Below are 58,203 nucleotides of genomic sequence, written 5' to 3' on the forward strand. Positions count from 1 at the left end.
ATTTTTATAAAAAAATTTATGTTTTTTAAATTAATTTAAAAAAAAAAGATTATAAAAATTGAACTTACTCCGAAAGTTCGCCTAGATGTTGGAGATTTTTAGAGATGTTTACGTTTTCTAAAACCCCTAAAATCCGAAATCCTTTAAATCCAAACCCCAAAATCCAAACCCTTATATCAAAACCCCAAACCTTCAAAACCTCTACTCAAACCCTTACTCAAAACCTTCTTAAAATCCTAAGGATACGTATGAGAATCCCATTTGAAATTATTTGTTCCCGAATGCTACCTATATGATGGGGTATTTAGAAAACTTTATTTCATTAAGTTTTTCATACGAGTTCTTAATTTACTTTAATAATGAGATTAACTACAAAGGTATAATAATGAAATGGGATCTTAAATATAAACAATCACACATAAACTCTGTCTAAATGTTAGAGAGTCGGGATAATTTCATTATATTCAAGAATCTTACTATAAATTTATATTTCATCACTTTGCATATATACATTATCATGTTATTTGTATTGTATTTCTCTGTCTTTAATTTTCATTTGTTGCCTACAATACCATCATTTATTTTCTCATATAAAATTTTTCAAAATATATATTTTTGATATTATAAAATAAAATAAAAATAACATTTTGAAAGAAATAATTCTTGATACTCTGCCTAGATGTTGAAGAGTCATCAATAATTTTTTTATAAAGAGTGTTATTTCATTTTAAGGATTATTGTGTTAAATCTTAAGCGAAAAGAGTTATTTTAAATTTTACCTAGATGTTGAAAGATTTTAAAATAATTCTTTAACTTAAAGATTTTTTCAATATTTCTAAACAAAAATTTTAGCAAAAATATTTTTTAAAACGAAAGAAATTAATATTAAATTTCAAGTCAAAACCATTTTTATCCAACACCGAAAATAACACATAATTAAATGGTACCAATTTATGGGCGTTGTGGGGGTGTTAATCTTTCTCCACATGTAACCGACTTTCGGACTCAACCTGAATTTTTTAGACCAAAATTTATCTTTTTAATAAACTTTAAACCCGTTTTTATAATTTTATTAAAATGATAAACTTTTGAGTAGTCAATCACATTCTAACAAAGATTGATAACGACTTTCTTTTATTTTTTTCAATTTTAAAACACTTTTTACTTCTGACAATCTCAAAACCGTTACAATAATATTATTATTTCTTTTTCATGTTTTCATCAATCCTGTAGCCAATTTTTTCTTTCCAAAAGCTGAAGCTGTACATAAGTAAATTGTTTTCCCTACCCTAATCTCAGAAAAACCCTAATCGATCAAATTACCTCTCTTCTAATCTTTTCAGCCTTTCTCACTTTGAATCTCACGGTCCAAATTTAGGCTTTCTTTAGTTGGGAAAAAAAAAAAGGAAAGATAAAAAAATTATTAATCAATAATTAAGTTATAAAAAAATAAAATTATTATAAATTTTAACCATTAAATTAACATTTCATCATCATATCTTTTCACTTAAACATTAGATTAATTAATTTTTTATACTCTCCTCTTTCTGCCTTTTTCACCAAATAAAATCTTAGAGATTTAAATATTTCTTAGATTTTTTTTAAACCTATTTCAACATGTCAAACAGCAAAAGGGTTTTATTTTTTGTTTCAGTGAAAAGGGTTTTTTTTTTTTTAATCTTAGATTTTTTGTTTTTATCGGGTGTCACGTCAATTTTTTTCAACTAGTCATTCTTTGACGTGTTATATAAAATGTGGCAAAAATTACACGTGGCAACACATGTCATTATCCATGTGGCTTTCATATTTGGGTGTCATAAAACTGTTAATCACGTGAGATCACATGACTGATTTTCGTTAAAATATGAGAAAATTGACAGAAAATAAAAAAAAAATTGGAGGGCTAAATTGACACAAATAAAAAAGTAGAGATCAAAATGACACATTTTGAATAGTCTGAAGGCCAATTTTATTGTTATGCTTATCATTTCCGATCCTAAATCACATGTACCCAAAAAAATTGCACTCTTTTGGGTATTTATCATTCTATTTTATTCATATAAACCCACCCCATAATTGGCTTTCACCAGTCTATGCATTTATATTCTAACAAAAGCTGCAATTAATTCACAATTTTCATAATTTTTTTTTATTTTTTAAGCATAAAAATAAATAATACTAGGCTAGATGAGAAAAGTAATATTTATAGAACAATTTTCATTGATGGTGGAAAGGCTTTTTCCGTTAAATATGGTGCTTATTTTTTAAGAAATTAAGAACAATAAAAAAAAAAAAAAAGATCAACCAAGTCATAACATTCTTATAGCAATAATCTAATATCTAATTGATTGAAACATCCATCCGGCACCCTGTATTAATTTAAAAATTAAGCAGTCACTTTATATTTGTAGCGTTTTATTTTATATTAAAAAATTTATTATAAATTTAAATTATCTTTTGTGCATCACATGGGGCTTAAATCTAGTTATATGTACCAATCAAAGAACTTTTAATATAATCAAATACTCATGGCTATTGATGATGATTAGTAAAGATGGTGAGCATTTGTAGGGTCATACATATTAGAATTTTTTTTTTTAATAAAAGAGTCAAAAACATTAGCCATAATTAGAAAATAAATTGCAAGTTTTAGAGATTAGACTTCAATCTTATGATAATTCGGTCTAAAAAAATTTTGGTAAATCATTTAGATTAGGTACAAAGTTTTGAATCCTAAATTTTAATCGTTCTCTATCAAAGAAAAAAATAACTCTTAAGTTAATTAAGTCCAGCATATCAATGATTGTGTAAAAATGTTTAAGGATTGGGCATCCAAAATTGAGGGTTTATCCAATATTTGAAAGGGTAATTGAATAAAGATATTAAGCACATTAAATGGGTTTGCAAAAAAAATTGAGGTAGTTTAAAAAAAAAATAGACCCTTGACTCCAATATTTAAGGTTTAAACTCATAATCATATAATATATTATTTTATGTTTATATATATATATATATATATATATATATATATATATTGAGGAGAGATTCATTAAAACTGAAATAAATATTATACTTTTTTATCTTTAGATTAAAATAGCTAGGGGTAAGTTTTTTGTATTTAATTTTGATTAAATGATTTAAAAAAAATGTAATACTTACACCGATATAAATGAATCTCCATTTATCATATAATTTAATTATATAAAAAAAATATTTTAATGTAAACATTAAAAAATATGTTAAGTTACTCATGTTTAAATTTTAATAAAAAATACAATAATATTTTAATATTTTTAATATCATATAATTTTAATATTTTATATTTTTATATTTAAAAAATAATATCTGATGAATTGTGTGAACTTCGATAAAATTTGTTTGTATAATAAAATCAAGCTTGTGCAAGTATACATCTCACTTATTCATTGTAAAAAAATGTATTTTTTAAATTAAAATTACATTAATATCATGTTTACACCTCATTCAAACTTAATTCAATCTGATTCTTTAATACCTCTATGATAATGAAACCTTATTCTAATTTTTTGGGATAATTACTTGGCATAAAGTTTTTGTGAAGCTTATGTCTTAAAGGAAGTTGTTAGCAAAATTATTTTAAAATTAACTAAGCCTATGTGGCATTAACCGACTTCACCTGCAAAAAATTAAATTTTCTTCTAATTTGATTTTTCAATATTTCATCTTCATCCCCCACCCTATTTCTTGCTTCTTTTTCGCCCTTTCTCCTCTTTCCCTTCCTTACCTCTGGACCACAAGCCCAATTGACATCTCTAGTTCATGTTGAATAAGTTGATAGCCAAATCCAAACTTCGGGAAATTTTTGGAGCTAAAAAGAGAAAAGAGAAAAACGTCAATTGAGGAAAGAAATAAGGAAAATAAATGCCAAGAAAAAGATTGAGATTGGAAAGCAAAGTTGTCACACGTTGTGACTGCCTTTGATATCGGGTATTCAAGCATTTGAAAATTGACTAATTGTAACCCACACAATTTTGCTTAAAACAATAAATGAGTAATGCAATCTATAAATTGTTGATATGGACTATTCATATGCATCACCGTTGGCTACAAATGACCTCTTTAAGAGGGAAGCAAATAGTAGAAAATAAGAAATTTTGGATAATTTAATATGTTTATTTATGACCAACAAATTGTTGGTTTAATCAGTTAAGATCGTTCTCTTCAATAATAAAATCTTAGATTCAAGTTCTGTCGGTGATTATTTGTTGAGATCATTTCGAATGCACAATCTGCAGTTACTTGTCTTACGTTATTAAGTACGGTATATCTTACCCTAATATGAGAGATTGAACAATCTATCCACTCTTCATTTTTTTTTACAAAAAAAAATGTAAATTCATGTGATTGATTTCAATCAATTGCATGCACATAAATATTTTTCTACCAATAAGCCAAGTGCTAATTAATTATAAATTATCATGTACTTTTTTATATATAAAAAAAATAGCAATTTGAGATAAAAAAAATAATTATAGTTATTGATATTTAAGTTTTTAATTTATTAAATATTATCATTTAAAAGTAACTTAATAAATTTATTTATTATTTGTTTCCAAAAGGAGATCCTAATTGCTAAATATTCAAAGCTCATTTTTAAAGTTTTCAAATTCAAATTACAATAATGTATGGAACGCGATTAATTATGAGATGGGATAATAAAATTTTTTTTTTATTAAGTAGTTTAATATAATATGTATAGAAAAAAATCTACTCATTATTTTTTGTAAAATTACAAGTATAAAAAAATTGTAATCATTATCAACTATTGCAATATTCGTCTAAGAAATCATTACCATATTCAATATAATTAGATAAATTTAATATAAAATAAAATAAATTCACATATAGAATTTCTAACTATTAAGCTAGGACATCAAAGTTTTAGGATCTTTTCCTTTCCATTAAGCTAATATCTCATTAGCATCAACTCATATTACTTTGATAAGAAAATAAAAAAAAAAAAAATCTAGTTATGATTCAAACTTATTGAAGTATATTATGCTATATAATTGTTATAATAAAAATATTTATTCATCAATTCACTTTGTATTATTCAATTGTTTTCATATAAATTATTTTAAATGGGTCAATTCTTGTAGATTCACATATATTTAATTTTCACCTAACATGTATATGTACCATTATCATTGGTGCTCTAGTACATGTTTTCATAGTAATTATGAATCCCAAAGAGATTACAATATGTTGTGCTATTTATTAAGTGCCCATAGTTGCATGCACTTGGGGATGGTTCATTACTTATCTACCACATTGTCATCATAATTGCAAAAGTTTTTCTTTATTAAGCATTTTAGACTAAAAGTATTTTTTCTTTTTTGTATTTTTTTATTCTCAAAAAGTAAATTTTGAATGTAATGTACTTGTAAAATATAATCTGATATACATAACCTATGGATTCATAAAAATTTTGATTTAGCTTCAATCAAATTTACTTTGCGAGGAAAATATGACAAAAAGGGTAGGAAAGTAAATGAAAATGGACTTTGATTCCAAACAAAATTATATTTAATTATTTATGTTTAAAATGGATAAAAAAAATAAACAAACAAACAACTTTGATTTGCATGAATGTCTTATATTGTGTACATGAAACGTGCGTTAAAATAAGAATATTTGAACATAATTGTTTGAATTTAAAATTTAAATCAATTAGTTTATATAATAATTATTAAAAAATAATATCAAATAAATTTAAATTTTAATAATTTATAAAAATTTTTCTATTCTTACTATAAAAATAATAATTGTAAAAAAAAAAAAAAACCTGTAGGGACTTGTTTGCATTTTTCTTGAGCATGATGATGATGCATGTAATGATATAAATGAATTATTCATTGAACAAATGTCACCACTGTTGTATGATTAAGAATAAAATTACTAATTAACTTAGTGTAATTTGATGTTCTTTGATTTTTAATGTTGAAATGTACACTAATTGAAAGGAGAGGAAACAGTAGTCATGTAATGGAAAGAAAGAAAAAAACGTTTGAAGATTTGAAAACAGACAAAAGACAAGGGTTTAAAGAAAGTAAGATACCCGTTGGATTTCCAAGATACTACTACTAATTTATACTATCAATCTTTTCTCCCAAAATTACACTCTTGTCCTTTTCCTTTCCCACATTTTTATTATTAATGGAGTCTACTCAACTATTCCATTTTGCAGCTTTAATTCAAACTTTTGAACTCTCTTTCTCTCTCTCTCTCTGGACCTCTATTGCTCCTAACAATTTTCTGGGTTATTTTATTTTTCTCTCTTCTCTCTCTGGTTCAAGTGCTTTTTTTTTTTTTTTTCTTTTTCTAGTTCTTCATTACCTTGCATTTCAGTTTTGAGTACTGAAGGGTTTCTCATGGCTAAGATTTCCTCATTTCTTTTGTAAGGTAAGATATTAACCTTCTTTTCTCTTTCTTTCTTTTCCTTTTTATAAGTAAAAAGGTTTGGTGCTTTGATCCAGTTTTGAAGCATGCATGGTTTAGTTCAATAGTGTAACATTTCTTCAGTTTGGTTGTCAAGAAAACACAAAGTAGAGAGAGGTCCATTGTCCTAGAAAGTTGAGACCCAAAATTTCTTTCCTTTCTGATTGTTTTCTTAGCTATCCAAACATGCAACAGCCTGTAAAAAAAGGGTTGAGGCTGCATTTTGATTAAATTTTTTTTTTGTTTTAAAAGATCTGATCCATGACCAAGTTGTTCTACTAGCCAAGCATTGATGGCTTCTCCTGTAAAATGGTTTGAAGTTATTTCGTTCCATTTTTGTTGAGATTGATGATTATTTATTGTGAAATGCAGTTTCTCAAACTGACTCTTTTCTGATATTGTTGAGTAAATTGTTCAACATTGATCTGCTTTTAAAATTTTCTAATTCGCAGTGAACAACTACTAACTTTGTCTGAGTGTCTGCACTATAAGCCAAAAATTTTCATATTTTATTGGCATTAACTTCACCTTACCATCACTCTCGTGGTGGCGCGTGAATTGATTTTGACTCCAAAATCCTGACTTCTTTCTCAGGCCAGGCATGTCTGGCTCCCTTTTGTCTCATCCTTTAATCATAAACAACAATTTAGCTTTGTCAAATTACAAAAATGCCCTTTGGATAGATAGTGAGAAAAGAAGGGAAAAGCACTTTTGCACTGTCCAAGAAAGCAAGGGAAACAGCAAAGAACTCCTAATGAGTTAGGACATAGGGGATTGGAAAAGTGAAAACAATATTTGGATTCTTTCATTTAGAGTTTATGCTTTTTGTTTGATAGTTGCTGATCTGTGATTTGGTTTGACTGTTGGAGGACTTTCTACATTTATCTGTGGAAATAATATGCAAAAATTTTATAGCTTCGATTTTTACATGGTGGCCGTTTGATGTTTGAATCCATGACCAAACTTTTTATCAGTACTGAAATTAATATTAGAATTGGCAACTAAAATTTCTAAGACACCCTTATCTCACTTTATAAAAAAATAGAGGCAATGATTTCCATCATGAAGAGAAGTAAGAAGATGATATCACTTGTTATGTCATTATTCATTAGTGTACAAAATTAACTCTGCTAAAATCTTTTTACCCCAGATATCAAAGTCAAAAGCCAGACACTTGGCTTCAATAATTGAGAAAGTTTATGGTAAACCCGCTCTCATTACATGGTGTGTACACCATAGTGGACTGCAGGTGCTCTCTTTGTAGATATGTGGGCCAACTGAGGACTTTTCTGAAAAAGAAAAAAAAAACGTTTGCTCTAAAACTGCAGATTTATAAGTGATTCAATAACCTACTTCTCTTGTACTTAAAGAAGATGTTTTAAAGATTCATCGGAGATTTTGGTTGCTAGGATTGAATTTGCATTGATCTGTGTTAAGTAGGGAGCCTTGGATATGTTAATTTTGTGTTTCATATTTTCTACTGATTGACCATTTGGTGGGAGGAATTCTTTAGATGGTATCCCTCTTACCATTCCTTATTAGAGTTGGTAGATATTGTGTATTTTGAAGATGTATATTTCGCATCGTGTCGTTGTTGTATTGCATGCAAGTTCTTGTTTAAAATCTTGCTGTTTTTCAGCTTTGAGTCATCCTGTAACCAATGTGTGCATTCCTGAAACCATGCAAGATGCTATGGCATTCGTTTTTTTTAATTCTGTCTGAAGAGTTTGTGAAGCATAATGCTACAAATGAGATAACAAAGGTTCTTTCAGTTTTTCATGAAGTAAAATTTTTACTTTTGCCAGGAAATAGATTTTGTGTCTTATGGCATTGAACTTATTTGGTTTGGTCACTGTCATAATTGGATCTAAGGTAAAAGATATACATCTTCAAGAGTGATGAAACTTGATACAATTTACCTTTTCTCTTACCCTCTGAATTTTATAATTATATTTATTGTCTATTTACATCTGCCATTCTTACTTTTTTCCTTGATGCGCCTAAAACTTTGCAGGTTACAAGCTTTTGACTACCTAGTTCCTTTTTAATTACAAACTCTTCAACATTTAAGTGCCAAAAATGCCTAGATCAAGGTGAGAATCTAATCTGCCTTACACTAATAAATATATTTCTTCTTTATGTTTAATACTTGGAGATTAATCTTTTGTTAGTTCGCTTTCAAATGTGGTTTTCACATTTTTGAGATTCTGTAACTTTGCATCAGTTAAAACTAGTATGTTGGTGGTTTCTAATACTCTTTTGTGAAATATAAATATGCATGTGTAATCATCCTGTATTTCTAAATAATGATTTGCAGTCATGCAAAAGACAAGATCAGCTTGTGTTACATGTTTACCTGTTCTTCTGCCTGAAGTGATGTTTCTCTTTTAAGTTGAGATTTCATTAACTTTTACATAATTTGTTTATGTAACTTTCATGTTTTTCTTTGTATGAGTAGGGGCTCAGAAATGCCACAAAGGCAATCTCCTCGAGGCACACATCAGGTTAGGTCATCAAGTTCTGATTCTGATCCTATGCATCATCGACCAATTAGTAGCCCCAAGCTTGGAGATCGTCGTTCCCCAAGAGGTGCACCACAATCAGATCCACTGAATCAGAAGAAACTTGGCACTCGTATTGCAGATTTAGAATCTCAACTAGGGCAAGCACAAGAGGAGCTGAAGATTCTGAAAGACCAGTTGGCTTCAGCAGAAGCTGCAAAGAAAGAAGCTCAAGAAGAACTGGAAAAGAAGACCAAGAAGCCAAAAGCTGCAGAACCTGCTGAATTTCATCAAAAGATTTCTCCAAAAAGAACTCATGATTCTAAGAAAACAGACAGCAGCCTCGGAGATGAAGTTTCTGAAGATAGTCAGCAAGAAACTGATGTTTTTGAAGTCCCAGTGGAAAAAGTAGCAGTTGAGCCTAAGGTGGAAGTCGATGAAGTCAATCAAGTAGAAGAAGAAACCAAAGCAATAGAGATATCAACTGAACCACCAGCAGTATCGGAGACAGAGAAACCATCTTTCCATGACTTGGCTTTGAAAAATGATGAGATAAATATGCTAAAATCCAAGCTAGAAGAGAAAGAAAAGGAGCTTGGGGTGTTTACTCAAGAAAATGAGGAACTCAAAAAGCAGCTGAATGAAGTGACCTCAAGTATTTCAATTACTAAAGCCAAGGAAGAGGAAATGACCTTGAGGTTGAGACAAGTAGGAGAGGAGCTGGAAGCAAGTAAAACAAATGCAGCACAACTGAAGGAAAAGCTCCAATCTGTGGAAGGGCAAAAGGAAGCATTGGAAGCAGAGATGAAGAAACTAAGGGTACAGACAGAACAATGGAGAAAGGCAGCAGATGCTGCAGCTGCTATTCTTTCTGGGGGTGTAGAAATGAATGGGAGGATTTCAAACAGGTGTAGCTCTATGGATAAGCATTTTGGTGGAGTGTTTGAACCAGCAGCTGCTGGTTATGCAGGTTATGTTGGATCACCTGGCTTGGGTGACGATGATGATGGTTTTGGAAGTGGAAAGCGAAAGGGCTCCGGAATTAAAATGTTCGGAGATCTGTGGAAAAAGAAGAGCCAGAAATAAAACAATCTCTGAAATATGTGTAGGTGTATTTTACCTGTTCATGTATAATGGTTGTGAAATGGTTGCTCACCATTTCCCTCTTTGTTGGCCATGTGTCTCAGCAGTTTGGCCACCATCTCATCCTCACTAGTTAGTATGCTTTGCTATGAAATGTTAAAACCATTAAGGGTGATCTTAATATGGTGTAGTGTTGTTTATGGGTTAGGTCTGGGGACATCTGTGATAGAAGGGGCATTTCTTAATGCCGTGTGTAAGAAACCCAAGGTTCGATCGTTGATATGTTTTATTCCTTTAAAATTTGGTCGTCTTCTATTGTTTTGCAGAATTTGTTTTGAGCCGAGGAAAGGTTCCATAAGAAATTAAAGTCATCTGATATCAGTAGGCAACTAGCAACTGAAGATAAACCTAGTAATTTTAAACACAAAAAAAAAAAAAAACCTCGAATATGATGTAATTTAAAACTTTTACAAAAATTACAAAAATTTATATTTTACGTATTGACATATGATAATTTTTGTATTTTAGTATTTTATAAATGTTAAATATGAAATAAAAATATATGAATTAAAGAACTGACAAGTTGAAGGTACCATTTAGGTTTCTATGCATCTTCCATTTTGGTTAAGAATAAAAGTCATTCAATTATGTTGACAATATCCATAAATACATAACCAAGAACAAAATTAGTTAGCTCTAATCTATGCTCAGTTCATCAACAGTAAAATGCTGTAATAGCATATAAACATCAAAGCCTTACCAGTAAGGAAGATACTACTTTTATGAAGCAGGCTTTCGCTACCTGTTACTTGATACATACAAAGAAATACACATACATAGCTAGAATGTAAAGTCTAGTTGCTTTTGTCAGAGAACATGATAATGTTAATGGTAAGCAGAAACTACTACAAAAATGAACTTGGAACTAAAGCAAATGCAACAACCAACATACACATTTATGTAACATTAAAAGAAATTATACATTCTATCAAGATCCTGAAAAGAACTTGTTAAAACCAGCCTAGATTGCCAGTTTTTATTACCGTCACTTGCATACAAACCTGAGTCATACAGCTGCAGACCAAAAGTAGTGGCTGTAAAACCATAGCTAACATATTCAATGATCATGTATGAGTTTAACCAAAGCAGAGCTAATGCAGCAACAAAATAGATTATTGGCATTTGCTTGAAAGATCAGCTCAGACAAGTTTAAGTGAACAAAGGAAATATGTGGAGGCAAAAAGCAGCCATAATCACCATGCCCAACCAAAAACATCATACAGAAAGGTAACAAAACATGAGATCTCCAACCTGATGGAAAAATCTTGTGGATTTTGCAAAACTACATTGTAATATTCATTTGAAAACAATTCAGTTAATGGCTAACAAAAAATACATTCTCCAGATTAGTTACCAATAGAAACCACTGGTATAAAATATAATTCACTAATACTTCTAAACCTAAACAAAAATTCAGTAAAGTACAGTAACAGGCCAGTATAGTACTCTGATAACAATGTGAAATTAACAATTCAGAAAGCATTGAGGCAATTCATATTGGGTGGGGAATCCACAAGATTATCAATAACCAAACATAAAGCAACTACAAGCATAAGATATAAAACTAAAAACAATAGATAATCAAACCATAATTACCGTTTGAAAATAACATGCTACTCAGAAATAGCAAATTCCTGAGTGCAAGAGATTGCTATAATCTAAGTTACCAAAAGTCACAGTCATAGAAACATTAAAGACACCTAATAACATAAAGTTCTCTAAAAATGAAAATATTCTAGACCAGCTATGCATCTTCAGACTTGTAAAAGTCCAGTATCAACTTGGCCTGTTCCTTCAGCAACTCATTCCGCTTCAAAAACAGCTCCAACTCAGCGATCTGTAATTTCCTCCACTTCTCCTCCAAAGCTTCCCTCTTTTCTCCCCCAATCATATCCAGTCCATGCTTTATAACTTCCTCTTCCAACCCACCTACACCAATCATCTTATCAAACAAGTTACCCAAACTCTTAGACTGCTTCTTATCAACCTCCATTGTCTCCCTATCATCCACTTTCTTATCAAAAAGCGACTCTGCATTTAATTCAACCAAAGTCTTGCTATTTTCCTTCTCTTTCCCATTCGACTTAGCAGCAGAAGACTCAGCATTTCCAGTAATTCCTTCTCTACCCCAAATCGTTTTGGACAATTCAAAAATTTTCTGTTCATGGGGTTTAGAAAAAATCCGGTCCTTACCATTTTTACCTTTCCCAGCATTATTTTCAAATTTTTTCCTTAACCTCCTAACCTTATACATCAACTGAGCTTTTGAAACATCAGTATGAATTGATTTCTTAACAAAATCATGGAATGCATTGGCATTAGCAAAAGGGTCAACCCCTTTTTTCGCCAAGTAATCTAACATACCTTTCAACACAGCAATTTCATCATCTTCACTGAACAGCCGCTGGAAAAGCTGTTTCTTTGCATCTTCTCCAGTCTTGTTCACCTCCTCAACAGCAGTAGCAGAACCGGTCCCTTCTTCGTCGCTGGTTTTTTTCTTGGGTCGTTTCACTTCTTTGGGTTCTTGCTCGGACTCACTAGGCCGCTTGGCTGAAGAAGCCTTAACGGGAGAAGCCGAGAGTTTTGATCTGGGTTTCTTAATCTTTGAAGTTTCCTCCATGGGTTTTGTAGCAATAGGCTTCACATTCAGAGTTGGGTTTTTGATGGTTTGTGGGGTTTGGGTTTCTTCTTCTTCAGAGGAAGTCTCTTCTTCTTCCTCCGATGATGACGATGAAGAAGAAGAAGCAGCAGCTGGAGGGTCTTCAATCGGGATTTTTGAGCGCTTTCGAGCCATGGATTTGAAAAAGAGGGAGGGAATTTTTTTAGTATGAGAGAAAGAGGTGAAAACTGAACAAGTTTTCAAGTATTATCAAACAAACTGCAAAGAAAATTGAATGAATGCTTCGAAATTAGTAAAGCGAAAACAGCCTGGATGTGATGTGAAGTACAGCAACCAATTGTAAGCCCATTGAGCATTACCTTTTTGTGACCTAACTCTGCTCAGGATATTCAACGCTCAACAGTTTGTGTATGTATTTCTTGGTTTAAATTTTAAAAAAGTCGGATTTGAATTTTTTTTTTTCTGGTGTTGCATAGAGCTATAAAAGAATTTATATATTTTTTTATAAAATTATTGAAAAAATTGATTTGGATTATTTGAAATTGAATTTTTTTACCATAGTCATCATTAAAGTAAATTATATATTTTTGTGAACAAAAAATTTTACTCACAAAAATAAATTGTTGATGCAAGGATTAATGGATTATGGTCTTCGGCCGATATTATTGAAAGATTATTCGTTTTGGAGGCTTGAAGATATGTCTTTATGGTTTTGTTCTTCAAGAAAAAATGCTTCCGTAGAAAAATGATAGCCCGTTGCTTAAAAGCCGCACGGTTTAATAATTTTATTTTTTTGAAAAAAAAAAAGTCTTGATAAGGGAAGAATAGATAAAAATGAGAAAAAATAAAAAAAATCGATTTCAAATTTTAATATTAAATTTAGATTTATTTTTTAGTTAATTTGAATTAAATTTGAATATTAAATATATATTAAGTTTATATTGAATTTTAAATTTGAAAGTAAAAAATTAAAAAAATAAATTGAAATAATTATATATTTATTAATTTTTATATATTTTATTAATTTTTATAAAATTATTTTATATTAAAATTTATTTAAATATGTTAAATTTTTTATTAAAATAATATAAAAATTAATAAATTAATAAATTAATAAATTAAATTAAATTGAATCGGTAAAATTTAATTTAATTTATTTTAAATTAAATTATATGAAAAATTAATTCAAATTTAAATTAAAATTTAAAAATTTATAATATTATATAATATTTTTAAAAAAATCGAATATATCCAAATTAAATGAATAAGCTTTAACTTATAAACAATATCTCGTGAGGTTGCAATTCAAAATGAATTAACAAAACTATTTAACTTTGGGCCTAAGAAGTTAGAGAAGTTAAATGGGCTTCAAAATTCATTCCACAACCCAACAAGACTAGAAAGCATAATTTCAAAGGCCATCATCCCCTTTTGGGCAATCCATTTTCAAGGAAGTTATGGTTCATGATTTCATCCCATTCAATTCAATTCAATTGGTGGCCGAATTTTTAATAAAACATATGTTCATTTGGATTCAACTTTGTTTACAATTTTGCCAAGGTAACTAAGTTAAACTTTAAAACCTATATCAATAATATATATACATTAAGCTTTATAGCTTGAAAGAAGGAAAAAAAATTAAATTCACTATAAATATAAAATTTAATTCAAATGATTTATAAACATCTCTTAAAAAAAAAATTTCGATAAAATTATACTTAAATCCTAATATTTATAAATTTTTCTTTTTTAATTTTCCCGATCACGTGAAAAAAAATTAAACTAACATGTGTGGTATGTGTACCTCACAACAAATGAGATAATAAATATGTCATTAACTTAATTATTGCCTTAAGTATATTAATAGTTCCACCTATGACTCAATTAGGTTAATGTAGTTATTCCTACCATGATTAGCAAGGATATCATTTTCTTTGAACCAAACAAAGCCTAAAAACAATGCATATTAAGTTATTAATTCATACAAGTTTTATTTTATATGTTTTTAGATCAAATTAAAAAAGGAATGGAATCATGGACTTCCATTTTTTTTTATTACAGACATAACAACCACTAAATTAATACATTAATTATTAACTATATTAATTAAATATTTAAAATCTCAAAGCATTTTGTGACCTAAAATTTGTCCCCCAACCAAACCATGGCCAACGTGCCCTGTTAGTCGTGTACATGCGACCACAAAAATGTTTCCTTCATCACCCACCCAAAAGAAAACAAATGTTGCTTTCATTCATTGTATAGAACATTTGTTAAGATTACAATTAAAAAATTAGTATGTGCATTTAATGCATTAAAAAATTTCAAAATTAACTATGAAGTGATGCATATAATTTTTTGATAATTTTAAATAAAAAAAATACATAAAATTATTTTTTATAAATAATATCTTAATGAAGAAAGTCGGCCTTTCACTATTCCGCCTAATGACTTTACGGCCATTTTATGAGACATGCAGATTTTGATTCGAATTGTTAAATTTTTTAACATATTTATTTTTCTATGTATTTCTGTCGTAAAAAATATCATAGACATTCGTAATAAAAAAAAATATTTTTAAATAAAAATAAAAATTGTTGGATTCAACTTGAAAATGTCAATGAATGATAGGCATAGGACGTGGGGATTGAGAGGACACCCAATAGAGACATCCGCGTGACATATATATAAATTATTGTTCAATGAATTGCAACCAACGGTGTTTTGTAAGGAAACACACCCTAACACGGGCCGGCTGCCTTCGTTGGCTGATTGGATTGCCCGATCAAGGCTAATCACATTTTCTTTCACTTTCTTATATATATATATATATATATTAGTTAATATAAAAATTATGCGTCTGTATTAATATAAAAAATATAAATTGTATAATTTTATTTTTATTAAATACATATATTTTTTTTATTAAAATTTTAAATTATATTATTTTTATATTTTAAGTCGGCAAATTCAATAAAAGTCATTTCTTGGTTAAAAAAATAATCATACAAATTTTGGTATTTTGGATTTCATATTTAAATTTTATAAAAATAAAAAATTATATTAATATTGAAATATTTTTAACAAAAATCATAAAATATTTGAACAATTTCATTTGAATGGATTTTTTTAAAAAAATCAAAACTATTTGAATTTCAAAAAATTAAAATCTGAATTTACTTAAAACATGAAAATTTTTTCCTCAAATCTTAAATATTTTATCGAGTTTCTTTTATGAAAAATTCATTAAAATATATATGACTCAACTCTTCCTTTTTTTAAAAACCCAACTAATCATTTACTATTTATTTGTTAATTTCGAGTTGGCGAATAAATAGGCATGCTTTCAATTTACCACACCCCCTTTTTTAATTTTAACAGCACCATCAAAAAGATAATAAAATTTTAATTTTTGTAATTTCCTTTAAAAAAAATTGATCATATTGAATTTATACAAATTTATAAATTTTTTATTCCAAGAAATTGAAACACCTTGGAAAGGCCCTAGAATTTTCGAGACAACCTCAGTTTGGAATTGTAAAAGGTGTCATAATCTATACACGTGGTTTTCAGTTGGGCCTAAGGGAAGAGCCCTCGGTTTCGTACATCTTTGGTTTTCAAAGTCAGTGGTCCCAGACAACAAACACAACCCACCAGATATTATTTTAATAATTTGTTATCACTATTTATCAATAAATTATTTTGTAATTCAAGTAAAATAGATGGTGCATTACAAAAAATTAGTTTCAAGTAGGATTGTTTATGTCAATTGTAGTTATAAGTTGGAACAACAATCTTTGATATATGGTTTTGGTATGGAAAACCATCAAAAGTACTGTATAGTTTGACCACCCAAATTTGGATATAGCCTTATTGTTAATATTCCTCATTTGTTTTATTTAATTGTGAAATGTTTTATTTTTTATAATTTATTTATCAAAGTGGTTGGTGATGATGATGGGAATGAAAATTGTACTATATTAACAAGAAAGACAGTTACATTGAGGATAAACAAAGAAGAAAAAAGTCAACAGGAAAAGAGCTAGATTACATATTTTTTTTTTCCAACTACAGGAAAATTTAATACAAGCTTTTTGATCCTATAATTTTTAAGTAAAGTAAAAAATACTACTAAAAGAAAAAAAATAAAAACATAATGATTGTTGGCTGAAAGATGTGATTTAAGTTTTCTTTTAACAGTACGATGAAAATCACTTTCATCATCTTGTGATGTCGTTTTATGATCGTTAATTAAAACATTATGAGGCAGCTATTCTTTCAAAGTGCATGAGCCTGTTATCTGCCAACCTTGAATTATAAGCAGATATTTTGTACTCAAACCATGTAAATTCTTTGTACAAGCTTTGCTCTCCTCTCATCAAAGATGGTAATGGAGCTATTTTCTCACTCAATGGTGGTCCACCAAAATAAATCATTGAAAGCCTAGATTTCACACTGTTGGCCAATACCCTATGCTTCACACTTTTAAACCTTCCATTGGTCATAACCTGAAACATCAACCCGCCACAAAAAAAATGGAAAAACCCAAAAACTCCATTAGAGAAAGCTCAAGAAGAAGTGAACTGAAATTTGTATAAGACATAAAAGTTTGTTTTCCTTTGTTTTATGGACTTGGGATAAAGTGATGGTAGTTTGAAAGCTTATACAGCTAAGCTGTGTTTGTACTGAAGAAAAATTATTAGTGGGGACTGTTAAGTTAGATATGACAGGTATTAACCGATCAACAATTCCAAAGAATATTACAAATATATTATTTTATTTTTACTAAATTTCCCTTAAGAAAATCAACAAAAAGTAAATCAAAAGTGATTACTAAAATTAGAAAGAATCATATTTTGTCAGAAGCAATAGGGAAATTGACTAGTGAAAATTTTGGATTATTTTACTTGTTTTCATGTGTTTAGGTGAATGAAATAGGGACGTTTCTACTATGTTTAATTATGGGAAAAAATGTACCTGTAAGGAGTCACCAACATTGATGAAAAATGAATTTTGGTCAGGTGGCACTGAAATCCAGCTCCCATCTCTAAGAGAGATTTGAAGGCCAGAAGTGTTATTGGATCTTAGCACTGAAATGATTTGTGGGTCAGTGTGTTCTCCAAATCCAATCACATTGCTACCATTCAAAGGTTGAACATCAGAGCATGGTGGGTAATGGTTAAGCCTGAAAACAGAGTCACTCTGTTCATCCATCAGCAGCTTACTCAACACATTCCTTGGTTGAATCTTTAACCCATCAGCTATCATTTCAAGTACCTCACATGCCATTTTCTTCACTGCTGACATATAATTATTCAAAGCTAACCTGAAACAACAGTACCAAAAGTTGTAAAAACAAAAATAACCCAACAAATAAAATGCTAAGATTGACTAGAAAAATGTGCCGGAAAAAAACAGAATTCCCTGGTTTGACAACATACCTGAAACTATCCGGGTTTTCGCCAGAAAGGAATCTAAGGAGGTTGGGACCTTGATTGGTTGTCAGGAGAAGATATTCAACCCAACCAACATCACCGTTTGGTCCAATCCTTTTATTACCATAGCCATAAGGCTTAGTTTCCTCTGTTTTCTCTTTCTCACAAAATGGTAAAGAGAAGAACTTGGTGGCTTCAGATTCCAGCTTGGAAATGAATTCCATTGGAACCCCATGGTTGATCACCTTGAAGAATCCAAATTCTTCACAAGCTTTGATCATCTGGTGTTTGGAGTCAGGTTTTGAGAGGTCTACAAGAGGTATTTGAGGGAACAATGTAGTTGGCTTGTTGTTTCTGATATAAGAGAACTGTTCAATTGCAGGTTTTGACAACACCACCATTGTTTTTCCTATTCTTTTCTGTCAGCCGTTGATGTTATTGTCGTTGGTTTTTTTAGTACAAGTAAAAAAAAGAAGAGAAACAGATAGAAAAGATTGAATTTTTTGGTGGTGGCTTCTTTTTTTTCTTCTTTTAAAAAGGTGGATTCCTAGAATGGATGAGTTTTGAGTTTGATACAGATTTGAGCAGAGGAGGGTACATGAACAAATGGCTTTGGGTTTTGCTTGGTTATTTATAGGGGGAAAAAGGATAATTTTTCGGCATTCTAGAAATTAAAAAAAAAAAAAAAAGATGATAAGCATAAAAATTTGTATCTTAAATTTGCTAAATAATTATATAAATTAACCGAATTAAATTTTAAGATCGAATAAATTTAAAAAATAAATATTTTATATTAATTAAAGGAAGAAAATAATAATAAGGAACATACATTGTCTTTTGACTATTATTTTTACTCCAAACAGGCTAAGGTCGGCCATAGAACCTTTCAGCAAAAGCAGTCAAGTCAACACCAATGCCCTATTATCATTACAAACTAAGATTTCATCCTAGTACAACGATTCATGAAACATGAAACGCATCTAAATGAAATTGTCACATCAAATAAGACCGGTTTGGGAAACTTATCCATTCAAATTTTCTATATGCATATTATTTTAATAGGCTAGAATGTTTAAGATTTTCCTCACTTCACTCACCAAGAAGAAGCTCTTTCGTTTTGAATTGTCTTCTGGAAGAAAAAATTAGAATCCTTATCTTCATTCAATTATTCTCATTTGCTATGCCTTAAATGCTTTGTCAGAAAGAATCGAATTCGATTTCCACGAACTAAAGGGTCTAGAACAAAGTAGTCATAAAATGCTATTTGTGATTTATTAATTGAATTCACATATTACATCATTGTTTCTTTACTATTTTTTTTTCTTATTAAAACTTCAACTTCAATTTTATTTTTTGTGATATTATTAAAATATGATGATTTTTAAGTGATGTCATGCATATGTTATGATCTTATATTTAAATTGACATTTTTATTTATTATCAATTAATCTTAATTCAATGTTTAATGTAATATTAAAACCTAAATTTATTTTGCTCTTCTTTGTGTTATTTTTATGAGTTTTTCATGTGATAGGTCATTTTATTTCTAAGTGATTGCTTTAAGCTTGAATTATAAAAAACAGAGATAAATTTTTCTTGATTATCTCATAATAAATTGTCTAATTATTTTTATTTTTATTTTTAAATTTGAGGTTTCTAAATTTTCTCATCTAAACCGTTGAGATGTCTTGTTATACTATTAAGTGGCATAATTATTGACTTAAGCTCTTATTAAAAAAGGGTACTTCCCATTTTTCTAATAAAAAATATGAGAGGACATTGCAATGATTAATTCATTTTGATTAAAAAAATTTGACAATACATTAAATATCAGGTTTGATTCTCCATAGGACCTACCTTTGTATATAATTGAGAGAGTGGGGTTTGAATAAGAGTTCATGGTGTATGTAGCAAAATTAAGCTTAAAAAAATTAGCACTGCCGGGGAAGGAAACCCTTGATTTCTAAGTCTCTATGTCCTAAAGTTAATTATAGATTTATAGCATTTTCTTACCATGTAAAATGGGTGAAGGGTCAAGGGTGAAATAGCAAATTCAATGTCCCATAGATTTTGACTAAAAAAGGAAGTGTTTCATATTTTTTCTTAAAGAACATTCATGTATTGACTTATGGTTTACTAGTGTATCATTGACTCTTAATCCTTTCAAATTTGGTGTTCTCAAGCTTTCTTTTTTTTTTTTTTTCAATTTATTTCTTTGATATATAATTTATATAATATTGGCTAAAATCATCAATCATATGCGATCCTTGTATGTTATTTTATTTTCATTCTAATTTTTTATAAAACCCAATTTTTGATTCACTACCTTCTAAAAATATTTTAAATATTTCCATTCCATTTATAATTGTTAAAAAAATAAAATATATCATATTAGTGTCATATAACATGAATTTAGCCCAAAAAATTAAACAAGCTTACATTTTTTTTATCATGTGGGAGCAAGTGCTCGGGGCCATCTATTTTGGTTACATGGACATGTAAAGCATCAATATGAGACTAAGGTAACGAAGATAAAAAAAAATTTATCGCATGATAAATTTGAAAAGAGTAATAAGAAAAAAATCTTAATTCATGTTAAATATATATAAGATTAAAAAAAATTTAGATATTTATTAGATATATGATAATATTATTTTAACAATTTTAAAAGATTATAAACTCAAAAACTTAATTAATTTTAAAAATTACATATGAACAATAACTATTGCATAAAAATCATGAAGATACAATGTAATTTACTTTACAATATTCCATCTGATAGACACCCCGACATCTTTTTTCCATCAATCTATATCCTTGTATATATTTCTCGTTTCCTTTTTACATTGTATTTCCGACAACAATCCGCAAACATATTCACTTCAATCTTCGTCAAAAAAAGAAAAAACTTGTAAGCCAACTTGATAGACTAGAATAATGCAATGCATAGCATCATGAGTCACGATTTCGCTGTCTAATCAAACACCAAGCCTTCCCTTCATATTTGGAGAAAATCGTAATCATATTAATAGTTGATAATAATCTCTTTTTAAAAGTGAATAATTTTGCATCTGAATATTTAATTTAATGACGAATGCAAATATTTTTTACAAAAAATTATAATATTATTAATTAGGTTTGATATTTTTATCGTGTTTTTATATGTATACATAACTTGTCGGATCTTTGATTTCGTAATTAAATATGAACTTATTTTATTTTATAAATCTTATCATTTTTATCTTATCTAAGAGATTTGAATTTGAAATCTTCAAAATCAAGTTCTAATTAACCATATAATAATTGAGTACTCTTGATCCCAATCACAATATTTCCCCTGTTGAGCCCTTAAAGTAATTAAAAAGACTCTAGTCTCCTATCCTAAGTGCTTGAGTTTAGCTCATTTACAAAACAAGCTTAATAGCAATTATTGAACACAAGTTAATTTATATGCTTAATTGGAGCAGTTATATTTTATCTGAACTACAACTCTACTCCAATTATTTCTCTTTTGATTTATTTTAAACTTCTTTCACCACCTTTACTTCTTGAGTTAAATATTTGCAGAAAGATATCACGGGTAAAGCAAGGCCTAGATGCTTGTGTAGCTTAAGCTGTTATTATCGTTTGTCTTTACCAAAAAAATTGAATTCTTTATGTATTTATTTTGATGGAGGAGGGTTCAAATTCACTCTTTCAATAGATAACATATATTTAACTTTGAATCGAATGTTTAACTGTTACTATAATTGAATTTTTAAATAAATTAGGGTCAAAATTATACAACTCGAGCTCTATAAAAAATTCATAAACAAGCTCGTTCAAGGTTGATTTTTGGCTTATTTATATATAGCCTAGCTAAAGATCAATAGTGTTTGTTTGACAATGGAAACTGTGCTTTTATATTGTATCACATGGCTACAGTTTTTGTTATTGGCAAGTAGTATCATGTTTTCTTATAGGGGGGAATAGTTAAAATTCGACATGAATTAAATGTTTCAAATTCATCCCCACTACAATTCTGATTACCTTTAATCAAGTACAAGTTTTTAAAGCCAATGTTTTAATCAAATATTTTAAGAGTCGATTTTGGTACAGTGTTAGTCTTTCTATTAGTTTTGAAACTTGGGCAACAATAAAGAGAGTGAGTTTGAAATTAAAGAGGCTTTGTTCTTCAAGTTTTTTATGTCTAGGGTTCTTAGTATGCAAGTTGTTCTAGCTAGAATCTCTATAATAAAAAAGGGTCATAGTTGCTAGGTGGGAGTCCATAGGTGAGCATGCATGCTTCCTTTGAGAAGAAAAAAAATGTTGGCAGCAGGATACGAACCTAGATTTTATAAAAGAAATATTCATCTTATCAATTCAATTAACTCTTATTGCTTGCTAGCCTTTGTACTTCCTTATGTGTATATGTATATTCGGTGCAGTTAGATTATTTTAGAAAAAAAATTACAGCTACTATACAATATTTTGGGGTTTCAAAATCGAAACAAAATCAAATTAAATATATTTGTAATTGAATTAATTTGAATTAAATTTTATCAATTTGATTTTTTTATTTAAAAAATAAATATTTTTACTATTACTTTTAATGTATTTACATAGATTTATATATTAAAATTATTTTATTTTATAAAAAATTAAAATTATATAAAAACTAATAAAAAATTATAATTCTACTTGACTCAAATATTTTTTATTTTTCATTTCATGAACTGACAATTGATGGTATCTGAATTGAAATCAAATTAAATCAAATATTAAAAATTGATATAAATTAAATCAAATATTATGGTTCAAATTATTTTTCAATTTTTAAATTTTTTTATGAAACATAAAGTTCTTAAATTCTATACAACAGAATTAAAAAAATATGTCCATCTAATTCCACTTTCACCAATGATATATTAGACAATATTCATATATAAAATTTAAAACTTCACTAATGATAAATAAGATAATGATTCCTATTTATTTTTCTTATAGAATTTTTTTTGGGTTTCGGATAATGTCTAAGGCACTTTGAACTGAATCATCGTTATGGGTTTTATCCCAAAGGGGAAAAAGAACTTTAGATTCACGTTGGCCAGCTATCATGTGCTTTGGACAATGATATAGGAACTATTGAGAACACACGCTCTGAATTTTTTTTTTTTAAAGCTGAATTGTACTTACAAATTGATGAGTTCATACATATCCACCAAACCTGATAAGCTAGAATCTTACTTGAGTATCAATTTAATCATATTTCTTCTGTTTCAAAAAAAAAATATATTTAATTTCCAAATCTAAAATCATTTACAATATGTATCGATATTTTGTTATGATTTTAATTTCTACTAAAATCTATACTTTCTTTTATGGAATTTAATTTTTTTTTACTATTTAAACTTTTTTTCTTTATGGTATTTAATATAACAAATCTATTTAACATATGCATTCAATATAAATTAATTAACAGAATGCCGTAATTTTAACTCTAAAAAATTTAATTGCATAAGCAAATTATTATGTATATTTTTTGTTACAAATGAAGTTGCAGTCTCAAAAAAAAAAAATGAATTAAAGAGATTTGAATTTTAAATTTATTAAATATTACATAAAAATAAATATATAAATTAATTGAATTAAATCATAAATTTATTATTATGCATATTTCTCAAATTAAAAATTGGCCAAAATGATGTTTTAAAATGTAATTACTTTATTTGGGTTTTGTTTTAATTATTTATACGAAATTATATCAACATCATGAGCTTGAAAACAATGTTTATAATTTTTTTGGGTACTAAACCAAGGATAGTCCACTAATAACAAAAGATTAACCTAATTCTTGACCAAGCCACCCACAATAACCATTCAAAGATACCCAAAAAAAAAAATAAAAAATTTATGAAATAACATAGCATGTGCTATGCAAAAACAAGAACCAAGTAACTAATGTAGCATTTGTGTTATATATACATAAATATATCATTTATAATTATTATGATATAATTAATTAATTATAATTTAAATTATATAAAATTTATAAAAAATTCATATGTAATTTATATTTATAAGTGATAAATTTTTATATAATTTTTAATATAATTAAATAATTATAAAATTATAATAAAAAAAATTACACTTCAAATGCTGCCCTAGATGCATAATCCTTTTTGTCATACAAAAAACAAGAGGAAAATGAGAGAATAAAGGTGACCAATAATCATAGTTGACTATCGAGTCACACTCGAGGGACATTAATTTTTTTTAATGAATTATTTATTTATAAAAATTATAATCCCAAGATGGAAGGTAAGAAAAAGACCCACTTCCATATTCCAATTCCAAAGATAAAAGATTCTTTTTTTTTTTTTTTTAACTCCCAAAAAGAAATGAGTCAGCCTTTTATTTTCTATTTTTTATTTTTGATTTTTTTTTGAAAAATTTTGACAAAAACAAACGTGTTTTAAAGGCAGCGTCCGCTTGAATAGTTCAACGCGTGGATGTCTAGGAGCGCCTCCTTCCTTATCAGATTACGTGGCCTTATTTCATTCGTAGCTTTCGCTGTCGGTCACATTATTGTCGACATCTTTTTTTTTTTCTTTATTATTTCAATGAAGTAATAATTATAAGAAAAAGAAAAAGATAAAGATGCTTCGGAGCAGTTATGGCATCTATTTAATTCAAGGTCGGCTAAACGGCAGATGGTTTTTCCTTTAAATTTGATACCTCAAACGGCAACCTATTTATCACAACATCATGACGTGTTTCTTTAATGCTCATTTCATCATAAATTACTAATCTCTTATTGATTTTGACATTCATTTTATTTATATAATTATTATTTTAAAAAATAAATTCGAAAGATTTATAATTCAATTTTTTGTGTATGTAAAATTTTAAAGATTTTCTTAGTTTGCAATTTTTTTATATAAAAAACTTTATTTTAGTTTGTATAAAAATTAAATTTTTATTTTTTATAAATTTGGTATTTTATTCTATTAAAATATAAAAATTAAAAATAAAAATTTTTTAAAAATAATTTTGGCATATCCGGATAGATATGTACAAGCGGAGAGCACTAAGAATTTCAAGGTGGAATTAAAGATTCATATCTTGAATTTTTTTAAAAAAAATTTTAGCAACTGTTAAATCAAGTTTTATCGGCTCCCAATATGAATTAAATTATTGCAGTGATTCAAATTATGTAATGGAAAATTATATTTAATAAGATAAAATAAAGGTGATTATATTATATGAAGGATTACATTTTAAAAAAATTAAATTCAGATATTTTAATCAAGACATTTGGCCGAAGGATCGCAAATAAGCCAAATTCATAATTCTTACTATAATCTTCCATTACAGTCACGATCAATGGTAGATAATCAAGCTTGCACCTAAATCTTTTATAAGCATTCATTGTATAATAAACATGCTAATATACACATAGAAAAGATCAAACATGCTTTTTAAAATGTTTGTCTTTTTTTTTTTAATGATTAGAACTTTAGAAAATCGAAGTGTAAACACACTAATTTACACTTTTTTTTTCCTTTTAAAGATTCAAAATCTTTGTTAGAGGTGAAATGCATCTTTATAAGATTCATTGGAAACACTATAGTATTATATGAAATGGTTGGTTCAATTTTTGAATTATATGAACATTTTAATCATTTGATTGGGAAATTCATAGACAAAGTGTTTGATTATATAGGCCAAGGTTGAATTATTTGGATCTAAAAACACATGCAATATTCGAATTAAAAAATGATACGACCCCTTTCGGGTCCCATTTGGATGTCCATAGATTTCACATAGGCCGATTAGGCCAGTAAGGCAATTACCCCTCCTTTCCCAAAAAATAAAACAAACCCACAAAGTAAATAATGTTAAATTGACGAAATTTAAGAGCTGCAATCATTTTTAAAATATGATAGTCAATAAATTTAATATTTAAATTATAGTATATATAATTCCTTTATTCACATTTTATGAGAAACAATCTCTTTTATTCTAGTTATTGGACTCGGAGCTTTTAAATTGGAGTTTGGAATTTCAATTATTGAGGTATTCTTTTGAATCAATAAAAATATATCATGAAAAATTTAGAACTATGATTTCAATTATTACTATAAATGAAATTGGGGTTTCATATTTTAGTCTATATCAAACTGAATTGAATGCTTTAAAACTTTGCAAGGATACAATTACTCCACGTAGAATTTCACGTTTTACTTGTAATATATGACCATATTATCATTTCAAATTTGAAAGGAATATGGTACATTGGTTCACCTCACTAATATCACGTTAGGTAAATCTAGCAAAATTGATTGGTAACGTATTGTCAAAAACATGAAAAGTCCACATAAAAAGGGACCAAAAAAAAAAGAAAATTACTTCATTATTGGTCGGTACTATATAAGATCTTTTATTTCTTGGCCTGAAATGATGGACGGATGCATATGGATCGTATCTGATCATCCAATTCATGACAATGCATAAAGTACGTAACCACATTTCTCATTTGCACGATATATTATGCATAAATATGAATTTGTATGTTGCATAATGCTTCAGATTGAAAAATCATTTTAAAGAAATATAGATATTTGCCTTAGCAACTGTCAAAAAAAGAAAGATAGTCATGAATTGTACAAGTCTCGAGGATCTTATTGTTAGTACATATAATAATATATAATAATATATGACCCTACAATAAAAGATTACGAAGTACATTTAATAAATTTGTTGATCTAACCAATTTATGCATAGACAAGGGACAACTTAATGGCTGTACGTAAGAAGAACTTGAGATGCATGGTACCCTCACAATAATTTGGGACAGCTCATCAACAGGTACGTCTTGCATGCATAATTGGCTTTGAAATTTGATGTGACGAATGAACAAGGAAAGTTTTTTTTGGCCCTTTGACCCAATGTTGCTAATGAGGTGAAGTTAGGCAAATGGAAAAAGAGGATAAATAAATATATATATATATATATAATCATACCAAACTTTTTCTCTAAACATAACCAAAAATTAATGAAGCCGCTAATTAGATGAGGGAAGAGTTGTGCATGCCAATAAAGGTTTCTTCTTTCCCTCCATGGTCATATCTTATAGGGCAAATCGTTTCATCTTTTTTTTTTCGCTTTACACAATAAAAATAAATATCATTATGCTTTTTAGCATATATGGGAAGATAGGGATGAATGATGATATATGATCATATCCTAGTCTAGAGGCTTGTTAAATTGCTTATGATCATATAATTAAATTATTCAATAGGCAATGAGGACTTGAGTTATTTCTTAATGATCCAAAGATGAATTGCATTTAAATTTATATTGATAATGGAATCCTAGACAAAGAATCAAAAGAACAATGCCCATGCTGATTTTTTTTTCTAAAGATCATATTTTTTTATAAAAAAAAGATTATAATATGAAGATAAGAGAAAAGGTAATAGGCATTGAGATTTAAATCTTAGATCAACTAAATGTTATTTTCTAATTTGATTATATAAATTAATTAAATTAAAATTTTAATTTAAAAAAAAATTCATATTTTAGATCCAAACCTTAAATCATCATGTGAAATTTACAAGCGAAGATAGCATGTATCATCTAGACCAATCATATCAACAACACACACCAACATTTATCTATGCTTGTTGTATATTTGTACTATCGAACTATTTTCTCTCAAAATCAATGGTATCGGTATAAACCACATGTTTGATCGATGAACACAAATGAAATTAATAATTAAAATAAGAGAGAGAAAAAAAAAAGATGCTACCAAATTATATACTTGCATTTATGAAAAGATTCTCCAGACAAGTGATCCAGAATGAATTGAAGATCCCTTCTTTACTAGTTTGTGAATAGTCAACTTCATCGTAAGTCTTGTTGCACACTGGATTTGCAAATTGCAACAAACGTGTTATTTTCATGCCACGTTAGTGTACTGGATATTTTGTGTGGTTATTTTCAGAGAGAAAAAAAGGATACATTAGAGATTTAGATAGAGATTGTCATGGAAAGGTCAATCCCACGGGGTCCCTATGGGTCAAAATATTTTTTGAATGCTCATGTGTCTCTTGCATTTGACTTAATGTGGGCGTTCATATATATATATATATATAATATTTAGAAAGCCTTTAAAAAAGGAAATGCTAGATACTGATGATAATAAGGTGATCCAATTGAAACAAGTAAATATAGTATTACTAAAGCTTTGCTTAAATAAGATTCAAATATGTTAGTACACGATTAAAAATGATTCAAATATGTATCATCAATTTAAAAAGAGACATGAAATTTGACTCGAAATTTGAGTTAGGTTCCGATAAAATTGAAAAATATTGTTTTATATGTATATAATCTATAAATTTTGAAAAGCCCTAAGGTCATGTGTTTCTCAAATTGAGTATTAAAATAATCAAATTGAACTTGATTTGTTATTTGAGAAGTACTTGAACTTTGAGCTTATAGCAGAACAGTGAATTGAGTATTAAGTATTCATCAGGTTGAATCTTAATTACTTATAGATTGAGTTATTGTGGCACTCCTAATTCTAATGAACAGTTCAATAGCTTTTAATTTTTCAATTATTGATATCTCAAATGATCTTGTGTTTATATAGACAATAATATTATTCATGATTTTCTTTTTCCTAACATTATTTTTTACTTATACGCTATGAAAAATAAGTAAAAGTAATCATTGACTTGTTAACATCTATGTGGTTTAATAGTAAAATATTGAACATTTAATTTTAATAATTAAAATTAAAATTCTGACTTTCTCAAATACAAAAAATTATCATTGACATAGAAAGAATACGAGTATAGCCACCCATACGTTGTTTCTGTATACGTTAATAAAATAATTCTTTAGGATATATTTATTAGAAAACTTAAAATAAAAGAAATTTAAATATTTATATAAAAATTAGGTATAAGTAATAAATTTTTTATTTTCAGATAAGAAAATTTAAAATTAATTAATAAATGTATTGATTAGATCGGTATTAACTCAATTATCTCAACAAATTATCAACAAAAGGTTAATTATAGCGTTTACATAAATAATAAAAAATTTTATCTCAAAAAAAGAAAATAATAAAAATTTTAGGTTCACATTGTTTAAATTACTAGTTTTAGCTAATCATAAATTCATTAAAGTGACAATCCAACTAAAATTCATTAATCCATATTACATTTCATAATTAAAAAAGTATAGAGTATGACTAATTTAATTGCGAAAAAAACCATACATAATATATTTATTATTAAATTTATTCTATTTAAATGATAAAAACTGTTTCGTTCATATGCACTTAAACATTTGATTCAATGACAAATGCATATTATAATAAAAAATAATAATATATTGAATTTGAAATTCCCAAACTCTAAAAAAAAAATTGTATCGTCACATGTTATACAGTTATAAACTAGTGGTGGGGAATGAAGATAACTTCCACTTATATTAAAGGGTTAAATATAAAAATAGTCTATGTATTATATATTTTTTAGTTTGATATTTAAAAAATAAAATTGTTACTTTAGCAATTGAACTTTTATCCGATCATTCATTTTAATACTTCAAATTAATATCATTAATCAACTTGTTGATGTAACATAAATAATTAATAAGACATTGAAATGTATAAAAAAAAAAATTAGTCAATGCCATGTTATTAATTGTTAGGCTAAAATTAATTTTTTTAAATTATAAAAAGATTTAAAAAATCTAAAATATTTTAAAAATTATAAAAAATTAAACAATGAAATATTTTTAGAAATTATAAAATTAAAAAAATTATGAAAACTTAAGAATTTTAAAAAATCTCATACTTTTAATAAAAATTCAAAAAAATTCAATAAAATTATGAAAAATTGAAAACAAAAAATATCTAAAATTTTTTGAAAAATTATGAAAATTAAAAAAAATTAATTTTTTTTTAAATCTGAAAATTATAAAAAATTAAAAAATTTCAAAAATAAATATTCTAAAAATTAAAATTTATGGAAAATAAAAAATAGAAAAACTTAAAAATTTAATAAAAATTCAAAGAGTTTAAAAAATAAAATATATAAAAAAAATAAAAAATTTTAAAATTGTACCATTGAATAAAATAAAAAAGTTCATAATTTTTGTAAAAATTTTTACAATTTTTTAAAAACTATAGATTTAAAAAAAATAGATTTTTTATTTTCATTTTTTAAATTTTTTTATAAAAGTTTTTTAATTTTAAGAAAATTTATTATTATTAAAATTTTCATTTTTAAAAATTTTAGAATATTTTATTTTTATTAAAATTTTGAGATTTTTTAATTTTTTAAAGTTTTCCTTATTTTTTTAAATTTTTAAAAAATATTTCAATATTTGATTTTCTTAAATATTTCATATTTTTAAATTTTTTTTCAAAAATTTTTTAATTTTAGTGAAATTTATAAAAAAATTTTGTAATACTAATATGGCAATTGATGATATGGTGTTGATTGAATTTTTTAATACATATTAATCTCCTATTGGATTTTTATACCACGTCAACAAGTTGATTAACAATTTTAGTTTCAAATGTTAAAGTAGATAAATAGAATGAAAATTATAATATCAAACTAAAAATTTTATTTTTTTAAGTATCAAACTAATAAAAATATATAATACAATATTATTTTTATATTAAACCCTATATTAAAATTAAAATACAGCCTAATTAGATTTTCCTTCTCAAATTAATATGATATCTCTCTTTATCAAAAATTCTTTTCATTAATAATTAATCTTTGAAATGTGATGTCAAATAGTACTCGATTTTCTTTCTTTTTATCCATATCTATCTTCTGATCTTCACCAATACTTTTGATGATGGCAGAATTTCATCATTCTCACATGTTGTTCCTCACTCAAAATAATATGTGAACTCAAGATTTTCCTTTTTATATATTTTCGTATCAAACAACATCAGCTGACAAAATTATCTCGAGCTTGAAAATTTTGTCTTGATAAAAAATAATAATTGAATTCAAACTGATTCAAATATGAAAGTTATTAAAAAAAATTAGAAAGCTAATGAGATATTAATTTTATGATAAAAAAAAGAATTTAAAATCTTGAGATTTTAGGTTTAAGAATAATTCTTATTATGTATGGATTTGATTTAATTTTATATTGAATTTATCTAATTATGTTTTGATTTATTAGTTTATTAGTTTAATTATGTAGTGATTTTTTTTATATGAATGTAATATTTTATTATAATTATAAAATTTAATTATAATTTCATAAAAAAATTAATCCAAACAAATTGAATTTAAATTATTTTTTTCAAAGAATTTATTGATTTAATTTTAAAATTTGATCATTTGATCTAAAATGACTCAAATTTGTTAACTCAAATTGAAATAATTTGAATATCAATATGCCAAATCTAAAATTATTTGAGTTTTTTTAAAATGAAAATGACCTCTAAAATAGCTATTAATTCCTAGATAGCCAAGAAAATATTGTTGGAAAAAGGCATGCGAAGGGAAGGTTTAGTCAAAAGATGTTTGATGCTCGCGTGAGCCGACATCTTATATTAAATCAAAAGATCTCATAGACATCTTTATGCAATCTTTCCTTCCCCTCCCCATAAATATATTTATTTATTTATTTTTCTTTTCTTTTCTTTTTCTTTGGGGGGTAAAAATTTCTGCAATTTGATTTTAGATTCTTATCCAACACATTTTAAATGATACCTAAGCAACTTTTTTCTTATTCTTTATCAAATGATAAAGTTATTATAGAAAAAAGTGACCAATTGGTTTTTAATATAGTGAGTGGTGACCCACTTTATCATAATCAATAGATTGAACTATGCATCATCTTACTGTTATTTTTCTCTTAAACTTCTGGTTTGTTCATCAATCTACTTGTCACGGCCCACCTTTTTATTTTTGAAAATTTTTTGTATATATATGAACACCATAGATGTTGTTAATAGTCAAGGATTTGACTCTAAGTTACAAAATTTTTATTTTCAAAAGAGAAGACATTTTGAGAGATTTTTAAAGTGGATAATATTTTATAAGCGGACGGAATCTAACATTATTGCATTAACAGAGTTAAATCAACGGAATTACTCCGTTTATGGGAAGTCTTGCTTGGACAATATCCTCTAATGGCAACTTTTATTTTCCACAGCCTTTTCACGCGAAGAAAATGGTGAATTATAGTCCATACATCCACCTGAAATTCTTAGTTTTAGTTTTAGTTTTTTTTTTTTTTCTCTATTGAAGTCACGTCATTAATGGAGGATACATGCACTTTAAAAGGTTCAAAAACAAGGGAAATAATATCATCCACAGTTAAGATTGGCCATACTTTCCCTTGCCTCCTTAGTCAAGAGCACTGGTTAGTCAGATTTTGAGCAGGCAATAAAATCTTGAAGGACTCTCCTTTTGACAACTCAGTATTATCACATGCTCATTTATGTCAATGAACTTGAATGAAGTACTGAATTTCATTACAGGTTTGAATTAAAAAAGGTTTGTAAATCCAAATCCAATCACTTTTGTCTGCTTGAAAATACAATGTTTTGCTACGAAAAGATAAGATAAAAAGAAAAGGAAGTGCAAAAGGGACAGAGATAAGCACTTGTGACCTTTTGCCAAACCCGTTGAAGTTGATGCAGTGGTGCAAAATGATCCATCTTCCCACCACATAGTCACTACATAGAAACATTCATGAATGAGATTGAGAATTGTGTTAAGATGCAAATGAAGTGGTGGCATGCTGTTACATCTCAAAACTGATAAATGCGTATACCTTGAATACAAAATAATGCAGATTTTTTTTCGAATGCGTGGTCGATATAATTAACAAGGGCATTAATATCAGATTTCAGAAAATTCTTCAGATAACATTTGCTTCTTTGATCATTCACCTAGTGCTTTGGTCAAGCATCACAAAGCAGGCTGATAGGACAAGAATTCAACTTTAATCACCACCCAACTTAGCTGACTAAGATGAGCAATAAATCAATAATTGCCACATTAAGCCAACAAAATTATGCTTTCAAAGCTAAGAAAGTTGAAATCCAACTGATTTTTCAAAGTCTCTGTATGGGGTTGATTTTGCTTGGAGACTTTGTAAACAGCTGGTCTCCTCACTTGCAGAAGAGTACATAACAGGCAACTTGCACACAATCAAGCTAATCATTTTTATACAAAGATGAACCTAAGATTGTCTAGATCAAGCATGCTTTTATACTTGTGCACTATGGGAACCCACACCAAAACCTTGAACACGTGTCTAGATATCACCTTGACTCAAAATGTTTACAGTGGGTTCAGTTCTTCCAAAAATTACAAATTTCCTACGCTGATTTGCAGAACAGTGTAAGACAATCATTCCCTTAATCAAAATTTTGCCTTATTGGGGGCTTGGACTTTAGCAGTCTTACATGCGTTTGAGATTGAACCAACACATGAAGGACTTCATGTATCCAATAATTGATCCATTCAAGGATCATTTCTATTGTGGAAGGACATGCAAAATACATATAAATTGTGCTTCAGTTTTACTAGTTTTCGATTGATCATATCTATGATCGTTTTGACATTGATTGTGTGGGGAAAAAAAAAAGGAACTGGGAAAATTGATTTCATTTCTGTTAGAAGATGTGTTTAAGACTGCTAATGTGGATTCATGAATGTTACTTAGTTGAATGTTTCATGTTGTTTTTGTTTTTTGTTGTTGGTTATTTTTTTTGTTATTCATGCTAGTGGTCATGGCTTAATATTAGGACCATGATTTTAGTGGGTAGTTATTAATTAGGCTTTAAATTGTAATGTTTTTGATGTTAAGAAATGTAACAATGAGTAAAGTTTTCTTGCTTCAAAAATAACAACATTTGGTATCAGAGCTATCTTCTTAAGGGATTTGTGTGTGAAATTGACGTGTCATGGAAGTCGAAGCCAGTTTCTCCGCAATTGCTCCGGCGATATTCGATGGAGACAACTATTAGATTTAGCCAGTACGTATGGAGACATACTTGAAAGCTTTGGATATTTGGGAAGCAGTGGAAGAAGACTATGAAATTCTTGCACTTCCAAACAATCCCACCATGGCACAGATTAAAGTGCAAAAATAAAAGAAGACAAGAAAATTAAAGGCAAAGGCCTGTTTGTTTGCTGCAGTCTCATCCACTATCTTCACTCGTATCATGCCTCTAAAGTCAGCAAAAGAGATATGGGATTATCTCAAGAATGAATATGAAGGAGATGAAATAATTAAAGGGATGCAAGTCTTTAACTTGATTAGGGAATTTGAACTTCAAAGAATGAAGGATTCCGATACGATTAAAGATTACTCTGATAGGCTTCTGAGTATCACAAACAAAGTAAGGTTTCTTGGATCTGAATTTACTGACTCAAGAATTGTAAAAAAAGCTCTTGTTATAGTACCTGAAAGATATGAAGCAACCATCACTGCCTTGAAGAATACCAAGGATCTGTCAAAAATTTTCTTGGCAAAATTGCTTAACGCTTTGCAAGCACAAGAACAAAGAAGACTGATGGAGGAAAATACAAAAATCGAAGGAGCTTTGGCAGTCAAGCATCAAAATGTGGCCAAAAGTAAAAGAAAAAAGAAAAAAGATTTTGAAGGAAATAGGGCAAGTACTGCATCAGCCAATGCAAAAGGAAAGAATGAAATAAGAAAAAATCCTATTTACCTTGCCAACACTGTGAAAAGAAGGGTCATCCTCCATTTAGATGTTGGAGAAGACCTGATGCTAAGTGCACTAAATGTAATAAGATGGGGCATGAAGCTGTTATTTACAAAAATAAAAATTTGCAACATGGTGAAGATGCAAAGATTGCTAATCAATAGAAGGAAGATCACCTGTTCGTAGCTACATGTTTCTCTGGCATCGAATCAAGTGAGAGTTGGCTTATAGATAGTGGTTGTACTAATCACATGACACATGACAAGGATCTATTTAGGAAACTAAGCAATGCAAACTTATCAAAGGTTTGAGTTGGTAATGGCAAGTACATTACTGTGAAAGAAAAAAGAACAGTTGCAATTTTAACTTGTTCAGGTACAAAGTTCATTTCTGATGTATTATATGTCTCTGAAATTGATCAAAACTTGTTAAGTGTTGGACAACTAATTGAAAAGGGTTATAAAGTTATGTTCGAAGATAAAAATTGCTTTATTAAAGATGCAGTTGGCCAAGATATTTTCAAAGTAAAAATGAAAAGGAAAAGCTTTGCTCTAAATCTATTAGAGGAGGAGCAAATTGCTTTTTCAATCAAAGAAAATATCACTGAAGTATGGCATAAGAGGCTTGGGCACTATCATCATCAGGGGCTACTGCAGATGAAATCCAAAAAAATGGTAAATGATTTTTCAGAACTTGATGATCATATTCCAAACTGCAAAGCATGTCAGTTTGAAAAGCAAAGTAGGAAACCATTTCCCAAAGCAACATGGAGAGCATCAAAGAAGTTACAATTAATTCATACTGACATTGCACGCCCACAAAGAACGCTTTCTCTGAAAGGTAGTCTTTATTATGTTGTATTCATTAATGATTTCACCCGTATGTGTTGGATCTTTTTTTTAAAGTACAAGTCAGAGGTGGCTCAAGTCTTCTGGAACTTTAAAGCTAGAGTTGAAAATGAGAGTGGTTGTAGAATTCAAACTTTCAGATCAGACAATGGCAAAAAGTACACCTCTGAAGCATTCACTTATTTTTATGAGGAGGCAGGCATCCAACATCAATTAACCGTTCCATACACTCCACAACAAAATGGAGTAAGTGAGAGACGAAATAGATTCATATTGGAGATGACACGATCTATGCTACATGAGAAGAATATGCCAAAGCAATTTTGGGCTGAAGCAACAAATACTATTTTTTTTTGCAAAACAGGCTTCCCACAAGAGTAGTAAAAGATCAAACACCCTTTGAGGCATGGTATGGTTATAAACCATCTCTGAATTTCCTTAAAATATTTGGATGTTTGTACTTCACTTATGTTTCACAGACCAAGAAAGATAAATTAGATAAAAGAGCACTTCCAGGTATCTTTATTGGCTACAGCTCAGTTGCAAAAGCTTATAAAGTTTTTTAGCCACAAACTGAAAAAATTATTATAAGCAGGGATGTGCACTTTATGAAAGATAAAGAGTGGAACTAGGATGATGTAAAAAAGATGGATCCAATCTTAAAAGAGCACAAGCTCAAGTTTCCTAGCATTGGAGACTGAGAGAATAAAATGGTGGATGACAGTCTTATAAGAGGTACAAGACTACTTTTTAATGTTTATCAAAGATGCAATATTACTGTGTGTGAACCTACAAATTATAAAGAGGTCAAGACGGATCAAAATTGGATTACTGCAATGAAAGAAGAGCTATTCATGATTGAAAGGAATTAAACATGAGAGTTGGTTGATCGACCCCAAAATAGAAAAGTAATTGGAGTTAAATGGATGTACAGAACCAAGCTTAATGCTGATGGCTCAATTAACAAGTATAAAGCTAAACTCGTAGTCAAAGAATATGCTCAAATATTTGGTATGGACTACTCAGATACCTTCGTTTTAGTCGCTAGACTCGACACCATCAGGCTGTTACTTGTGTTGTAGCACAAAAAAATTGAAAAGTGCACCAATTAGATGTCAAGTCAGCATTCTTGAATGGTTTTCTGCATGAGGAGATTTATGTAAAGCAACTAGAAGGCTATGTTAAGGAAAGAGAAGAAGACAAGGTTTATCTTTTTAAAAAGGCACTTTACGGATTGAAGCAAGCTCCAAGAGCTTGGTATAGCAGGATTGATGAACATTTACAGAACTTGAGATTTGTCAAAAGCTTATCTGAATCAACATTATGTGTCAAGCACAATGGAGCTGACATTCTTATCATCTCATTATATGTAGATGAGTTACTTATGACAGGAAACAACACAAGTATTGTGAAAAAGTTTAAGCAAGAGATGATGGAGTTTTTTGAAATGACAGATCTTGGATTGATGACCTTTTTTCTTGGAATGGAAATCAAACAGAATGAGCATGAAGTCTTCATCTGTTAGAAGAAATATGCCAAAGAGATTCTGAAGAAGTTTAAACTCGAAGAATGTAAAGAAATGAGCACACTAATGAACTCAAAGGAAAATCTTTGTAAAGAAGATGGAATAGAGAAGATTGATCAGGCATTTCAAAAGCCTGATTGGTTGCTTAATGTTTCTCACAGCAACTCGGCCTGACATTTTGAATGCTGTAAGCATTTTGTCTCGGTTTATGCATTGTGCAAGTGAATGGCATCTCAAGACTGCAAAGAGGGTGATTAGATATGTGAAAGGCACAAGTGATTTTGGCATTAAATACACAAATAGCAAAGAGTTCAAGCTAGTTGGTTTTTCAGATAGTGATTGGAGAGGTTCCATTGATGATATGAAGAGCACTTCAGCTTATTGTTTCACACTTGGTTTTGATGTTTTCTTATAAAGTTAAAAAAAACAAGAAATTATAGCTCAATCCACAGTTGAAACAGAATTTATTGCTGCAACAGCTGCTGTTAATCAAGCTTTGTGGCTAAGGAAGGTTTTAATCAATCTTAACTTAGAGCAGGAGGAAAGCATGAAGATTCTTGTTAACAACCAAGCTGCCATTGCTATCTCTCAAAATCTTGTGTTTCATGGGAAAACTAAGCATTTTAATATTAAATTATTCTTCTTAAGGGAAGTATAGAAAGATAGAGCTATTGTTCTTGTCTACTGCAAAACAGAAGATCAGGTTGCAAATGTTTTTACCAAGCCATTGCCAGTTAGCAAATTTGAATTTCTGAGGACAAAACTTGGTGTTTGCAGCTCCTAAAGCAAGGAGGAGTGTTAGAAGAAGTGTTTAGAACTGCTAATGTGGATTCATGAATGTTGTTTAGTTGAATGTTTCATGTTGTTCCTGTTTTTTGGTGTTGGTTATTTTTTTTGTTATTCATGCTGGTGGTCATGGCTTAATCTTAGGACCATGATTTTAGTGGGTAGTTATTAATTAAGCTTTAAATTGTAATGTTTTTTATGTTAAAAAATGTAACAGTGAGTAAAGTTTTCTTTGCTTCAAAAATAACAACAATTTCAAATCAGCGAATTTCTAAAACTATTTAAATGCATGGAAAACCTAGCAACATCAACCATATATTGATGATCAAGATTGTAAACTCTTAGCCAATTATAGCAATTCTAAGCTCTAGTTTCTAGTTCCACTTAACTGATTTCTATTTCAATAACTATATCCAAAAGTTTCATTATTTATGGCAGCAAGATGACAATAACAGAGGTTCCTTAGTGCAGACAAAAGAACCTTCAATGCCATTGAATCATTTATCAAATCAGATAGAGATTCAACCCAACCATCAAGAGACAGCATGCTATAAAATAAGCACAAGTTGTGAATCTTTCTATTTTACGGTGTCAGAAGCAATTATATCCCAACTTTCAAACAAAGGAGAGGAGTGCGGCCACCACATATATAGCACACCTCCATTCAAATACATCAATGAACAAATAATAAAAAAAACGTGCACATAATAATAAAAGTAACTAGGCCGCATAGCACATTACAGATTATTAGTGATGCAAAATGAGTTGCTTGAGGTAATGCCCTTTAGGAATTTATTTGATCAAATGTGTTTTTAAAGGTTTTGTTGTAATGTTGCAGAATATTTTAGATTTCTATCTATTACGGTTTAGCTTTAAAGTACCTTTGTTGTTCTGAATATTGAACTTGAATTTATCCCTTCTTTGGTTATCTCTTTTCCCTCCAACTCTACAACTCCCCAAGCTCTGTTTCTTCGCCTCCTACTCCTTAATTTCCTTCTCATCTTTTTCCTCTTCCTCTTTCCCCTTTCAGCTCCACATCGATTAGTCAACACACAAAATGAAAAAACAGTGATCTAACAAGACATTTTAACAAGAAAAACACTAGTTGTGGTCTCAAATGCAGATACATGATAGATCTCCGAATGTTGAGTGAGCAGGATATTTTAGATTAAGCCACATGGTGCACTGCAAGCTTGCCCAATGACCAGCAGAATTATAATAATTTTTTCATGAAGGAAAAATGGAAAATGAAAGAAACTAGTAGAGTAGTTTCAATCAGTGCCAACTCTCATGGAACTTGACCGCTTTAGAGTCGAACACCGTCTACCTCCACTGAATCATGGTCAGTGCTAAACCTTAATCATACCAGAGGTTGAAAGTTCATTAGTGGTATAGTCATGGTTGCAATCATGTCATAATTACTACAAGCTGCAGCAGCTTGGAAAAGCCCTTGAATTATTGTGAAATGAAGGAAACAAATCTAGAAGTCCCAGTCCAATATCATGCAATCACAAAAGTACAGCTGTAAACACAACCAATTCAACAAATATGAAATATAGGCACACCAATTTTGTAGCTTTGAGAGTCTTTCACATCCCTAGTGAAATGAAAGGAACCAAATACAATAGCTAAGATACAGTGCTGACGATAGAACAGTAAGAGTTAAACAGATATCCACTAACACCTAGTCAACCTACCAGTCAAGTGCACTATATCGACAAATGGGGCTACCATTTGTCATTAACTTTCGCAGCTGCTGAGGAAGCATTTTCCTCTTCTCTTTTCGGAATTAATTTTTCTCCTGCACAACTAATGTTTTGAGGTTCCTAGAAAGAATAATTATGATATTCATGATATTCAGCACTAGAATAAAGAGTTTGTATTAACAAAAAGTATAAAAAAAAGTACCCTAATCGTAATAAACTGCTCATTTCCAAATGTCTGTAAAGTCTACGTTAAGCACTTAAAATCAAATTAAACATATAAAAAAAATGCTGAAATTTGCGTGTGCCGATCGAAGATAGAAGTCTGGATGTTTAGAGCATTCACAGTTAATATTATCTTGGCTGATATTTATAGATCATTATTACAGCAGAGAACTTTAGTTTTACTGTACTTATGCTCCAGTCTTAATCTAGACTGAAGATAACTCTTCTGTCATGTATTCATTATTTTCGATACAGAATTATTTGCACTCAAGTGAAATCTTCATGGTATGAAGAGGAGTTATTCAGTTAAAAGTGCTAGGCAATATTTCTAGCGACTCCGCACAGCATCTGGTGGCATTAAGAGACAGAAATCATGTTTACATAATCATATTAGGCTCACAAATATATGATAATGACTAAGGTAATCACAATGTTTCCTAAGGACATTATGCATGGACAAATTCTGTGAATCTCAACTTCTACTACAAATTAAAAGGGACTCTCTTTTAAATGCTATGGAATAGAATTAAACCGGGATTCATGCTTCTATTTTTCGTTTGTACGTACAAGGAGGGCATGCATAAAGGAGGGGCCATTTTGTATCATGCTAAGTGAGTTTCAAGAGTCAAATAAGATAACTTGCTTAATAAAGAATGAATTTCACATTTAGTAAATGAATGATTACCTTGAGCCAAATTAGCAGCGTGAACTTGCTGAAGAAGGAGAAAGGAAACGACAATGAGAGTCTTACATAACTCCATTACTGGAATAGAGTATATATAATTAAGCTTGATGGATGCAGGTGATCAACGACAATTTCACCTACCACCAAGCTCAATGATGAAATAGAACAGACTATATGGCCAGCCTGAGGTTGTATGTTCCATTTTTCACGTCACAAAAGAACAAGCCAGGAAGATGACTGCATTTCAGAAAATCAATTTTATAAACAATACCCCACAGATTTTTGGATAAAAATTAAGATCAAACATAAGATGGATAACTGAATTCGAGGTTTTCAGGAAAAAAAAAGAAAGAAAAGAGACTTGGTATACGTGTTTAGATCAAAGTTGAATGTAGAAAATTCAGTTTTCAACGATGGTTCTTTCCATGATAGGACTACTTGTTTTATAGTTCATGACACTACTAATGACCTTCAACACACTGACTGGAGAACATAATAAGTTTCATTCTTCAATACCTAGCAATTCTTGAATCAATTTCAAGACAAGAAGAATGGATCTTTAAGCATATAGCACAAGCGGTAAAACATATCAACAAATATCTTAAGCAGTATCAGTTACAGCATCAGGAAAAGTGTAAACCAACAGAAGAATGTTACACCACTAAAGAGGGCTATAGTTCTCATTAAAACTGAATTACATTGATAAACACATAAACATCTAAAACAAACTTACTTCCAGACTGATTCTCTACTGCTCTGCTGGAAAAGAAAAATATTAGTATGAAATTCGTTCCAGTTCTATACATCACCAGGAGACACTTTTAGAACACTTAGAATGCTGCTTTTACGATCAGGTTTAATGTCACTCGCTAATCATAAAATCTGAAGCCTTCATCTATTATCTTGCCACTTTATAGTTTCTTTATTCCATTAAATGTTTGATAAGTGCTATGGCAACCGGAAAAGAGATATTATTCCAGAATCACTAAAATAGAAGTAATGAACTTTATGAATACTGCAGGATCAATTTATCAACTCAGGGTTGTGGTGGCAATAACATAAATACCACCCAACAAGCCTTCACAATAGCTGCCTTTGAGATAATGAAAACCCAATTATCCAAACAGCTAAAAAGAAAAGTTTGCGGTGACCAGATAGTCGACTTACTGGTGTTAGACCCCAGAATGCATGATTCATATCAACATCTAACAATATAAAACAAAAAATAAACATGACTACACTCTGGTATAAAGCGATTATCATACAAGTCAGAAACAGTCCTAAGCAAATTACTTGCCGTAGTCCAGTAAACCTAAAAACTCATTGAGACATCAGAGTAAGAAAACCAGCAAGGAAGCTACTGAAATTGCCATTATGAGGGATCTAGATTTAGGGAGAACAGGGCAATATCAGGATAAACCATGTGAGCCCTTGCAATCTATCATTTAAATCTTTCCTGAGGAATCTAGCTAGTAGAAAACCAGTCATTTCCAATAGAGAAGAAAAACCAGAACATAATGATTGATTTCAAGCCAATTTTCCTAGATGAAGCTGGATTCATGACATTACATTAATTTCCCTCTATTTATGCACCATGGTTAGCACTTAGCACTAGAGCATAGTCATCATGGATTGCATTTAATTCCATATTATTTTAATAACACACCATTCCTAACACATGGTCATAATGGTGTGTCACAACCTGCAAAAGATTAGTACAGTTCCGCAGCACCTTGGGAAACAGTTATTTGAATAGCTACATCTGATGGTCTCAAATCTCAATACTGTAGTAATCACAATAGAACTAAAACTGGAAAAATGTAATAGCCCATGTAAGATCAGGAATTCATCGCATTAGCTTGGGAAACCCCATAGCCAACACAAAACGAGAGGAGCAAAGGCAAACTCTCAGAGACTGTAACAGAAAGAGTGATAGGGAAGAGTGTCTGTGTGTGGGGGAGAGAGAGAGAGAGCTTCTCAATCTCTATCTTTAACTGCATAGTCTTGCGGAGTACGCTCAACTTCTTAATAAATCTAGACAGCTTTATAATGGCCTCTTAGAGTAACAGATTCCCCAAATTGAATGAGCAAGAAATAGAAATCCCAAGTGTAGAAAATATTTTGTTTAACATTTACAAGTTGGTAAGTGTAGAAAATATTTTGTTTAACATTTACAAGTTGGTAAGCATACCGGCTGGACAATAAACAGAGTTCAGTACTTCAGTAAAAGAAAACAAGAAAAGTGGTGAAATATATGATTTCATTCGACATTGGTAGATTCCACCAAAAATACACATAACAACTTAAACAATATCAAAAGCTTTATAAATGACAATATTAAGAATGTACAAAATACCACAAAATGCTGTACCTCAGGTTACATAATACTACACCATGAATACCAGATCATACCACAAGATACAATAAAATACTACTCCATGAATTGTTCCTCAGGTTACAGCTTTATGTACCCTCTTCAAATTTTGACACTTCTTCATTCTGGTGAGCCACATCATAAGTGGCGTGAAGACCGAAAAGTAGGTAGTATACTATCATTACTGCACTGCAAATGATAAACCTCAAAAATGCCTTGAATCCTAAAGATCCTATGAGAAACAAGTTCATCACAACTGACAAAGATGGCAACCAAGGAACCAGCGGAACTCCCCAAACCTTTGGAACATGCTGCTTGGAAAGAAATGCCATCCCCAAAGTGCCCAAGAACCATAGCAGTCCAGCCACAGTGTACCCGATCCATCCTCTCTCATTAGAATTCCAAAGTGCTGAAACTCCAATTGAAGAACCAATAATAATGAATAAACACATGAGAAATTTTATCAAATCATTTCTTGGAGTAACTTCCTTCACATAATATCGCCTCACAAGCAATGCAACAGCTATTAGCATAAAAATGAAGAGCGTACTGAAAGATAAAACACTCGACAAAACATCTAAACTAGAGAAAAATGCAATAATAGCACTAATTATTGTCACCAGCAGGGTAGCATTTACAGGAGTTCCAGTTTTGGGATGAACCAAAGCAAAAATAGGAGGAATCATATGAGCTCTAGCGATCTGAGTGGTGTATCGAGCTTGCCCAAGAGATCCAACCAACAAGCTTGTAGTCATTCCCTTGAGTGCACAAATACTAACCAAATACTTGGCCCATTTCTTCCCAATTTGCTCAAAAACAACAGAATACGCAGCATTTACATCAATCTCAGTATACTTCAGCATCATGGTCAATACTAAAGCCATCAAGCAATAAACCACAGTAATTCCAGACATTGAACCAACCAACCCAATTGGTATATCCCTCGAGGGTTTCTTAGTCTCCTCAGCCATATTAGCCACCATGTCAAAACCCGTGTAAGACCAATAAACCACTGCAGCAGCCCTAAAAACCCCTTCTACCCCATATGGAAAAAATGGTTCCAGATTTGAAGTTTTGGCATGAATAAACCCAAAAATTATAACAAAAACAATCACCATACCACTAAGCAAAGAAGCAATCCAATTCAACCAAGATGTTCTCTTAGTTCCACTCATTGCTATACCATTAGCAACCAAAAGTACCACAACTGCAATTGGATCTAAGAGATTAAACCCTTCACGCAAAGAATTAACCCTAATTCTAAAAAAATCGGGATCACTCTTAATCATACTAGCAAAATAAGATGACCATGATCTTCCTAACCCTGCAGCTCCAACTAAAGCTTCTAAAAGAATATTACCAGCAGCTATAAATGCAATAAAGTCACCTAATTCAATACGAAGATATGAAAATGAACCACCAGCTACAGGAATCTCAGCTGCAAATTCAGTGTAACAAAAAACTGATAGCAACGCTGAAAGCCCAGATATTGCATAAGATAAAACAATAGCTGGACCTGCGTCATCATGAGCTTCTTGACCTGTGATGACAAATATGCCAGAACCAACAACTGAGCCAAAGCTTAGCCAAATAAGGTCCCACCAGGTTAGAGACTTTTGCATAGGGTTTTCACTTACTTTTTGAAGGGTTACAAGCTCGTTGGTTGAGGAGGAACGTGCTAAGAGACGGTCAGTGAGACGAGGACAGGTTTGGGAAAGTGCTGTTTTGTAAGATGACATGGTTTCGAATGAGGTTTCTGGGAAGAAGTCTTTTTTGGTCCATCTCCAGTAGCTTCTCATAGTTTTTGAAGAAGTTGCTTGTGCTTCATCCATGGAGATTCAAAGATTCAGACTTCAGAGACCAAAAAGCAAATTTTGACAGAAAGAAAAGATGATTGATCTGTTAGATCTGACTGAGGAGATCTGGAAAGAAGTATGAAAATTTGTCGTGTATTGTAATAAGCAATGTGAAGAAGAGAGTTTGGTGAGAATTGGCATGTGCTCGCCTGGATCTGGATGGGATTCGGCAGGGGGAACAGAAGATTCACTAGAATCAGAACTGCCAACTAGACAAAGATTTCATTCACTCAAGTCCAACAACAGGAAATCAGATCAGCTCATCTGGTTGCTGGTTTAGACCAAAAGCCCAAAAGGGCCCAAGTCTAACATAAAATGTCAATTTTAAACACGAAATAATTACACAAAGACGAAAAAATATATAATTTCAACATGGTTTAAAATATTAGAAAATTATATAAGAATTTGATAAAAATAAAAATATTTATTTTATATTTAATGAATTTATTTTAATATAAAAATTTTTGTGTTTTACAAATATTAAATACAAAATAAATATATACAAATACATAAATTACTAGATCTAATCTAATAAAATTTTGAGCATAAATAAATTAAATATTATTTTATTTTTCAACATTACTTTATTTGCACATTCTATCATCTTTTTTTTTCCGTGGGATGTTTTTATTTATCTTCATAAATTAAATAATTAAATAATTCTTTGATAAATTAAGTAAAAATTGTTGATTTTAACGTATGGTATATATCTTGCTCATTTCACTAATATTTTGAATTTTTGATCTTAATTGGGGGTGTAATCGAGTTGAGTCGAACCGATAAGTGAGAAGCTTGCACTCGAGTTCGAGCTCCACTCACAATTCATGGCTCAATACTTGGCTCGAATTCGATCGAATTTTATTTTTCAAGCTCGAGCTCGATTTGTAATCGAATTCAAGCTACTCGAGCTCGTTCGATTAAGTTCGATTAATATGTAAAAATAAGCTCGATTCGTATACTCGACAAGAGTTCGATTGTTTATGCTCGAACTGAGACTCGAAATATTTTATTAATTAAAATAATAAAAATATATTTAAATATAAAAGTTTGATTAGGCTCGCGAGTTACTCGAACCGGATATAAGAATACTCGAATTCGACTCGATCGATAAATCGAGCTATTCGAACTCGAGCTTGAGTTCGACTCGATAATAATCGAATCGAATTCGAATTTTCTTCGAATCGAACTCGAGTAGTTTGCTAGTATTAATGTATCATTTACACTTTTAATTTTAACAAATATTTGAACAATTTTCTTACATTCTTACGAAGAAAGTATATGTTATAAATAGTATTAATGATAGATATTGATGAAATTTGTTTGGATCAATGCTTTAATTAAGTATGGTGGGCTTATTTTGAGTAATGTAAAGTTATTGTTGTGATTGTTTGAGTGATTATAAATAGTAAAACTAGTTTTTTATTTATGTGATTAAATTAATATTGAAAATAATACATATATAGTAATTAATTTTTAAAATTTTTTAACGAGGAGAATGAAAGAAAAAAAAATCATACCTATTCAATAATCTTAACTTTAAAATCTATTAAATATTTATCAATATATTATATAGAATTTGTTTGATATTTTATTTAAAAAATTACCGTTGCAATGTATGTTGTCATAAGCTTTTGAAAAAAAAAAAAATTCATTTGATAATGTGATGGAAGAGATTTTTATCCGTCATAGTTATGTTTTATAACTCAATTTTTAATGATTCAATCGTAATGACATTGCAGTGAAAGATTCTCCTATCAACTTGCCAAAGAACCCTAAAAATGCTAAAGAATATCAATGCTTCATTAACCATCTTGCATAAAAGTTTTTTTTTTTTTTTTTTTTGAAAAAAAATAAAACTAATAATTAGAGTAATAAAGGCTATATTTGGAAGGTCTCATTTTAGTAAGTCACATAGTAAGATAAAATATTCACAGGAGGAGTTTTTTTTTTTTTTTGTAAGAAAAAATTTAAGATAAATAAATTGTTCAATTTTTTAGGTTAAAGTAAAATGTATCGTATCTTACAACCTAAAATAAATGATTACAGGTTGTGCATTCGAGATGACGCAAATAAATGATTACCGATAAAATTCGAATCCAACATTTTTATCGAATAGGATAAATTTAATCAATTGAACCAACCACTTGTATTTGAAGAAGTTTTAAAGCCCACATAGAGTAAAAAAGTCACATTGCTGTAACAGAAACCTACGCTTAACTACTTAGAGCATGGTTTCCACGTTAATTTATGTTTTAAACTGAAATTTAACCGAACTCAAACCCTATAAAACACGAGTTTTAGAATTGCTCAATAAAAAAGTCCAATGCATAAAATGAATGAAATAGATGTAAAAGGACAGCATAAGACAATGTGCATATGCTGGATGTTGGTAAATGATATCATATTTAGAAAATTTATTGTTTATTAATCAAACAATTGGGTAAGAAAAGAAAAGAAAATTAATATTAAATCCATAAAAACAAATTCAAATATTTATATTGCTAAAATTAAAGTAGAACAAAATGCAATATAATATTTGAATAGATTTAAGTAGAACTAAATAGACTCGATCCCTTATAGATTCATCGGAAAAGCAAGCAAAACAGCATCTTTAATGATATTCTTACATAATGGGCAGTGTAATTCAGATGGTAAATTATCACCAACAGAACTACTCGAAGTTGAAACAGATTCGTTTGAAATCCCAGTTGTAAGCTTAATCCTTTTAAAATCAAAGTTGGGATCACTATTGGCAGGGCAATGCTGAATATAGTGTCCAGCCGCCTTAAACCGACGACGAATATAGCCTTGTGGTTGAATTTGGCTATTTCCAAACCCTTTTGACAGAGAAAAACTTAAACCAGTTACCAATTTTGTCTTCCTTAGATGGGGAGGTTGAGTTTGTGGGAATGGAATTAAAATCAAGTCCAAAATCACGGAAATCAAACCCTTCTTCTTCGTCTTTCATAATAGAGGACGAATTGTTTTCAATCTTGGGTTTTTCTTTTTTGATCTGGGGAAAGCGACTAATCAAAAGTGAGTTTTTTTCTCCCTAAATCTTTTTTTTTTTTTTCAATTCCAATAACAATGCTATTCTAGTCATAAAGTGAGTTTCTTTGTTTCCCTTTTTATAGAAGAAAACATCCTGCAAGGTTTCGGATCGATCCAACGCTGATTAGGATTTGGTTTACGATTTGGGCTGGAATTAAGTTTGGGCTCAACAGTACATAGTGACTGAGCCGTTCATCACGCAAAGGATTATTAACTTACTACAACTAAATTATGATTGGTTAAATATTTCTTATTAATTATAAAATTTAAATGGACTTAAACTCCTTAATTTTAAGATTTTTATATTATTCATTCATTAGATGTTATTATTTGACAATACATCAAATACAAATTTAATTAGTTATCAAGATGAAGGTGGAAAAATCAAGTTGTAAAAGCCATGTCAAAAGGCATTGAATTTCCTAGAATTGTCCACATATTTTTGACTAGTCCCTAAAAATTTTTCCTTCAGAAAAAATCACCCTAAGACATGATTGAAGATTCACAAAATAAGATATAAATCAGAAAATTTTGTGTCTTTAGTAAAAGCAAAACTCTTGAACCATCCATTCCTTGTAATTGATTCAGTTGTTTACTGAATAACCTTGAGTGAGATCATATTTTTTTCTATTAAAAATTGAACGAAATGACTATGAGCAGTGTTCATAATGTCTTTTTATACCCTATCTTGGAGAGTTAAATAAATGATAAAAAGGAAATAATAGGTTCAGGGTGGAAAGATTTTGTTTCAAGGTATAATCTCCAACGAAGCTATACTTCATCGCCCACAATTGCTCAGGAAAGGTTCTGTTCTAATTAGTTGATCACAATCTATGTTCATTCAGACAGGACACTGATCACAAGCACTACAGCTAACACTCCAAAGTTTCAATTTGCAGTTGCTTTTGGACTGAGATTAATGGAGTTCGCAAAAGCATAAATAATACGAGTAGGAGTCGATTCAGCCTTCTGTATTTTCTGTATCCGCTCATTGGTTTACTAATGTGATTGAAAATGGATTCAAATTGCACATTGATGATAAGGTTGAGGCGAGGACTTGGCAAATACATCCGATATTTGCCAAAAACATGGTTTAACTTGAAATAAGATATGACTGATCCTATCCATGGACATCACTGATTGTCAAATGTCGTTAGACAAGGGAAAGCCACAATCCCCCACCCTTCTTTTTGGTTGCTATTTGATACTTGCAAGGCCAAATATACCTCTGTCCACCGCCCAACTACTGTGTATGCCCTACACATTCATGTGATCCTGCGCCCTTTGCTCCACCATTTATTTGTCTCATTACTGCAACACCCAAGATTAACAAGTTACACTTGCAAATTAATTTGATTACAAAGAATCCAACGCTGACTCCAAAAACCAAATATCATAGATCCAAAGCATTCCATCATATAATTGTGTTGTGACTGCTACCATGTTTGGTACCAAACTTGATTACAAAATTATAAAAAAAAAATCCAAAGTGGGTCGATAAGTTTTGCAATTGGATGAGCCTACAAGGTGCGAGCCACCGGGTGGTGCATGTGATGGACCCCCGGGATTCTACCACACCACAAACATACATGAAACAATCACCTGTTGTAAAGGATTCTTTCTAGTCATTTTATGTGATTTTTGTGTCTAATTCATGTTGGTTTTTGCACGCCAGCTTTCAAGCTCGATGGTGCGATGAGGTTCCGATCTGGCCCTAGGGAGGGAGGGAAATTTTGGCTATGGGACACTGTCACAATCCCTCTATGTAGTTTATATCTTGACATTGTCATGATTTTGGGGACAATGAAGGCCCCAATGAGATTTTTATTGTCCCCTTTGACATACCAACTTTTTGATTTGAAACATTAGCTCTGTTCACCGATTGGACCAAACCAAAGAAGCTTATCTTCTCACTGTGTTGACTTAGATCCATCATGGAATCGGGGGTAAGTTCATTTTAAAAGAAAAAAAAAATCTTGTATCAAATTAAAGAATTGAATCTTCACCATTGTGTCTGTCAATTACGTGTCGAATGCTGGTATTTTATGACAAGAAATTAAGTCCAATAAAGATAGCTTATGATATTTTTTTTTTCTTTACTTTCTGCAAAAATCAGGGGAAGGGAAAAGAAGTTGTTTGGTTGTTTTAAAATTTTCAAATCGGTAGGTTTGTTGCAGCTTTCAAGGGCCCTCAATGTTCTAGTAAAATGCAGGGCTGTCTCATGGAAAATGCTGTTGCAGAGATTTTGGTGGTTAAGGTTGGTGGCCGTACCCTTCCTGAGCTGGCTACATTGGCCTTGTTACTCATCGGACTTCTATACATGTGGGTTCAAGGATAGGATCGAACCAGTAAAAACCAGAGCTCTAATTTCCATTGCCAATCACTTGTAATTGATTAATAAAGAGTGCATTTGGACAATATAAATTTTAAGTTATGATAAAATTTGAAAAGAAGATATTTTAAAATACATTATTTCAAATTATTAGCATTTATAACTGTTTTATTTGGATAAATTTTTCATAGAAAAAATTTTAGTTTATTGGAATTTGATAATATAAAAAATTTAAGAAGAAAAATAATAGTATTAAAGATAATTATATAATATGCAACAGGAGTATCATTAGGTTTGTAAAAATGTATAAATTTTATAAACAATATGAAAAAAAATAAAAATATTTTAGAATAAATAAAATGATATCTTGTTTTTTTATGTTTTTTAATAAATGGTCAGCCACATGAGCCAGGCGAGAGGATAAAAAATTTTATTTATAAATATTTAAAAAATTTAATTAAAAAAATTCAATGTGAATAATTTATTCTTTTAAAATGTGTAGAATTTTGAACAAATATTATGCAACATATAATTAATTATTTCAATTTTATTTAATTGAATTAATTATATTTATTCTCTATTAAATATTCTTACTTTACCTTCTAATTAGAGGTGGGTTCCTCAAAATTCCCTCAAAATTTTAAGCTCCTCCTTTTTCTTTACACAAACAAGTCATTTCATTTTCTTTTAAATTTTTGAAAATCTTGATTAAAATCAAATTTCTTATTCAAACCAACTTAAAATGCTCCAAAATAGACGAATTCTACTTATGGTTTTTTAGATTTTAGTTCTTCAAATTTTAGAAGATTAGAAAAAATTTTATGCATATATCTTTAAGGGGGCGTTTGGTTTAGGAAAATCTATATATTTTTCTTCGAAATCTTACTGTTGGATATTTAATTTTAACATTTGATTAAATGTATCTAATTTTAAGAAAAAGTAATAGATTTTCAATAACACCCAAAGTTTCGAAATAAAAAACATATATCTCTTTGTGGTATTCTAGGATTTCGAGAAAAAATTTATATTTTTTTTAAATTGACCTAAATAAAAAATTATGAAATAGTCATTACTATTTTGAAAAGTATATCTGAAAGTAATTGTAAATTAATTGTAGATTTTTGCTGCTAAAATTTTTTTTATATTGCAATTAATGGAGTTTGTCATGAAAAATGCCTTAAATAATCATATTCAATTTTTTTTAAGAATTATTAAAAATATTTTTTGCTAGAAAACATTTTAAATAATTCTTTGCAAAAAATTAAATGAGATTATTTAAGGTGTTTTCTGACAAAAAAGCCTTAAATAATAATAAAAAAAGTAATCCCTTTACAACCTTATAGTTAATAATAATATATTCTAATCAATTAAGCTACTCTAATTTTTTTTATATTTTATCTCTTAAATCTTATAAATAATGATTAAATAATCCAAAAAAAAGTAATCCCCTTGCAACCTTATGATTACTAAACATATGTTCTAACCAATTAAGTTACTCCAATTTTTTTATATTTTATCTCTTAAGTTTTATAAATAATGAAATGAATTATTTAAGGCATTTTTTTTTACTAAAAACACTTTAATAATATGGTCTAAAAAAGTAAAAGGTATTATTTAAGGTATTTTTTTTAATCAAAAACACTTTAAATAATCCACTTTAAAAAAATATTAGAGATTATTTAAGGTATTTTTTTTATTAAAAAATACCTTGAATAATACCTTTTAAAAATATTAGAAATTATTTAAGGCAAACACCTTAAAAAATTCTCACTATTTTTTTTATTGATGAGATTTTATAAATAAAAACAATAATCAAATAAAATATTTGTCTTCTTTTGTTGTTAAAGGTATCACTTGCCATTTGGATATTTATTATTAATAAAAACTAATAAAAAGTTGTCATCATAAATGTTAAGGAGATTATGATAATTATTTAAGAATTAATATATGTGGATTTTTTTCAATCAAATGAATGAATCTAAATACAAAATACCTTAAAAATGAAAAAAAAAATTAAGTATTGTACTTTCTCGAAGATCATATATTTTTTTTAATATTCAAGATTTCACGAATCAAATGCTTCTCAAAAAAACATTTCAACTGCTAGAATTTTAAATTCTTACTAAAAAAGTTTCGAATTTTAATTCTGAGATGAAGGAAATAGCCTAAGATAATATCTACCAAAGGAAGAAAAGATTTTATGCATATAGCATTTATAAGTTAGTTTATTGGAATTTGATAATATAAAAAATTTAAGAAGAAAAATAATAATATTAAAGATAATTGTATAATATGCAACATGAGTATCATTAGGTTTGTAAAAATGTATAAATTTTACAAACAATATGAAAAAAATAAAAATATTTTAGAATAAATAAAATGATATCTTGTTTTTTGTGTTTTTTAATAAATGGTCAGCCACATGAGCCAGGCGAGAGGATAAAAAATTTTATTTACAAATATTTAAAAAATTTAATTAAAAAAATTCAATGTGAATAATTTATTCTTTTAAAATGTGTAGAATTTTGAACAAATATTATGCAACATATAATTGATTATTTCAATTTTATTTAATTGAATTAATTATATTTATCCTCTATTAAATATTCTTACTTTACCTTCTATAATTAGAGGTGGGTTCCTCAAAATTCCCTCAAAATTTTAAGCTCCTCCTTTTTCTTTACACAAACAAGTCATTTCATTTTTTTTAAAATTTTTAAAAATCTTAATTAAAATCAAATTTCTTATTCAAACCAACTTAAAACACTCCAAAATAGACGAATTCTAGTTATGGTTTTTTAGATTTTAGTTCTTCAAATTTTAGAAGATTAGAAAAAATTTTATGCATATATCTTTAAGGAGGGCATTTGGTTTAGGAAAATCTATACATTTTTCTTCGGAATCTTACTATTGGATATTTAATTTTAACATTTGATTAAATGTATCTAATTTTAAGAAAAAGTAATAGATTTTCAGTAACACCTAAAGTTTCGAAATAAAAAACCTATATCTCTTTGTGGTATTCTAAGATTTCGAGAAAAAAATTATATATTTTTTAAATTGACCTAAATAAAAAATTATGAAATAGTTATTACTATTTTGAAAAGTATATCTGGAAGTAATTGCAAATTAATTGTAGATTTTTGCTGCTAAAATTTTTTTTTATACTGCAATTAATGGAGTTTGTCATGAAAAATACCTTAAATAATCATATTCAATTTTTTTAAGAATTATTAAAAATATTTTTTGCTAGAAAATATTTTAAATAATTCTTTGCAAAAAATTAAATGAGATTATTTAAGGTGTTTTCTGACAAAAACGCCTTAAATAATAAAAAAAAAGTAATCCCTCTACAACCTTATAGTTAATAATCATATATTCTAATCAATTAAGTTATTTCAATTTTTTTATATTTTATCTCTTAAATCTTATAAATAATGATTAAATAATCCAAAAAAAAGTAATCCCCCTGCAACCTTATGATTACTAGACATATGTTCTAATCAATTAAGCTACTCCAATTTTTTTTTTATTTTATCTCTTAAGTTTTATAAATAATGAAATGAATTATTTAAGGCATTTTTTTTTACTAAAAACACCTTAATAATATGGTCTAAAAAAGTAAAAAGTATTATTTAAGGTATTTTTTTTAATAAAAAACGCTTTAAATAATCCACTTTAAAAAAAATATTAGAGATTATTTAAGGTATTTTTTTATTAAAAAATACCTTGAATAATACCCTTTAAAAATATTAGAAATTATTTAAGGCAAACGCCTTAAAAAATTCCCACTATTTTTTTTATTGATGATATTTTATAAATAAAAATAGTAATCAAATAAAATATTTGTCTTCTTTTGTTGTTAAAGGTATCACTTGCCATTTGGATATTTATTATTAATAAAAACTAATAAAAAGTTGTCATCATAAATGTTAAGGAGATTATGATAATTATTTAAGAATTAATATATGTGGATTTTTTTCAATCAAATGAATGAATCTAAATACAAAATACCTTAAAAATGAAAAAAAAATTAAGTATTGTACTTTCTCGAAGATCATATATTTTTTTCAATATTCAAGATTTCACGAATCAAACGCTTCTCAAAAAAACATTTCAATTGCTAGAATTTTAAATTCTTACTAAAAAAGTTTCGAATTTTAATTCTGAGATGAAGGAAATAGCCTAAGATAATATCTACCAAAGGAAGAAAAGATTTTATGCATATAGCATTTATAAGTTAGTTTGGAAAAGCCAAAAGAAATTAATTAAAGACTCTGCTTAATTTGATTTGTAAGTATTACATTTCTGCATTAAAATGTCTTTGTCTTAAAGCCATAATTAGCAGCATAAATCATGTTTAGTGTATGTTGATTACGGGGACAAAGGAGGACCCATGAAAGAGAAAAATTTCAGTGCCCTTCACGTGATTTTTGGTACATGAAATTGTGGATCATCTTATCTGAAATGATATTGTTGCCCTACCATTGTCGAATTTTCTCCCTTCATCAATTAAAGCCAAGGTTACTTTTCCCATATGATTAATTACAGGAAATCACAATCTAATCAGCAAAATAACGCAAAAGCTCTGTGAAAAAAGGCACATGTATTTTCTCAAAGGATCTTCTTGATTATATAATATTGCTCAATGCATGAAATATTTTGCTAACTGATAGAATTTCAGATTAAAATTGCCATGTGGGAACATAATTAAACTGCTAGTCCTCAGCAATGCAGGGTCATAAATGGTGTTTTTAGGCATATCAGAGAAGTTAGGTCCACAAATCTATGGCATGCTGGAAGCTGTTCCCTGGTCCCTGTTTCTTGATACAATTAGTTAAGCTACCAAAACTCAAAAAATGAAAACGAAATGAAGTGAAAATATATTTGAAGATCATTATTTAGTTGAAAGTTGTGAACTTCTCAATCCAAAACGGTTATTTAAAAACTAAATGAATCTAAATATGAGGCTTTTCTTCTCTTCCATCCTTTTTTTTTTTCTTGTATATGAAGATACATATATGGTTTAGATGAGTCTACATGATAAATGCTATTCGAGCTCATACAAAAAATCTGTCGATTAAATTCTTGATTAATTATACATGGTGATCATGTGGAAAGAACCTATATAAAAACCCTTTAATCTCATGTCTAAATACTGGTTAAATGTCCAAATTTTATTAATTTTTCCTTTTAGGTTTTGTTTACCGAAGGAAGCCAAGCCAAAGTCCAAAGGGAATTACAGAATGTGAATTTGAAATAAGTGTTGCGGATCAAACCTCGACTTTGCAGAATCCACCTCTTAAGAGAGGTATGTAAACCATCTTAAACCTGAGGTTTCTCGTGAGGCTTTCAATTATATGAGAAGACTACTGGAGTAACAATCCAACAACATATTCATCACTTCAATCAAATGGTTAATTGTAGCCTGTGCATTATGAGCCCTATGCTAGCATTTTCATGCAAAGGCAGTAGGAGACATTGATGCTGACTCTATCAAGACAACATTAGTCACGTAGAATTACTACAAAAATTGATGTCGTAATGGATTGCACCACTTGTCTATGCATGTAGATAGCAAGTACTGCTAATCTTGCTTCTATATAAGAGAGGCAACATAAAGAGGTTATAGACAACAAAGAGATTTGAAAACATACCTTGTAAGAGTCTAAGGTAATTAATGGCTGGGGTTCCTTGCAAGCATATCCTTCTTGTTGCTGTTGTCCTCCTTTGCTTCATCACTACAACTCCTAGAGGTAATTAAAACTTTGAACCCTTCAATCAAAGTCGAACCATCAATAAGTTTAAACAAGGAGAATAATTTGGAGTTTGTGGCCACAATTAACTTCTGTTTTTGTGTTTGCAGAATGGAGTTCGCCAAATTCTATGGAAAAGGTGAAGGACAACAATGATCGGGTGCTTACAGCAATCGGGGACGAAGGATCTAATAATGTTGATGAATTGGTAGCTGTGGACTACACTCCGGCAAGAAGGAAGCCTCCAATCCATAACTAAGCAAATTTTGAAAAACAAGTATATATATACTATTTGTTTAGACATTAATTACCGGCACATTTCATTTTACTTATTTGCAATGCTTCTTTTCCTCACCAAAGAATTCCTTTGCAATATGTACTGAAATATATCACCCTTGCTAGCTAGGGATTAGGCATCTATCTTTTGAAAATTAATTGTGATCATGAGATAAGTTTTCTAGAGTTGTTTGCAAGTTAATTTTCTTGGATGTGAATGTCTTGACTTGTACTTTTTCTAGCGCAGCAAGTCCATAAATCAAATACAAGATTAAATCCACATATATGCACCTGAAAATTATTGGTGCAACACCAAGAAGGATAATTTGAAATAATATTTTTGTATATCAAGCAGCACTAACACAATATTGAGTCCAAAATTTTTATGACTTTTTATGCAAAAAATTGTATGATGAGATGTTTTTATTCACTACTAAATTTGTAAAATCTTTGAAAATTTCCCTTTAAATTGAAATAAATTTGTTTGAACTCTCCAGAATTGTTTTGATAGAAAAAAAAAAAACTTCAAATTCTTTTGAATTCTAGCCATAAGAAAAAAGTTGATACACTTTTTTTTCATAATAATTGTAGATATTGTTTATCATACATTAAACCTGTTAAATTCTGCTGTGGACAATGAAATATAGCATTGTTTGATTGATGCGATGAAAGTTCATTTGAGAAAAGTATATCTAATCTCGCTTTTCAGCCTTCCCTTGTCATCAATTAGTCCTATTTAAGATGTTGGTTTCCTGTTCAAGTATTCTAGAAAAGGCATAAAAATTAATTCTAGCATTTTCAGCTCCATTTGCAATCTTTTACCTTTCATTTACTGTCACCAATTCAATTAGAAGATTGGCATAGTAAAAAAAAAAACTTAAAAATTTGAGTTTATGTTTGTTTTGGTATGCTCCTAGTTTTGTCCATACATATAATTTGTTCAAATAAGTTGTCAAATTTTCCTTCACCTGAAAGCAATACCAAGACAAGATGGAGGCCACCAATTAAAAAGAACTAACAAGTCAAAAACCACATCTTTTCAAAACGACATGTTGATAATATATGAAAGGACATACAAATAGTTGCAGTTGAAACTTGCTTCTAAATGGTGTAAGATTGTATAAATATTAATAAATAACACTAGAAATTTGCTCATGTTTCGGGTCATATTTATTTTTTAACCATTTATTTACGTGTTGAATGGTATTGTATTGGAATAATAAAAACATAGGAAATTTTTATTTATGTTGGAATAGATAGATAGAAAATGTAATATGGCCACTTAATTTACTTTAATCGGTACAAAATTATAATATCATAATATTTATAGTAATTAGGTTTTAAATTAAATTTTTTTATTTTTTGTTAACCAAGTAACTCAAATAATATCCATGTTGGTCAAACTTTTAAAAATTACGAATTAAGGACGTGACTTCGTTTTTAATTGAGTTAATAATTAAAATAATCATTTTTTTTCATATACAAATTTATATTTTCCCATTTTTGTCCAAATATAATGAATAATTTATCACTTTCTTCCAACACTTATCCAACTGTCTGTTGGGATTTGTTTTGAATCTCAGAATCCCACATCGAAAGTTAAGTGAGTTTGAGTTTGTCTCGTATCCCACATCGAGAGTTTAGTAAAGGTATAAGGGGTTTCATCTTATAAATAAGATATTTTGGTTTTAGTTTGGTAACTCCAGAGAGTTAGACACCAAGAGAATAGCTAAGTGAGTAGGCTATTAAAAATGTGTAATTGGGTTTTGGGTTAAGTTTTGAGTAAGAGATTTTAATAGACTTTTCTCATTCTAAAAGTCTCACAATTGTAAAGATTTATTTGATAGTGGATTAGATTTGGAGTAGGCCATTTTGAGTTAGGCCGAACCA

The 58,203-nt window shown here is 29.1% G+C and overlaps 6 protein-coding genes across 7 annotated transcripts; 3 read left to right on the forward strand and 3 right to left on the reverse strand.

Moving 5' to 3' along the window:
* The first annotated feature begins 6,222 nt into the window (after positions 1–6,222).
* LOC111276587 (interactor of constitutive active ROPs 4-like) lies at positions 6,223–10,374 on the forward strand. 2 transcript variants are annotated; one of them, XM_089754325.1, is made up of 4 exons: positions 6,223–6,441; positions 8,283–8,349; positions 8,492–8,570; positions 8,936–10,374. In XM_089754325.1, the coding sequence occupies exons 3-4, from the start codon at positions 8,557–8,559 to the stop codon at positions 10,062–10,064; spliced, it is 1,143 nt and encodes a 380-aa protein (XP_089610451.1). In that variant the 5' UTR covers positions 6,223–6,441; positions 8,283–8,349; positions 8,492–8,556; the 3' UTR covers positions 10,065–10,374. The 2 variants fall into 2 exon arrangements, with proteins under 2 accessions (XP_089610451.1, XP_022718074.1); XM_022862339.2 differs by lacking the exon at positions 8,283–8,349.
* Positions 10,375–11,618: 1,244 nt separating this feature from the next.
* LOC111276003 (GLABROUS1 enhancer-binding protein-like) lies at positions 11,619–13,353 on the reverse strand. Its single transcript, XM_089754695.1, has one exon. It carries the CDS (start codon positions 12,913–12,915, stop codon positions 11,866–11,868), a length of 1,050 nt encoding a protein of 349 aa, XP_089610821.1. The 5' UTR covers positions 12,916–13,353; the 3' UTR covers positions 11,619–11,865.
* Positions 13,354–16,693: 3,340 nt separating this feature from the next.
* On the reverse strand, positions 16,694–18,780 carry LOC111276586 (gibberellin 2-beta-dioxygenase 1-like). Its single transcript, XM_022862338.2, has 3 exons — positions 18,183–18,780; positions 17,719–18,067; positions 16,694–17,249 (listed from the first exon to the last, which is right to left on the reverse strand). The coding sequence occupies exons 1-3, from the start codon at positions 18,575–18,577 to the stop codon at positions 17,001–17,003; spliced, it is 993 nt and encodes a 330-aa protein (XP_022718073.1). The 5' UTR covers positions 18,578–18,780; the 3' UTR covers positions 16,694–17,000.
* A 15,612-nt stretch (positions 18,781–34,392) lies between these two features.
* LOC149511618 (uncharacterized) lies at positions 34,393–38,106 on the forward strand. The gene is made up of 6 exons (XM_089754355.1): positions 34,393–35,074; positions 35,272–35,990; positions 36,898–37,264; positions 37,431–37,664; positions 37,749–37,867; positions 38,047–38,106. The coding sequence occupies exons 1-6, from the start codon at positions 34,393–34,395 to the stop codon at positions 38,104–38,106; spliced, it is 2,181 nt and encodes a 726-aa protein (XP_089610481.1).
* A 4,805-nt stretch (positions 38,107–42,911) lies between these two features.
* CAT8 (cationic amino acid transporter 8) lies at positions 42,912–45,135 on the reverse strand. Its single transcript, XM_022862337.2, has one exon. The coding sequence runs from the start codon at positions 44,872–44,874 to the stop codon at positions 43,132–43,134; it is 1,743 nt and encodes a 580-aa protein (XP_022718072.2). The 5' UTR covers positions 44,875–45,135; the 3' UTR covers positions 42,912–43,131.
* A 10,361-nt stretch (positions 45,136–55,496) lies between these two features.
* On the forward strand, positions 55,497–56,521 carry LOC149511619 (uncharacterized). The gene is made up of 2 exons (XM_089754715.1): positions 55,497–56,037; positions 56,148–56,521. Exons 1-2 carry the CDS (start codon positions 55,962–55,964, stop codon positions 56,294–56,296), a joined length of 225 nt encoding a protein of 74 aa, XP_089610841.1. The 5' UTR covers positions 55,497–55,961; the 3' UTR covers positions 56,297–56,521.
* Positions 56,522–58,203: the final 1,682 nt, after the last annotated feature.

The sequence above is a fragment of the Durio zibethinus genome, chromosome 25 (genome assembly GCF_047325235.1).
Source record: "Durio zibethinus cultivar Kanyao isolate XHJ-2024 chromosome 25, ASM4732523v1, whole genome shotgun sequence".
NCBI lineage: Eukaryota > Viridiplantae > Streptophyta > Magnoliopsida > Malvales > Malvaceae > Durio > Durio zibethinus.

Coding starts and splice junctions, on each gene's coding strand:
- LOC111276003 (XM_089754695.1), bottom strand. CDS start 12,915: ATGGCTCGAAAGCGCTCAAAAATCCCGATTGAAGACCCTCCAGCTGCT.
- LOC111276586 (XM_022862338.2), bottom strand. CDS start 18,577: ATGGTGGTGTTGTCAAAACCTGCAATTGAACAGTTCTCTTATATCAGA. Junction 18,068..18,182: donor GAAAACCCGGATAGTTTCAG/GTATGTTGTCAA, acceptor CTGTTGTTTCAG/GTTAGCTTTGAATAATTATA. Junction 17,250..17,718: donor ATGTTGGTGACTCCTTACAG/GTACATTTTTTC, acceptor TTGATGTTTCAG/GTTATGACCAATGGAAGGTT.
- LOC149511618 (XM_089754355.1), top strand. CDS start 34,393: ATGCCTCTAAAGTCAGCAAAAGAGATATGGGATTATCTCAAGAATGAA. Junction 35,075..35,271: donor CAATAGAAGGAAGATCACCT/GTTCGTAGCTAC, acceptor TAACTTGTTCAG/GTACAAAGTTCATTTCTGAT. Junction 37,665..37,748: donor AGCTTATTGTTTCACACTTG/GTTTTGATGTTT, acceptor TTGCTGCAACAG/CTGCTGTTAATCAAGCTTTG.
- CAT8 (XM_022862337.2), bottom strand. CDS start 44,874: ATGGATGAAGCACAAGCAACTTCTTCAAAAACTATGAGAAGCTACTGG.
- LOC149511619 (XM_089754715.1), top strand. CDS start 55,962: ATGGCTGGGGTTCCTTGCAAGCATATCCTTCTTGTTGCTGTTGTCCTC. Junction 56,038..56,147: donor CATCACTACAACTCCTAGAG/GTAATTAAAACT, acceptor TTGTGTTTGCAG/AATGGAGTTCGCCAAATTCT.